We start from the raw sequence: 72,089 nt of genomic DNA on the forward strand, positions 1-72,089 counted from the left end.
CACAGGGAATTCGGTGCCATAGAAGGAAGCCCTTGACCAAAAGCCTTCGACCAAAATTTATGTTAAATCGCGTCGCACTCCCGATCCAGCCTCTCCTCTGTGTGCTGCTCTCGATCCCCTTCTCTGTGCACAGCTCAATGGCTAGCCGTGCTGGACGAAGTGGAGGCGTCGGGCGTCGGGATTTAGGTTGAGCAATCGCGCGTGAGGCTCGGCCTTGCCCGACACACTCGCCACTAAGTGTAGGTCGAGGGAGGCACGACGGAGGCAGCAGGAGCGCCGACCGGACAGCTGGATACGGTGCTCGACGCGAGGGGCTGCACGGCTCACAGGAGCAGCGCCTTCCGCGCCCGGCCCTCGGCTGCGGGACATTGGTTTCGGTGGTGCGTTCACACGTTGGTGTGATTTCTCCTTGTAATAACTCTGGCAGATCGCCTTCCATCTCCGCGATGACGGCAAGCTCCGTCCGTCCGACGCCGAGGTACCCAGGAGCAATGGATGGCCGACGAGTAGACCACAGCAAACGTCCAGGTGATTCTCCTGACCACGGCGAGGTACCCAAGTTTGATGCGATTAAGAGAGGTAGACACAACAGTAGCAGAGTTGATCAGGTACAAGCAGCTTTGCAGCCGTGTACATAAGTTATCTCCAGAATCTGCTACAAGTAGGCCGTCTTCCTACTCTTCTCCTGAGAATTATCTATTGAGTGTAGTATAAAGCTTGCTGGTGTTTTGAGCTGAAAGAAAGGAAAATATGAACAATATGCTTTTCTGCACTGCTTCATCCTAGCAGCTGAGAGACGTGTTTGTTCTCCTGTGAAGAGTGAACAAATTGTTTTCATTGGCTTGATATTTTATTTATGACAGCTAATGTTGGAGTTGTGTCAAATATAGTGTACGAGATAGGTTACAGTTGGACTTGTAGTTGTATTATGTTTAGATAGAATATGGAATCGTGTCCTAATAGGACACTTGTATCCTAGGCCTCTCATATATAGCGGGGGTAGACGATGTAACCTATGCCAAAATAATAGCACCGGAACACAGGGGAAGCCGGCGGCATGTGCCGGTGTCCACGGCGACCGGGTGCGGTATTGTAGCGGTGTCATAGGGAGGAGCGCCCATAGTCAGGCCCCAGAGATGTAGCCATATCGGTGAACCTCGTTAACAAATTTCAGTGTTGTACTTGTGTGATTGCTTGGTTTTCAGATAATCAACGGTATGCTTTGGATTTATTTTAACAAGTGGTATCATGAGCTAGGTTACATAATCCGACGGGCGGTCTCGGTGCGAAGACAACGGCCATGAGAATCTGTTTGGAGGATTTCTGTCGCGGAAGTCGTCGGTTTGCGGCCGGACGGGATCGACATGCAAGGCAATCAGAAGCTGTAGCGCGTGTAGCAGCTGGCGGGGGCAACGTTGAAACGTGGAAGCGGCGGCAGCGTAACGCGTGCGAGAGCGGCAGATCGGATCGGATCAATCTGATTGAAGCTGGAGAGACGTGCAGCCGGGCGGGTCAGAAAACCGGACTGTGGCCCGTTGCGACGCGCGGCTCAGGCACGAGAGGGTTCACGCGTGCGCGCCGAAACACGTGGTCGTGGCCAGGCAAGCGGAAACGCGGTGCAGCGTGGAGCTGCGTGAGTTTTGTTGGATAAACAAAAAGGAGGATCTGTACCTGGTATGTTCGTTGCATGGAATAGGTGATTTATGAGAGAAAAAGGGCATGGGAAGTGTTGGGTACATGTTTGGTGCACCCACGGAATCTACCCACAAGCAAAGTTTCTTTTGGATATGTTGCCAATTGGAGACGTGGTTCTACCAGGAGGTTGACAGGTCCGTGACGGCGTGCGTATAAGGCTCGGAGAAGTCTGGAGCGCGTCGTGCAATATCATGCATATACAGGGCGTCAAGCAGTGCACGGAGATGTGCGGGCGGACACGGCGCAGGGTGGAGCATGGTTGTAGCCGAACAAGTTCGGCTTGGTTGGACTGGACAGTCTGATGGATCGACGCGAGTCGGTTGGTACAGAAGATGGTGGTGGAATCAGCGACAACGACATAGGAGCGTGATGCTGATGGTGACCGACTTCTGGGGCGTGGAAACACGCGGCACATGCCCGAGGCTTGTGTGGCTTCGACAAGACTATGGCGCGGAGTTGATTCAAGAAGATGTATACACGGAGCTTGAAGTCGATGAGGCACGTTGGTGGACTGGTCATCTACCATGGAGTCATGTTGAAGGTGGAGCTGGATTGAGGGGCTACGGCGTAAGTCGACGGTGTCGAAGCATATTCAGCAGGTGGGAAAAGCGAGTGACATGCAGTTTGGACTAGGAGAAGGCAATTGCACGCGCAGGACAAGGGAAGATAGAGACCCGTGTAGCAGAGCCCCGTGTCGCTCCCTGCGAGCGGCTCGGGCGCTAACCCTAGCCGCCGGGCACCGCCGCCACCTATCCCCCTTCCTCCCCCGCCGCCGCCGGCGAGCGCCGCCCGGGCAAAGCCCGTGTGGTGTTGGCGGCGGCGGGCTCTTCCACTCCCGCTCGCGAGGTGGGCTGCGCGGGGCAGCTGCGCCAAGCGCGAGGCGCTGCGGCGTGTGGCTGTGCGCGGGCCGGCGCTGCTCGGCACGCCATGGTTGCGGCGTAGGAGCCGTGGGCGCACGAGGTCTCCAGCCCGCGCGGCTCTGGCGTCGAGGGCGCGCCCCGTGGCGGGCTTGGCTGCGCTGAGGCGCCGTGCTCGCGCGCCGGGGATCCGGATCTGGCGCCTGGATGCCGCGCCGTGGCTCTGGCGGCCCGGATCTGGTGTGCCCGCGGGGCCCCGCGGCTGGCGGCCCGCCTGCGGCTCGGATCCATGGTGGCGGCCATGGCTGGTGGCACGCGGCGCAGCTTGGCGGCGGGCGGCGCCGGCGTGGACAGGTGGACCAATTCCCTGGCCATGTGGATGGCAGGGAGGTGGTGGGCTTCGGCTGCGGCAGCGGTTCCTCGTTGGATGTTGTTGGCCATGGTGATGTTCGTCCTCGACCCTGATCTACTCCGATCTGCAGCGGTTCCGGCCCTTGGTGGCTTCGGTCACCGTTCTTGGGTGCTGGCCTTGCAGATCCGGTGGCTGGAAGGGTTACGGGGGAATCTCTTGGCCGGCATGGCGGCCACTCCGATGGCAGTGCCTTTGGGTGTTGCTTCACTCGTTGGAGGCTTCGGAGAGGACCTCCTTCCTTCCACCCCTCCCAGGAGCTCAGGTGAAAACCTCAGAACCCCCTGTTCCAAGCGACGACGACACCACGGTGCCGTGCTCCTTCCTGAAGGCGTTGCTCGGGGGCTGCTCAAGTGGCGGTAGAAGTGGCGGCGGTTCGGTGTCGACACATGCATTCTGGTCAGCTTCATCTTGGAGGCTGCGGCGACGTAGGCGACGCTCGTCTGGTGGAGCTACTGTCGATGGCCGAGGCATCGTCGGCAGTCTGCGCCATCAGGTTCGGGGTGCTCAGGGGGAAACCCCAGATCTGGGTCTTCCGGATCGGATGATGATGGTGTTCTATCGCTTACCCTTCTGGGGGCATCGTCTTGGAGCAAGTGCTGGCTGGAGGGATGGTGGAGCGGTGTTTCATCTCACACTTTGATGGCGGCGGAGATCGATGGCATGGCGCTGTGGAGACTCGGCGTCTGATGTGCGGAGATGGGCTCGCGCAGGAGGAGGTTGCTGTCTGGCGTCATGGTGACGTCGATGGCTGAGTGGCCAGACAAGGTAGAAGCCTCAATATGATCTGAAGACCTGTGAAAGATGGCGGCGACGACACACGAGTGCGTCTGACCGGATTGTGCCCCAGACCCGGTATGTGGCTCGGCTGGGGCCTCCGAATGAGTTTCGGCTTCCGGCTTTTGATGTTAGGCTTAGGTGAGTGGTTTGGGTAGTGGCCCAGCTAGCACCCCTTCATCATTTTGGATAGGAGTAGCGGCATATGTTGCCAAGATGGTGGATTCAGGCATATTGTTGTAATACTTTGTAAGGTCCTCGAGAATAATCAATAAAGTGGCCGTATGCATCTCCCAGTGCAGAGGCCGGGGTCATCCTCCTTTTCTAAAAAAACTAAAAAAATGCAGTTTGGACTGGAGCCCAGTGGTCTGATGGAAGCGTGAAACTCGTCATCGGTCGGTGATAATCGACGGTACTCTGCAGTGGGGGTTGAGTGGTGTGGGTTTGCGACCCTTCAGACTCGCCCGAGACAGTGGAGGCTCGACGCGGTAATAGCGGCGAGGCGTGCGGTATGCACGGGACATGGAGACGGGCCATGGCTCTGGTGGTCATACATGTGGTGAGACAATTGCGAATTTGACTCGGGATGACTATAAGCAACGGTGAAATTCCTTCAAGTTTCAGACAGGCGGTCAAGAAAGGAGCGGTGATGTTGAGTCCAGGTAACTCTTATGTGTGACACCCAACATGTGAGTTGTTCACTTTCACGCAGGTCAGTGATCAGTGTGTGATGACGTTGGACGGATACTCTGGAAGTTGGAAGCACAAACTAGAGTAACAAGGAACTTAATTTTGCTCGAGTGTTGACTGTGGTCAAGAAAATAAGGGACTACAAGTTGCAGGTGGAGTCATATGGAGTCTTTGGAGTAGCAGCGGTTCTCATGGGATAAGCTCAAGTCCGATGTACATGGAAGTTTGACGCATGGACAAATCCAGGATGGTGTAGAATATTCGCCAAGGTGTAATTTGTTGGAGTTGTGTCGAATATAGTGTACGAGGTAGGTTACAGTTGGACTTGTAGTTGTATTGTGTTTAGATAGGATATGGAGTCGTGTCCTAATAGGACACTTGTATCCTAGGCCTCTCATATATAGCGGGGGTAGACATACAATGTAACCTATGCCAACATAATAGCACCGGAACACAGGGGAAGCCAGCGGCATGTGCCGGTGTCCAGGGCGACCGGGTGCGGTATTGTAGCAGTGTCATGAGGAGGAGCGCCCATAGTCAAGCCCCGGGGATGTAGCCATATCGGTGAACCTCGTTAAGAAATCTCAGTGTCGTGCTCGTGTGATTGCTTGGTCTTCGGTTGATCAACGGTATGCTTCGGATTTATTGTAACAGCTAATTTGCAGGCCATAGAAGCATTAGACGCAATCTGTCAGCACAGGACCAGGACCACGTGGATTGGATTTTGGTATATTTCAATGGATCATGCTTTTCTTTTTTCCATGTTACTTGGTGTTACATTTTGTTTCTTGCCTTACCATCATTTTGTTTTGATATGTCCTAGGTTTATGAAATACTAGATCATGTTGTTGATGAAGATCAAGCAAGCTATGCTACTGAGATTAATGTCTTCGTGGTGACAACTCAGTTAGTGTCACTGACAATGGCCATGGGGTCTGCAGTTCCTAAAACCCATGAAAAACTTCCTGAAGGTTCAATGCTTGTACAAATATTGTGAATAATGTAACTGTTATGAGTTCAGTTTTGTGCTGCCGCACGGTGTCGAACACCCTGAGCATGGTGATTTCTGGGTCTATGGCATGGTAGATGTGCGGGACCGTGGCTGCGAGCTCGGCCATCGAGCACTGACGGTGACGCCTCTCCTCGGGCACAATGCTATGCATGAGCACAGTGCCGCAGCAATTTTCAGAGTCATTGACCCGTCGAGGATTAGTGTTAGTGTTGGTATTTTTGTTTTTATGATGTGTGAAATTTAGAGGATCCGAAGGACCGTGGCTGCGAATTAGTGTTCACTCACACATGGCCCATGTGTTAAACCAATCGGCTGTTCGTTGGAAAGTCATACAAAATCTGAGTGGATTGGTGGCCATTTCCAGCCTTCATGTGTATCTCCTGTTATACATCTCCACTCTGTTCCTCTTTGCTCTGTTTTTCAGGAAAAAGTGGATTGGTGGCCATTTCCAGTATGGAGATGGGATGGCATTGGCTGTTCCTTTGAAGGATGCAATGCATCTCGCGGAATTCCAAGTTGTACATTTTTTGTTCTGCCTAAATACCCAGGCATGGGAGATGAAATCTTCAAGTTGCGTAGAAATCTAGGCATGATTCTTGGTAATATTCTTTACTTGGTACTTGATGATTACTCTTTACTTGGTACAAGGTACTTGATAATTTTAATATAGTCTGACCCTGCTGTAGATAGCAGTTTACATACATGCCGGATGTGTTGCATTGCAGTGTGTTTAATAGATGGCCGTGAAGGGCGACTAAAAGTAGTCCATCTTCACATCAAGTTTCTGGAATTCCAGGGATCGAAATCGAGATGCATCTTCTTGAATTCCAGGGAACGAAATCGATACAAATAGAAAATTGGCTCAATGAAAGTTTGTAGTATCTGTATACTCTTGGTTGGCATATAAATCCTGACTCTCCTAATACTTTATTCCCATGGAGAATATCTAATTCCTGCATAATCTGGTAGTGCACACAACAGTTAAGAAAGGAAACTATAAGTTATGTATAGTAATATTTTCATGTGTATTGCTTAGATCTAACATGCAATCTATACATGACAGTTTTGACTCACAATCATCTTTCAACAGAATTACTGCTAAAGTGTTCATCTTGGCTACTTCTGAACTTCTGCACAAACTAAATGGTGGAGTATGGCCACTACTAGCCACATGATAAAATGTGGTGGTCTTAAATTGTCTTTTGGTTTAGTCTCTTCTATTTTCTTGTGCTGTGCATAAATCTATGAGCCTTATGTCTCAATAAAATAAAATGCATGAGAATAGGATTGAAAATCGAAGGTACTTATGTGGGATGTGAGTCTGGTTGAAACCGGAGTATACCAATCAAAATTTTGCTTTTTGATACGTGAAGAAAATAGGCTACGTGAGAGTGTTTGGTCTTTTTTGCATCACCAGGCCAGTCGCGACGCTCAGGCAAATGTATCATATTTTGGTCTGGCATCAAAAGTCTAAGCATACAAGTGTTAGAGTTATTTATAGCAATCTGAAATGTAATTAGCATTTTACGCACACATATTCGCTCTACTTTTATGTTATTAAATCTAAACTTCAGGCATTTACCATTGACCACAAATTAATTAAAATGAATAAAGGGCTAATATGCCTCAATTCACATTGTATTTGGTCCGGTTTGACAGTTTATTATATACTCCCTTCGTTTCTAAATATAAGTCTTTTTACAGATTTCGATGCAGACTACATAGGGATGTAAATAGATGATTTTAAAGTGTAGATTAACTCATTTAGCTTCGTATGTAATCTTTAGTGGAATATCTTGAAAGACTTGTATTTAAGAACGGAGGGAGTATTTGTTTTTGTGGTCATGCTAGGTCTAGGCGAGGTGCAGTGACATGCTTGGCCTTGGCCAAAGTAGTTTCAGAGTGGCGCCTTAGAACATCAAGCGGTAATAACGTTGTTAGGTCTTCGAATTTCCAAATGGCCTTTTAAAAATTCTTATGTCGTCCTGGAGTACGTTCACCAACGAATCTCACGCGCGACCTCATCATCAATGTGGTGCATATGTGGTTAGCAAAAGAAAAATTGAAAGTGCCTTCCTCTAGGCCATGACCGTGCATGTTGCATGCCCCTTATGTCTTTACCAAGGCCATGAGAGTCATTCAGTGCAGTACATAAGATACAATGATCTCTTTTTTTTTGCGGAATAGATAGAATGATCCTTCACATCAAGTCTTGCACATTAAAAAAAATCCAGGTAGCAGTTCTATGTTTATGTTGTGCTAGATTTCCTTTTTTTTTTTGCGTTCTGGTTCTGTTTCGTTTTGAATAAAAATGTTACTCATGACAAGATACATGTTTTACCCGAAGAATATATCAGAGTGTCTCTCAGGAAATTAAGACATGATAACGACATCACATTTTTTATTTTCCAAATGGCCTTTTAAATGTCTCATCTCATTCTAGGATATGTTGGTGCGATGGATCCGAGGCACAACCTCATCCGCGATTTTCGCATAAGCTTGGAACTAACCAATAATTGCATCGCCTTGATGCATGAGGGAATCTGAAATTGTGATAGCACATCACATTGGAAGACAAGCCAGCTAATGTTCAGGCTCAAGATGTCAACCACGTTTGCTTAGCCTGATTCTCCTGGCTTGTGCGTTGTGTTCTTCTTCCATTGCAACGCACGGACATCTTTCCTAGTAAGTCTAAAAATACAAAACTTGGCACTACGTCATTATATGACAACCAGAGACCGTAGTAAAAATTTGAGTCTCCTACCGCGTCCGGCAAGGCCAGGGCTGCCTCCCCTCGCGCGCCAGCAACCGCCTGGCCTCCACGGATGCGCCACCCGCCAACACCAAGGCGCTGCTGGATGGCATCTCAGGCGAGGTGCAGGAGGACGAGCTGTTCGCCGTCATGGGCGCCAACGGCTCCGGCAAGTCCACGCTCGTCGACGCGCTGGCGGGCCGGATCATGCGCGACAGCCTCCGTGGCCACGTCACGCTCAACGGGGAGCCGCCCCACGGCAGCCGCCTTCGCGCCATCTCCGCCTACGTCATGCAGGTCGACCTGCTCTACCCCATGCTCACCGTGCGCGAGACGCTGCTGTTCGCCGCCGAGCTCCGCGTCTCGCACGCTGTCTCCTTCTGCCAAGCGCGAGCGGGTGGACCAGCTCATCGACCAGCTCGGGCTCTCCCGCGCCGCGGACACCATCATCGGCAATGAGGGGCACCACGGGGTGTCCGGTGGGGAGCGCCGTCGGGTGTCCATCGGCACCAACATCACCCACTGTTAGACCACATGTGTGTGTACGTAGTATGCCTGTGTATGTGTACGCGTATCACCAGTAGTGGCGCACGATCTCTTCTTGGAGGTATCTGTAAACTGTATATATGCCCCAGCCGATGAGCTAATCAAAGTGCGTTGAAACTCATAGCTAAACCTCCTCTTATCATGGTATCAGATACCGGTGATCGGAACAATCCCTTTGCTCCGGCCGGCGATCCCGCTTCCGCCGCTATGGGTGACAGCCCTCCTTCCTCCCCTGCCGTTGATGGCTCCGGCGCCCCTGTCGACGTTGCTCCGGCCCCTGCCCTCCTGCCCGTTCGCTCTGTCGCTGGCGTTCCTGTCATTGCGGCCGCTCCGACGCCGCCTCTGACCACCGTCTCCCCGGCGGTTCTGCAGACTATCGACATCCGCCGCCATGTCTCCATCACCATCGATCTGCTCGCCGGCAACTACGCACAGTGGCGCCGCCACTTCGACACGGCGATCGGCATGTTTGGCCTCCGCGATCACGTGGACGCCGAGGCCGTCCCGTGCTTCGAAGACCCTGACTGGGCGATGGCGGATCACGCCATTGTTCACTGGCTGAACACCACCGTCGCCCCCAACCTCCTGGACGCCGTCATGGCGGACGACGACACCGCCCTCACCATCTGGACGGCGATCGACGGCATTTTTCGCGACAACCAACTCGCCCGCGCCGTCTACGTCGACGCTGAGTATCATGCCGTGGTGCAAGGCGATCTGACGATTATGCAGTACTGTACTAAGTTGAAGACGTACGCTGATCAGCTCCGCGATCTAGGCCAACCGGTGTCCGAGCCGTGCCAGGTCTTCCATCTTTTCCGCGGGCTCAACCGCCAGTTCCATGGCGCCATCCCCCACATCACGTCGCAGTCGCCGCTGCCCTCACTTCTTCAGACACGCTCCTTCCTGCTTCTTGAGGAGCATCGGGCCGAGCAGACCGCACGTCTTCAGGGCGCCCATGCACTCTTCGCCGGGCGCGGAGCTACTTCGCCCTCACCACCCGCTGCACCCCCTGCTGCGCCTGACGCCACCAGCGGCGGGCGTGCGCGTGGTGGCCGCGGGCGTCGCTGCGGGCGCGGCAACGGCACGGGCGGCGCCCCGTCGCCGACTGCCTCTCCTCCTCGCGCACCTGGACTCCCTGCTCCGGCGCCCGGCACCAACTCATGGACTGGCCTCGTCCAGGCCTGGCCCATGCCGTGGCGCGCACCAGGGTCTGGTGTGCTTGGCCCCCGTCCCGAAACGCCACCTCAACAAGCCATGTACGTTGCGCCGTTCCCCGCTGCACCTGGCGGCTATGGCTACGGCTACGCTCCATCGCCCGGTCACGCGCCGCCGTACGGCTACGGCCCGCCCCCTGGAGCGCCTACACAGCAACACCAGCAGCCCCTGGACATGGCCTCCCTCCAGGCGGCCCTCCACAGCGCCACCGCTGGTCCCTCGTCGTCGGGCAGTACCTCTGACTGGTACTTGGACTCCGGCGCGGCCTCGCATATGGCGAACAACCCCGGTAATCTCCACTCCGTTCACCCTCCTACCTCTCCTTCCCATATCATCGTTGGTAGCGGTGAACATCTCCTCATCACTCATGTTGGTACTGGCTCCATAATCTCTGGCACTTCTCCCATTCAGCTTCGCAATGTTCTTGTTGCTCCGCCCTTGATCAAAAACCATCTGTCTGTTCATCAGCTTTGCCGAGACAACCCTGTTTCCGTAGAGTTTGACTTCTTTGGTTTCTCTGTTAAGGACCTCCGGACTCGCACGGTGATTCTCCGATGTAATTCCACGGGCGATCTGTATCGGGTGGCGTCTGCATCGTCGTTGTCCTCCCTCCCGTTCGCTGGCGTGGTCACCACCGAGCTTCTTCACCAGCGTCTTGGGCATTCGGGGGAGGCGTCGCTCCATCTGCTGGCTTCGGAGCTGCCCTTTACCTTCACCAAGTCTGCGCCTCACCACTGTCATGGCTGCTGAGTGGGCAAACACACTCGTTTATCTTTTTCTTCTTCTGTCAGTAGCACATATTCCCCTTTCCAGCTCTTGCATTTGGATGTATGGACGTCGCCAGTTGCTAGTGTTTCTGGCTATCAATTCTACTTGGTTATACTCGATGATTATACACATTATGTCTGGACATTTCCACTGAAAAACAAGTCTGATCTTCCCCCAATTCTGCGCGATTTCTTGGCTTATGCTCGTACGCAGTTTCAGCTCCCCGTTTTCTCTCTTCAGACTGACAATGGGAGGGAATTCGACAGTGTTTCAGTTCGCTCACTCCTCTCTGCGCATGGCTGTGTCCTCCGCCTCTCTTGCCCCTACACGAGCCAGCAGAACGGCAAGGCAGAGCGCGTGCTACGTACCCTGAATGACAGTGTGCGCGCGCTCCTCTTCCACGCGTCGATGCCGCCGCGGTTCTCGGCTGAAGCCCTGAACACCGCCACCTACCTATAGAACAGGCGTCCATGTCATGCTACTGCCCCTCACTCTCCTCATGAGCTCCTCCTAGGTGTCGCGCCTGACTACAGTCTGCTGCGTGTCTTCGGTTGCTTATGTTATCCTAACACTGCTGCCACCGCGCGCCACAAGCTTGCTGCTCGCTTCGTAGCCTGTGTATTTTTTGGGTATCCTTCAGATCACCATGGCTATCGCTGCTTCGATCCTCAATCCCGCCGCGTCCTCACCTCGCGCCATGTCGTGTTCCACGAAGACGTCTTCCCCTTTGCTCATCGCACCACTCCCCCGCCTGAGCCGCCCCTGCCCTTGCCTGCTGCTGCACCTCTAATTCTGCAGGTGCCCGCATCGAGCTCTGTTGCCGCGCCTCCCTCTGTTTTACAGAAGGGATCGCAGGCTGCCGTCCCCTCTTCATCGAACGGCTCCTGTTCCGTCGCGCCCTCCTTGGGTTCGAACGGGACCGTCGAATCTCGCGCGGACGACTCCCGCGCCCGCTCGCACAGCGGTTGTTCAAGCTCCACTGCCCCTTCCTCATCGGACGGCTGTGGCTCCTCGGCGCCCACTCCTTCACCCGCTGCCCCGACCGCTCCGGCAGGGCCTGCTCCGCCGCGTCGGATGATCACGCGTGCACAGACGGGGATCGTCCGTCCCAATCCACGCTACTACAACGCCGCCTCTGCCTCCACTACTACTGTGCTCTCTCTGCTTCCCAGCTCTGTTCGCGTCGCCGTGCGCGACCCGAACTGGCTGGCCGCCATGCGTGAAGAGTACGGCGCTCTCGTCCACAACCGCAACTGGGATCTGGTGCCTCGTCCTCCCGGCGCTAACTTGATCACTGGTAAATGGGTGTTCAAGCATAAGTTGCGTGCTGACGGGACGCTAGACCGCTACAAGGCCAGGTGAGTGGTGCGCGGTTTCCGTCAGCGTGCCGGCGTCGACTACGGCGAGACCTTCTTGCCGGTCGTCAAGCCTGCAACCATCCGCACCGTCCTCACCATTGCTGCATCGGGTCGCTGGCCTGTCAACCAGCTCGACATGAAGAATGCCTTTCTGCACGGCACGCTCACGGAGGAGGTGTACTGCCATCAGCCCGCCGGCTTCGTCGACGCCGATCGTCCCAACCACGTCTGCCGCCTGGCCAAATCTCTCTATGGCTTGAAATAGGCCCCACGCGCCTGGTTCCTGTGCTTCGCCGGCTTCCTCAAGACGATCGGCTTCACCAGCACGCGCTCCGACTCGTCTCTGTTCGTCTACACGCACGGCGACAACATGGCCTTCCTCCTCCTGTACCTCGACGATATCGTGCTCACCGCCTCCACGGCGGGGCTCCTCGCGCGCGTCATCGCCCATCTCACCAGCGAGTTCGCCATGAAGGATCTCGGCCCGCTCCACTTCTTCCTCGGCATCCATGTCCAGCGCACCGCTGCCGGCTTCTTCCTCTGTCAGTGCCAGTACGGTGAGGACGTGCTCGATCGTGCTGGCATGGACACCTGCAAGCCGTCTTCGACGCCCATCGACACCAAGGGCAAGCTACCACATGCTGATGGGCCGCGGGTCGACGATCCCTCCGACTACCGCAGCATCGCCGGTGCGCTGCAGTACCTCACCATCACCCGCCCCGAGCTGGCCTACGCGGTGCAACAGATCTGCCTTCATATGCATGATCCTCGCGTCTGTCACCAGAACCTGATCAAGCGCGTGCTCCGGTATGTGCGTGGCACTCCGTCGCTCGGGCTGCACCTGCGTGCCTCGGCATGCCTGGACTTGCGCGCTTTCACTAACGCCTACTGGGCCGGCTGCCCCGACACCCGTCGCTCGACCTCCGGCTTCTGCGTCTACCTCGGGGACGCCCTCGTCTCCTGGTCGTCCAAACGCCAGGCCATCGTCTCGCGCTCCAGCGCCGAGGCGGAGTACCGCGGCGTCGCCAATGCCGTTGCCGAATGCGTCTGGCTATGCCAACTCCTCGGTGAACTCTGCGCTCCGGTGACCACGGCGACTCTGGTCTTCTGCGACAACGTTTCCTCAGTCTACCTCTCGGCGAATCCAGTGCATCACCGACGCACCAAGCATGTGGAGCTGGACATCCACTTCGTCCGCGAGCGCGTCGCGCTCGGCGAGTTCCGTGTCCTTCACATCCCCACGAAGCCGCAGCTGGCTGATGTCATGACCAAAGGACGTTTTCCTCCAGTTCAGGTCCAGTCTTTGCCGCGGGGGGGGGGGGGGGGGGGGGAGGGTGTTAGACCACATGTGTGTGTGTATACGTATTATGCCTGTGTATGTGTAGGCGTAGAGTACATGTGATCGTGTGCGTGAGTTAGTGGCGCACGATCACCAGTAGTGGCGCACGATCTCTCCCTGGAGGTCTCTGTAAACTGTATATATGCCCCAGCCGATGAGCTAATCAAAGTGCGTTGAAACTCATAGCTAAACCTTCTCTTATCACCCACGACCCGATACTGCTGTTCCTCAATGAGCCCACCTCCGGCCTCGACTCGGCCAGCGCCTTCATGGTGGTGCAGGTGTTGTGCATCATCGCCTGTAGCAGCAGCGGCGTCGTCATGACCATCCACCAGCCCAGCGCGCGAATCCTCGGCATCCTCAGCCGCCTGCTTCTCGTCTCGCACGGCCGCACCGTCTACGTCCGCACGCTCACCGGCCTGAAGCCCTTCTTCGCGGAGTTCGGCGCGCGTCCATGGTCATGGTCAAGCACACATGCTTGGGCGATTCACGTGGTGGTGATGGCAGGGGTACCTGCGTGGGGGGAAATGAGTGGATATTTTTTTACCCCCAGTCTAAATGTTTCGCCAGCAGCCCCCCAAGCGGCAAAAAATGCCTCATGGGAGGCTCAACGGCTGGAGATGCTCTAAGTTGCACTAGCAAAACGTCCGTGCGTTGCTACGGGCTATGCATATATAAATTAGTTAAATAAACGATTAACGTTGTCTGTAAGGTCAAAGCTCATTTGTTCTCAAAGGTCCGGACGTGTTCGGGCATCAAACGAACGCTTATTAGGCTCTTCAAAATTCAACCGTATCGACAGTCTGGGCTCTGCCAAATTTAGACCATATATGGGGGAGAAATGCGGTTGTTCGAACTATCCCCATGCTATCTTCAACACATGGGCCCAACACAAAAACCCCACCCCACAACGTATCGCCTACTTTTTCTCTCGGATCCTCCCTTTCTCACTCGGTTTCCTTCCGTAGTGGGACATTTCTCACTGGAGCTTCCTTCTTTAAAATCAAATGACACCCACCTCACCTTCATCATGTGTTGCAACAAAGATGAAAATTTTCATATTTACTGTATAATAAAGTGGATTAAACTAACACATACTATTGACACAAAATAATAAATAACTATAAAGATCAGTCTCAAAGGTCCATTCAACTTTGCAAATGCACACTGACATGGGAGGTAAGTTGCAACCTGAATGTATTCCTAGTCACCAATGACCTCCACCTCCAGCCCAGATAACATTCATTACTAGAAGGGATGATTGATGCTCTTCTCTTCCTCGTCCTTCCCCACATCTTCGACTCCTAAACTCTTTGCCAACCTGTTTCGTTGACACCAACATCAGCGCGTTTGTCAGTGACGCCTCATCTTCTTCTTCCTCCTTCCTCGCCTCATTCCTACTTACTTTTTATAATACTCTTTCTTTCTTGTTTTGCTTTATATTTTTGGAACACCCTTTCCATCTCCAACACCATGGACCACTTGGTCACTTTAGTTCATTTTTCCTTCTTATTCATGGAGCACTCTCCCTTTCAACTATAACATGAACCACCTCGCCAATCTAGTGTCGTGTTGTACTCATCCTCGAAGGTTTCAGAAACCGTCAACATGTGGACATCCTGCAGAGCATGGTCGTCATCCATCTTGTTGAACGCTAGGTCATCCATGTCGCGGGCGCATGCTATCCGTTGTCCATGTTGGCAAGTGGTGCCCGGCCATGTCGATGAGAGCCTGTTGATTGTCCTTGTCGACGAGCGCTTTTAAAATGATTCAACGCGATGAACTGCTTGCTTAATTAATTAATTACACAAATAATTGACAACCTACCTAATTCTTTGCACGCCTGATTAACTGCCAACCAAATTGACTAATTACCCGCCTAATTGGAAAAAATCTCTACTTCTAATTATTTGTAGGCATAATAAAGTGTCTACCTAAACCATTAATTACATTAATGACTTGGTTTCAAAATTGATTGGGTGCAAAAAATAATTTATATTTAAATGTACCTAATTAATTGCATACATAATTAATTGTCTAGTAAATTAATTAAATTAATGGATTCATTTCCAAATTGATTCAGCGCTCGATTTCCAAAATATTTTCGCATGAATGGCTGCTATGCATGATAACGACTACCAAGTATTGTAGGAGACATTTCCTTAACGAATTTTTTGACATTTGAATGGATACACTTGATTTGAGAATGTAGTTTGTGTGTCTCTATGTATTAATGACAAGAAATATAATATGATCGTGTCCATGAACACATGTACGTGGTGGTATGACGACACGCCTTCCGTCATGGCCGTCCTTGACTTCGTGATTCACACCTTGACATTCTCTAGTATCACGCAAGTGTTAAGCCCGGCCGCGACATCCTCCATGGTGTCGTGCACGGCGTCCTCCGTAGGGGCACACGGATGCGTACGCCCATAAGTAAATGATATGTTCTTTTGTTGTTTACTACCTCTCTCTCAGTATACAGGGCGTGCGCGTACCCCTAGGTCGTTAATTTGACCAACTTAATACAAGTCATATATTATAAAAAATATAACAATATAAACTTCAGATGCTCTATTGTCAAACCGTATAATTTTTGTGTTATATAGTTTATATTAAGGTGATAAAATTGGCAACGTAGATATACGCGTAGGACTTATAAACTGAAACGGAGGTAGTAGGAAACTTGTGATAGTCAATTAATAGTGGTGATAATAATAATGACATAGTGCGCAGGATTAATGATTTGTTATTGAGGAATATCTCATTTTGTTTTGAAAAGTTATCGAGGAAAATATTACGTCTATATTTTACGAAGGTAATCTCAAATATATGGTGCGAGTTTTGAATTCTTAATTACCTATTTATTTACGTGATTGAAATGTATCAAAACCTGCCAAAGTAAGCACAAAACAAGATATCTCCTTAAATAAGATTTGGGTTTTTAATGGAAAGGAGAAAAACAAGTTGGTGGGGGCGGTAGGAGGTGACGAATAAAAATCGGACGAAAATAAACCGTACCAGGCTACCAATTCCTCCATTAGGAGTAGAGATAAGTTGTATTTTCGCAAAAAAAAGTTATGTACATTTTTATGTACTCCCTCTGTCCCAAACTAAGTGTCAACTGTGTATTAATCGTTAGTACAGAGTTGTACTGAAGTTGAGACACTTATTTTGAGACGGAGGAAATAACTATTAGTGTTTTCCCTACATGATGTTCATCTTTATATCGTCATTTTCCATCCACTAACTATTTTATATGCATTATTTTGACAATTTATAGTAACATGTAGATGTTATTTATACCAAGTAAAATACATATGTACATAGGTTCGTAGAATAGAAGAAAGAGAATCACAAGGGACAAAGTCTCGGAGTAGGGGAAACTGATAATAATATAAGAACACTATTGAGTTACATACTTATTATATGCCTATTTGGTCAAGAGGGGGTGAAAAAAAGTTAGCGATATTGAAAATATGTATATGGTTACAATATCTTTTTTCTCGATGGATTTTATTAATTCAAAATAAAGTATTAAGAGAATGCAAATACATTGAGCACCACCTGACCTGTCTATAGATAGGATGCACACAGGCCGTGCGCGCGCGCGCGCGCACACACACACACACCACATCACACTGACAAGTAACAAAGTCATAAAAGGTCAAAGTTATGCCAAAGTGAGGAAAAAGTGAAAACCCCGAAGCGATCAAATTAGCGATTGACAAACTACAACAATGGCCATAATCACACGAGTCTTCTTATGACACCACATGAGCAATGGTGTTCTTCGACAACAATGCCTTCAGGAAGGGAGCGATGCTCAAGAGCCCATTGTCACCGGATCCAACCACCAAAGACTAAATCTAGGTTTTCACCCTGAAGAACACATCAGAACATATCCGAGCAATGCCTTCAACAAGGTAATGACACAATACCATTACCGTTGCCAGGTGTAACCAACTCCGATCGGACATAGGTTTTCATCCCGGAACTCGAGACCGGGTGTACGAGTAGCATCACCCCCGAAATCAATCATGTGTTGCCGCCACCACTTTTAGCGATCCCAACAATTACATGTGATTGCCCACCGCAGCTGCACCACCATACCCTTTTTTATAGTTGTGTCGAATATTATTGTACAAGATAGGTTACAATTGGACTCTGAATAGTATTGTGTTTACATGGTATGTAGTCGTGTCCTAGTAGGACACTTCTATCCTAGTCCTCTCATATATAGCGAGGGTAGACACACGTTGTAACCTATGCAAACATAATATCACGGGAACTCGGGGGAGCCGACAGCGTGTGTCGGCGCTCGGGCGGCCGGGGTGTGGTATTGTAGCGGTGTCATGGGGAGGAGCGCCCGTAGTCAGGCCCCGGGGATGTAGCCATACAGTGAACCTCGTTAACAAATATCGGTGTCCTGCTAGTGTGATTGCTTGGTCCTCGGTAGATCAACAGAGCGCCTCAGATTTATTCTAACAAGTGGTATCAGAGCAAGGTTACGAAGAGGTGGTGGGGTTGTTGATCTAGAGGAAGGAGCGGAGCGAGAAATTTTGTCGGATCGATGATCATGTGGAACGGTTCAGAAATAGATGGTACGGCGAGATGCTCCGTTCGATAGCAGTCGGAGAGAGGAACCGTCTGCATAGAAGCTGTCGGCGTGGAATTCGATCGGCTTGGTTTGGATGTTTGATCTGGCGATCTCGGCGACAGCAGGTTACAGGTGGCTCCCTACAGAATCTTGCAGCAGCATGATTGAGGGAGTCCTGGATTAGGGAGTGTCCGGATGGCCGGACTATACCTTCAGCCGGACTCCTGGACTATGAAGATACAAGATTGAAGACTTCGTCTCGTGTCCAGAAGGGACTTTCCTTGGCGTGGAAGGCAAGCTTGGCGATACGGATATGTAGAGGCTCGGCGCGGTGATAACGACCAGGCGTGCGGTAAGAGCAGGACATAGCGACAGACCAAGGCACTGGTGGTCAGACATGTGGTCATACAAAGTGTGCAGGGGTGCTGAAGCAGTGTTGACGAGTACCAGATTCAAGTTGGAAACTGGGTCTATTGATGCCGGTTGATGGACAGGAGTTGACCATGGAGAATTTGAGAAAGTGACGGAAAGTCTAAAATTGTCAAAAGCTGAGAGAGTACATGGCTTCATATTCTGTGGTGTTCAGTGCATATGGCAAAGTGCGGATGACAAGTACAGAAGGAGGCGGAGTGCTATAGATGTGGGACATGCCAGAGACTATCCGGGAAAAGGATGAGACAACTGCGACTTTGACTCAGGGTGACACAGGGCGACGGTGAAATTCTTTCAAGTTTCCGCCAGACGGTCAAGAAAGAGTGGTGATGTTGACTTCAGGTAACTCTTATATGTGGCGTCCAATATGTGAGTTGTTCATTTTTCACGCAGACAGTGGTCGGTGTGTGATGACATTGAACGGATACTCCGAAAGTTGGGAGCACAAAGTAGAGTAAAGAGGAATTTAACTTTACTCGAGTGTTGACTGTGAAGAAGACGAGAAGGGACTACAGTTACAGGTGGAGTCACGTGGAGTCTAGGAGTAGCAGCGGTGCTCATGGCGTATCTCAAGTCCAATGTACAAGGAGGTTCGACGCATGGATGAATCCAAGGTGGTGGAGAATATTCGCCAAGATGGAGTTTGTTAGGGCTGTGTAGAATATTATTGTAAAAGATCAGTTACAGTTGGACACTGAGTAGTATTGTGTTTACATGGTGTGGAGTCGTGTCCTAGTAGAACACTTCTATTCTAGCCTCTCATATATAGCAAGGGTAGACACACGTTGCAACCTATGCCAACATAATAGCATGGGCACGCGAGGGAGCCAACGGCATGTGCCGGGTCCCGGACGGCCGGGGTGCGGTATTGTAGCGGTGTCATGGGAAGGAGCGGCCGTAGTCAGGCCCCAGGGATGTAGCCATATCGGTGAACCTCGTTAACAAATCTCCATGTCCTGCTTGTGTGATTCCTTGCTCCTCGGTAGATCGACGGAGCGCCTCGGATTTATTCTAACGTTACGCATTCTCGGGTCCGCTAACACCAGCGATCCGACCCATCTGCGTCGCCAGACCCAATCGGAGAGTAACACCGACTTATGAGAGGCCTTGGGCCCTCTCCCCCGATAAGACTAGCCTGTTAGGATGGGACACCCCCATCCTTATAAGTCCTGTTATGTCTCCCCCCACAATCGATGTGGGACTAAACCTAATAATCTCCCCCTCACACATCGGTCATCCATGGGTCCGCTAACACCAGCGTTTTTAGCCCACCAACCATGGCCAACCACCTGTGAGTCCACCGAGATTTATTCCGGGCACCTGGGCTCTGATACTACTTGTTACGCAATCTCGGGTCTGCTAACACCGGCGTTTCGACCCGCCTGCGTCGCCAGACCCAACCGGAGAGCAACACCGACTTATGAGAAGCCTTGGACCCTTTTTCTCAAAAGACTAGCCTGTTAGGAGGGGACACCCCCATCCTTATAATTCGTGTTATGTCTCTCTCATAACCGATGTGGGACTAAACCCAACACCCTTTACGTCAAGTCAATCGTCCATAGAATGCATGTCACCGTAGAAAGCACACACCGGATGTGGAGTGAGGAAACCTGACGAAGACCTTTTAAGTGCTCACCGGAGTATACAACAATGCTGCGACCATATGACGAAGTGGTCATAAGTCATAACACAGACCAACAACAATGGCGAAGGACATCACGCAGATTCCCATCTCGCCGGAGAGAGCCCGGTCGAGCTCTGTCGGTCCGGGGGCCGACATGGCTGGATCTAAGGGCACGAAAGACAGATTTGTTCGGCGGCCAAGAACCAAGGCACCACAAGGCTCCGGCGAAGCACACATGGCTCTAACCTCTAAGCCCACCATCCCGTCGACACCAGCCAAGGCGTCTGCCACCGCACCGCCAGAGGATGATCTCCTATGGGCGCTCGCACAAGCAGCACGGGACAGCGCGGCGGAGGGGAGTGCGCACCTTGCTGGCCATGCAGCCAAGGCCAAAGGCCAGAACCAGCGGCCGCTGCTCTCCGGCTACCCGCCACCACCTGAGGCCACCACCGCTCTCTGGGAAGCGGAAGGGAGGGCCGGCGGCGTCAATGGTTGTTACCGCCCGAGTCCCTCCTGCGGGAACAACGCGGGGGCTAATCGTATTTGCTATCAACATTGCATTATCAAAGTAACAATGAGGCATTGTGAAAACAAGCAAGCACGTGTCGAAGAATCATATCATTGGGAGGAATATTCTTTGCGCTTTGACCTCCTTATCAAATCCCTCGAGTTCGCCAAGCTAGTGGTAACTCTTGAAGCTCCTGCATGCACTGCTTTGTTGCCGCCAAGTTGCTTTTGCTCTGATAAAACCACCAAATTAACTGTGGAGGCCTATGGATTAAAAATATTGCATATCAACAAAAATGGTAACTCACGATAATTGCATGAACAACAGACTAAGACTTTGCCAGAACGTTTCTGAAGCGCAATCCCTCTTGGCAGGCTCTTCTCTTGTCCTCAACAACGTCGCTTTGCTGGTAGTAGTATTTACTGTTGCTCATTGTCTGGTAGAAGAGAGCTTAGAGGTGGCCCTTTGTTTAATACTGTACAAACCTGCGCGTGATGGTTTAGCTTATGATTGTAAGAACCTGTGATTGTGCAGTAAAGCTCTCCCCTTTCAACAGTACAATAGAATGATAACTCACTTTCAATTCAACATCCTACTAGAGCCCAGGGGTTTCATTAACTCTGCACATTTGGTTTATTTGGTTCGGTAAATACAGTTTCTTGGTCTGTATGGTATCCATATACTTCAGTAAATACAATTTGAAATTGAAAAACGGTTTGGTTTTGGTATATACAAAAATATTTCAGTATGGTTTTGGTACATACCAAAATAAGGAATTTGAAATAAGGAAACAATTTTAGTTCTGGCCATCAATTTCAGTGACTGAATATTTCCTATCGATCATTTTCAGACCACCTGAAACGCGGTTCTGCACAAGAACACGAGCATAACTAGTATAGCTAGTAGCCTAGTATCCTTGTAAAAATGAATAATTACAGAACACATACTCTAGATTACCTCCGCAACATTACAGGCAAATGGATTCATGGATGGACAAACTTTACAAACTAATTAGGACATCTAGGAATATAGCAGGAATCACGTGGATATACCTCTGCAAACTGCAAGTAGTCATCAGAACTTTTGTTCAGAGAATGTAGCAGGAATCACGTCAGAGTTGTAAGCCTGATGAAATGAAATGAAACTGTGATAAAGCACAAGCATAAATAGTAGTCCACTTCACACGATTAGAGTTTAAAAGTACTAATTAGGACATGTATGTTACGATATGCTATATTGCTGCCACTCTCAGCCATCTGTTGACCTGAACTTCTGAAGACGAACACATAAAAATAACAAGATGCAGAGTTAGATTTAGAGCCACAAGTGATAGGTTCCTCTTTTTTTCAACAAAGGACGAATTTTATTGGCTTAAAATGAAGCATTAAGAGGATACAAAACAGATGACCATACATCCTGCCTCTGCGTAACTAGGATGCACATAACCACCAACACACACGCAAAAACACGCTGAGAACTAGCAAAGTCATATAAGACAAAATCTATGTTATGCGTAAGCGAGGAAAAAAGAAAATATCCCTAAGCGATCAGATCCACAATCGGTAAACCATATCTATACCATCCATCTTATGACATCGAATGGACAACGAGGTTCTTCAACAATAAGGACTTTAGGAAGGAAGTGGCGCTCAAGCGCCGCCATCACCGGTTCAAACGAACAAGGCCAGAATCTAAGATTTCACAATGAAGAATTAGTTTGAGCATATCCAAGCAATGTCTTCAACAAGGTAACGACGTAAAAAAACATCGACGTTGCCATTGCCATGTATAACCTACTCCGTTCAGATCAGGGTTTCACCCTGGAGCTCAAGACCTGGTGCACTTTTTTTTGAATAGTTTGGATTGCTTATCACACATGTGTCATGTGATAGATCGGGTGCACTAGTAGCACTACCATCACAGTAACATGTGTTATCGCCACCATTTTTCCACGATCCCAGTAGTTAAATGCGCTATGGGACCACCACCGATGCACAACCATCCTTTCGGGTCAAGCCGTTATCTATAGTTTGCATCTCATCACTGAAGTCATCCACCGGATCTGAAGAGATGAACCCTCTTGAAGATCTTTTAGTGACAACTATTGTCGTGGAGCCACAGGAGGTCCCTACATCATAGTCTCCAACCACCACCACCTGGCCGATCAAGCCCACCTGATTTCACAACCACGTCGGCTTGCTAACATGCCCTGTTTCGATCTAGTGGACCAGCAGGAGGGGCTTATTGCTTGAGGTGGGATGGTTGTTAATCAAGCATTAGCAATACAACACACTAGCAGCATAACAAATCTCCAACATCAATCGACCAATTTCGTGCAATTTTCTTGGCTGTGCGCGGTTGGGACGCAAGAGAGCCATAGTGGCGAGGGCCGGTGGGCTGCTGGTGTCAGTGGTGGGGGGAATTTTTTATTTTTTTTATTGAGGAAAGCCACTAGGGCTTACAACCTGATCAAACAGCTATTACAGTCCCTGGTAACCAAGGGAAGGATATCAGTAGGAACAATAGCAAGCATGCTACAATCGCCATGCACTCGGGCTAGGGCCGCCAGCTCGTGCGCCACACTGTTGCACGTTCTGCTGATCACTGAGATTGCAATCTCCTGAAAGTTCTGCATGACAAGTTTAATGTCAGCAATGGTATAGTGCAGGGCTGATTTGTTCGGTGATTCAGGTTTTAGGAGTAGTCCAAGAGAAGCACAGTCAGTTTCCACTATGACTTTGCCTCTGAATCTAGCGGCTCGCTCCTGCAGGCCATATTTAAGGGCCAAGGCCTCCGCTTCCTCTGCATTTGCACACGTCTCCAGCCTTCGACAACCCGAAAGAGCCACTACACCAAGCTGGTCTCTGACGACCCATCCGGCAGACGCTTGTCCGTCAGTGCACCTGAATGCTGCATCCGTGTTTAGTTTCCACCAGCCAACCGGAGGGGCTGCCCAAAGCTTGGGTTTGACAGTCTGTTCGGCACTCACTTTGCTGTCAGGGAACAAGGAGTCTTTTCCTTTTTCGTCGCCTTGCAGCTCCATGCACTGGATTACTTCTAGTTCGTACTTCTTCAAGAATTCCACAGAGACAGTAACTGAAGCTTTTCCTTCCTCATGCACACTGTTGTTGCGGAGATGCCACGCTCTCCAGATTATTAGAAGGATTCTTCTTCTAGTTACTTCATCACATGCACTCAACAGGCATAAAAGCCAGTCATCTCCGGTGTACTGAAATTTTTCCTCCGCCGGCAACTTCCAGGCTTTCCGGATTTCAGACCGAAGCGCTTTTGCCTTAGTACAGGCAATCACTGCATGATACTCTGTCTCATCCTCCATTCCACAGATCGTGCACGTGGCCATTTTCTCCAGGGTTCTGTGTTGCTTATTCTCTCTAGTAGCAAGTGATTCTGTAGCAATTCTCCAGCCCGTTATTTTAACCTTTTGAGGAACTTGAGCCTGCCATATTAGATTCCAAATGCTTCTATTATCTGACGGGTTAGAGGAGCTTGATGACGGAGGGTTATCTCTTTCGCTGATTTGAGTAGCAAGCCGGTACGCACTTTTAACTGAAAAAATGCCCGATTTCTCCATGTGCCAGGCAATGCAGTCCTCTGTTTTCCTCGAGGGTAGTTTTATCCTGCAGATTTCTTCTGCATCAAAGGAATGGAACATTTGTTTTACCATGTCAGCTTTCCATTCATTCCTATCAGCATGGATCAGCTGGTTCACCCAACGGAGCCTCGATCTTCTCATAAACTTTATCGGCTTCAGTCCTGATTGTCTTGGGATCCGGTTGTCCCTTTCAATGCGGATTTTCTTCCCGTCACCCACTCTCCAGATGAGACCCTCTTTAAGGAGCTCAAGTCCAAACTCAATACCCCTCCAGGACGGAGATGCATCAGAGGCAAAGACTGTATCCAAAATATCCCCATTGGGATAGTTCTTTGACTTCAGAACACGTGCACATAGGCTCTCTGGTTTTTGTACTAGCCTCCAACCTTGCCTCGCTAGGAGAGCTTGGTTAAACAAGTGCATGTCCTTGAAGCCAATCCCACCTCCTTTTTTCGGTTTGACCATATCTTTCCAGGCCATCCAGTGAACTTTCCGATGTCCTTCTTCATCACCCCACCAGAAGTCACGAATCAGCTTCTCATACTTTTCACAGAAGCCCTTAGTCATTTTGAACACACCCATAGGATAGGAGGCAAGAGCTTGAGCCACAGATTTGATATGCACTTCTTTTGCTGCTTGTGACATATATCTCTCACACCAGTCCGAGCATCTCTTAGAGAATCTCTCAATGATGGGCTGAAACCGTTCCTCTTTCATTCTCCCTTTTGGGGTAGGGAGGCCCAAATATTTGCTTTCGAAAGAAGATGCTACTACTCCAAGGGCGTTTTTTATTTCTACCTGCACACCATCCGGGCATGCTTCACTAAACAGCAGTGAGCATTTCTAGGGGCTAAGTAGTTGTCCGGATCCTTTTTGGAAGCACTCAAGCACCTCTCTAATGACTGTAGCCTCCTGGACCGTGGCCTTAAATAATAGCAGGCTATCGTCTGCGAACAATAAGTTTGAGACCCCAGGACTTCCTCTTGCTATTTTGATGGGAGTCAACTTCCCGCATATCACCTCGCTGTGGAGAGCATAGGTTAAGCAATCAGCCACCAGTAGGAACAGATAGGGGCTCAGGGGATTGCCTTGTCTTAAGCCTCGTGAAGGTTTAAAGAAATCCAAAATCTCACCATTCCATTTTACTGCATACCTCACTGATTTTACACAACTCATGATCCAGCCGACCCACCTATCTGCGAAGCCTAGCTTCCGTAGAACCCCTTCAAGGAATTTCCAGTCCACTCTATCATATACCTTTGCCAAATCTAGTTTGTAGGCACAATGATTATTGTTTTCATTCTTGGTATGTTGTATCTTGTGGAAGCACTCGAAGGCTATGATGGCATTATCCGTAATCATCCTTCGAGGAATGAACGCACTTTGTGTCTCCGATATGATATCCTCAAGGAAAGGGCGTAAGTGGTTGACCAAACATTTTGATACCACTTTGTAAACTACATTGCAAAGGCTAATGGTTGATAACCCACAAGTATAGGGGATCATTTGTAGCCTTTTTTGATAAATAAGAGTTTCGAACCCAACAAGTTCTATCGACCACCGATGCAAGTGTACGCACACTTGACGTTTGCTTTACCTAAAACAAGTATGAAACTATTCTGTAGGTGTGATGCTGGAACTACTTTGCAAGAATAAAACTAGGAGTACTTTGCGAGATAATAAAACTAGTTGTTTAGTAGAGAGATTTTTGTCACACAAGAAAGTTATTTGTCCCTAGGTGATCGATAACTAAACCGGTAATTATTATTGCAATTTTATATGAGGGAGAGGCATGAGCTAATATACTTTCCGTACTTGGGTCATATGCATTTATGATTGGAAATCTAGCAACCATCCGCAAGTACCAAGGATCATTAAAGTAAAACTCAACCATAGCATCAAGTATCAAGTCCTCTTTATCCCACACGCAACAACCCCCTTACTCGGGTGTAAGCTTCTGTCACTTTAGCCACCCACCATAAAGGAATCATGAATCTATTGCAACACCCTAAAGCGGGGATCCCTCACGTTTGCACGACACGAAGGGTATCATAGGACAGCACCAAAATAAAATATACAACTCAAACCAATCATGACATCAACCAACCAACAGGACAAAACAGGTCTACTCAAACATCATAGGATAACCACATATCATTGGCTAATAATATATAGTGTTGAGCATCATGTTTAAGTAGAGAATTGTAGCGGGAATAGAGAGGTTACACAGCTGCATAGAGGGGGAGAAAGTTGGTGTTGACGGTAGCAAGATTGTTAGTGTAGATTGTCGTCACAATCCTTGCCCCGACGGTGTTCTGGGGCCACCGAGAAACAGGGGGAGAGAGTCCCCCTCCTTCTTCTTCCTTGGCCTCCCTCATAGATGGGAGGAGAGTTTCCCCTCTAGTCCATGGCCTCCATGGCGGCGGAGGAACGAGAGCCCCTCCGAGATTGGATCTATATCTTTGTTCTTTCTGTTTCGCGTTTTTTGTTTTATGGCCTTTCACCGTTTCTTAAATTACCGGAGATCTGTAACCGATTGCGCTGAAATTTTAACACGATTGTTTTTTCGTAAATTATATTTCTTGCAGCGAAAGAAGGGCCCCAACCGTATTACCGGGTGCCCACTAGGCACCACCACGCGCCAGGGGTGTGGGCCGCGCCCTGGTGGGTAGTGGAGGCTTTGGACCTTCATTTGCGTTTATTCCACCTTCCAAAAATTACATATATTCTGAAATAATTCTCTATAAATTTCTATCGCGTTTGGACTTTATTTAATATGAATATTCTGCGAAACAAAAAACATGCAACAAACAGGAACTGGCACTGGGCACTTGATCAATATGTTAGTAAAAAATAATATATATATATATATATATTGCTAAAAGTATATAAAAATTGTATAATATTAACATGAAGCAATTAAAAATTAAAGATACGACGAAGACGTATCAATAGTTGAGCAAGTCGCAGGGTCGCTACTCGTCTCCGCGGGATTGTGCTGCGACCAACCATGCTTGTCATGCTCGTGACCTCGTGACCCGTATGCACTCCGGTGTCAGCGGCGGCTTGTACTGGTGACCTGACCTGCCCTGCCCGTGACAATGAGCACTGGGTGAGCTTGATTGGTACTTGGTCGAGAGACTCCTGCTCAGCGCCTTAAGCGCACATGCGTCCCCATTTGGGCGGCCCAAAATCATGGCAACCTGCTCACTCGCCCAGGGCACCTTGGTTCGCTCGGTCAAGGTTGACCAGTTGACTAATCGACCGTTGACTATTCAAAAAAAAAGAAAAATTAGCTAAAAATCAAAAAACTTTGCAAATTAAAAAAATCATGAATTTGAAAAAAATTACAAACCTAAAAAAAGTTGACATTTTTGGGGGAGAAAAATCACAAATTCAAAAAAAGTTCGTAGTGATTTTGAAAAAAAAGTTCGTAGATTTGCAGTAAGTTCGCAGATTTTTATAAAAAATTCAGGATTTTTTTACAGCTTTAGAAAACATCATCTATTTCAAAAAAATCATGGATTTATTTTAAATAATTCGATTTTCAAAAAGTTCATGGGTTTGAAGAGATGTCATTAGTTGCGATTTTTATAAGAAATAATTTGATTTGACTGAGCTGATGTAGTTGTTGGTTTTGGGAAATTACCGATTTGATTTGGATTATTCTAATTTACTGTATTTAGATTGGTCTTTATTTTCTATGGCATCTGTTGGGATTAAAAAAATTAACAGGAAACAAAAGGGCAAGGAGCCTGGGGAGGAAAAAACACAGGAGGAGGTGAGGGGAATCTTCAAACTCTCCTTTAATAGTTGAGATTTGGTTGGTAGGGGAATGTGATGGCCTGACTTATTAAGGATGATAGACTACTCATATCAATAAGAAATTCCTTCTTTTCCGGGAGCACATTCTGACAGAACTCCAAAGTTAAACGTGCTCAGCTTGCAGTGGTTTCAGGATGGGTGACCGACCGGGAAGTTGCTCCCGGATGCGCACGAGTGAGGATAAAGTGCGCGGAAAAGACTAGTATTGATCTGTGGGGCTAAGCCAGTCTAGATCCTGCCAGGAGGAACGACCACTGGCGGGTGTGTCCGGGGCGTTACAGGGAAGTGACAGAAAGATTTCATTTAGTTAAGATTTTGATAGGACTTTCTTTGAATTGATTGCGGAAATGCATGACATGGTTTTGGAAAAGTAATGATTTGCTTTAAATTATTTCAATTTACGTTGATTTGCATTATATACGCCATGGATCGCAATTAAAAGATAAATGGAAAAAAGGGTAGCGAACGTGGGGATGGAAATATTGGGGATGAGGTGAGGCAAATCTACCAACCCTCCTTTAATAGTAGGGATTACGTTGGTAGGGGAAGTGACATCAAGTTTTGATTTAGTTGAGATTTCGATAAGATTTTGATTTCATTTGATTGAGTTATTGCAGGAGGTCATTTTGGGATAGTACCGATTTGGTTTAGATTATTTAAATTTACTCTAAATCTTTTGGATTTTTTTTTTGTGCGGCATCTGTTGGGATTAAAAACAAGTCAACAGAAAGGAGGGAATGCGGGGAGGAAAAAACCAGAGAGGTGGTGAGGTGAATCTACCAACTCCTATTTAATACTCCCTCCATCCCATAATTATTGTCTTAGATTTGTCTAGGTACGGATGTATCTAATACTAATTATTGTCTTAGATTTGTCTAGATACGGATGTATCTAATAATCCGTATCTAATAGTATTAGATACATCCGATATGGATGTATCTAATAATCCTATCTAATAGTATTAGATACATCCGTATCTAAACAAATCTAAGACAAGAATTTTGGCACGGAGGGAGTATTAGAGATATGGTTATAAGGTAAGTAGGGAAGATATTGATTCAGTTAAGATTTTGATAAGATTTAATTTAATTTCGCTGAATTAATGGAGGATCTGGTTTTGGAGAAGTAGTGATTTGGTCACCTTCCTATATAAGAGCACCACATCAGAGAGAGGGGAAGTGGGCACCTTCCTAGCAAGATTTTCTTTGCAGAGAGAGAAATCTGTAGAGCTTAAAGCCACTCTGTAGTTCAGCCCCTGTTTTATTTTCTCTCTCTCTCTCTCTCTCAAAACAATCATCTATCTCAGTCTCACACACACGCCAACACAATCGAGAAGGAAATCAAATTCCAAGAGACCGCGGCCTCTCAATCGATAGCTCATGGCGGCTATGATGGCCTCCATAACCAGCGAGCTCCTTTTCTTCCTGCCCTTCATCCTCCTGGCCGTGCTCAGCTTCTACACCATTACGGTTGCTAAATGTAATGCCGGCCGGACGAAGAAGAAGCGACCGAATCTGCCGCCCGGCGCCGTCGGTTGGCCCTTCATCGGCGAGACCTTCGGATACCTCCGCGCGCACCCGGCCACCTCCATCGGCCAGTTCATGAACCAGCACATCGCACGGTCCGTACACACACATACATTCATACAAATACTACAAAGCATGCCAACACGCGTGAACGAACATTCAGGCTGAGGTCGCATGATATTGATGGTATATGTATATGGATGCAGGTACGGGAAGATATACCGGTCGAGCCTGTTCGGGCACCCGACGGTGGTGTCGGCGGACGCAGGGCTGAACCGGTACATCCTGCAGAACGAGGGGCGGCTGTTCGAGGTCAGCTACCCGCCGAGCATCGGCGGCATCCTGGGCAAATGGTCGATGTTGGTGCTCGTCGGGCACCACCACCGCGAGATGCGCTCCATCGCCCTCGACTTCCTCAGCTCCGCCCACCTCCGCGCCGTGCTCCTCCCGGAGGTTGAGCGCCACACCCTCCTCATACTCCGCGACTGGCTGCTTTCCTCCTCCTCCGCCGTCTTCTCCGCCCAGCACGAAGCCAAGAAGGTAACTAGTAACTGACGACCTCCTTGACCACGCGCCATGCCATGCAAGGTCGATGAATGGAACTGACAACATCGTACGCCCACAGTGGAGTTGTAGCAAATTAACAATGGATGGATTCGTTCGTGCAGTTCACATATAACCTGATGGCGAAGAATCTCATGAGCATGGAGCCTGGGGAGGAGGAGACGGAGCGGCTGAGGCTGGAGTACGTCACGTTCATGAAGGGGGTGGTGTCTGCGCCCCTAAAGTTCCCCGGGACGGCCTACTCGAAGGCCCTCAAGGTACAACGACAACAACCTCAACAGTCAACACACTACTAGTACTATATAGTATAGTCCCTGTCTCTGTGCACACGCTTTTGTTTTTTAACATTAGTACATATATCATCTTGAAATTTATGAAGTCATCATAGGCACCTCATCATCGACGGGAATGTCTCCTCCCACTAAATGCGCATCGTCGAAAATCCTGAAATAAATTCAGTAATAAATGCGAGCACCAGGATTTGAACCCTGATGGGCTGGGGATACCACAGTCCCTCTAACCATCCAACCATAGGTTGGTTGGCGTCTCTGTGCGCACGCTTGGGTGTCATGTCTAGTATCAAAAAATAAGTTGGAGAAATCACTTGTTTTCTTTTTCCCAGCATCCTATTTTGCCCTTAGAGGTACTGATCATCACTTATGAACGCATAAAACGTTGCCTGCCTTTTACTGCTTGTGCAGTTACACTCAGATGATCTTGATTGATTGCTCCCAGATGCAGCGTGCTGCATGCATGCTCTCACACTCTTTCTCTTCCCTACACACGGCCCGTGCTGAACAGCATACAATTGCAACTTGAAGTTTTTACCTCTTAGAAAAAGTTGAATGACCAACCTTCCTAATTTGGCATGATTATATGTTGGGGGAATCCGTCATTTATCTTGATTTAACCACGTTTATGTCACCAGGCACGCTATTTGCAACCCTCTTAATTTTGTTTTCATTAATGACATTTTGCAACCTTTATTAGCTGATATCGATATCCTACGTATACCTAGATTTTGTCTTAATTAATGATGTTAGCACCCCATGTTAGAAGGAAATTTTGTCAAGAAAATAGTCATTGTCATCAATGTTGGCATATATATGCTTGATTCATGAAATGTTTAAAGTAATTTTGCATTGTATACTCGAGCTTAGGAAGTACTTCTTGTTGCCTATTCACCAACCTACAAACGTTTCGCAACATGAAGTGAAAAAATATGGATTGAACAGAAAAGAAAAAACCAAAACCAAAGAGCAATACATTTTTTGTTTAATGAATCACTTCTTAGTGTCAGAGCACGAAAAATGGAGAAGGGGAATAATTTGTATGCTGGGGAATTATCCTACTTTATTTGATGGCACCTATGTTGCAAAGATATACATTCTCCACAATAGAAACGTATGACAAGGCACGATCTTCAACCAGTAGGCAGTTAGGCAACATCTTAATGATTGTGACATGTCAAATGTTCTCCCAAGAAGCCCAAACAAAATTACCACATATGACTTTGCTGTAATTTTATTTTTTCTATCATAGAATAACACCAGTAATTATTTACTATATTTTGCGTGCAGTCGCGAGCCACCATACTTGGAGTAATCGAGAGGAAAATGGAGGAGAGGCTTGAGCAAATGAACAAGGAGGACTCGAGCACAGAAGCAGATGATCTTCTCGGGTGGGCATTGAAGCACTCTAGTCTATCAAAAGAGCAAATATTGGACCTCTTGTTGAGCATGCTCTTTGCTGGGCATGAGACATCGTCAGTGGCACTTGCCCTCGCCATCTTCTTCCTCGAAGGTTGCCCTAAAGCTGTCAAAGAACTGCGGGTAAAAATTCAGTTTACTATACCAATTCAAATTCATTTGTGCTAAATTGGACGTAGCAATCTTTCAGAAGAAAAAGAAACCACATTCAGTATATACATGGATGGTGAAATGAACCAGAAATATCATGCATATATTCACAGTGATCCATGGCCGTGCAGGAGGAGCATCTTGAGATTGCTAGGAGACAAAAGCTGAGAGGAGACTGCAAATTGAGCTGGGAAGACTACAAAGAGATGGTTTTCACGCAATGCGTAAGGCCCTTTTGATTTGTCTGTTTTCTCCCTCATAATATCAGTGCAAGATATATGTGTGTGTCTGCTTACTTCCCATGGTGAAATCACTGTCCATGTACAGTTTGATGCCAAGGCAAATTATCTGATCCCCGGAAAAGTTGGGGAGCACCTTTCCTTGGTAGAGTCGTACTATTATAATAGCATCGTAGGTGTTGAGTGCGTTCTTTTGATGCTCGAGCACCCGGGAGGCCACTATTTTCAATATGTCAAAACGCCCATTTCAAAGTTTCAAAGCAATTAAAAAAATCCCATTGAAATTTATATGTGTTCCGCAGGAACGTGTGAAAAGTCAGTACAAAACATTACGATTTCTAGGCTGAACAAAAACAACAAAATTCTGGACCAACAACCGAAAATGTTAGCCCATTTTGGAACTACATACTTTTTTGTATGCCACGTGCGGAAGTATAATGTTATGAAATTTTGCACATACGTGTATATGTGTCTGTGTGTTCACAAAAAAAATATTATTTTGATTCTGTTTAAATTTGTATTTTGAAAATGACCTCCCTGTAGCTCGGTCACTGTTAGCATTTTCCACGGTGTTGTGCTACTGAATGGAACTATACAATGTGTCATTGTAGACCAGAATAGCATCTTCCGGTCCTACACATTCCAACTGCCGAACTCTCTTGTTTGCGAGTTAGTTCAAATGCGGTAGAGGAAAGGTGACAAATGTTTGAGTCCTTAATTGCTTCTTTTCTTGCAGGTTATAAACGAGACCTTGCGGCTAGGCAACGTGGTTAGGTTCCTGCACCGGAAGGTCATTCGAGATGTGCACTACAATGGTTGGTGCCTTAATTCTTACCGTACATATATTCTTCTGACAGTACCAGTGAACTCTTCTTCGTACAGATGGAGTTGTTGAATATTTGACGTGGACTGACAGGGTACGACATTCCGAGCGGATGGAAAATTCTGCCGGTGTTAGCGGCAGTGCATCTCGACTCATCACTGTACAAAGATCCCAACAGCTTCAACCCTTGGAGGTGGAAGGTCAGTGCCTAAACGATGCCTACAATTTTATCAGCACAAAATCAACTGGAACTAGGAACGATATTGCTATCAGCTTAAGGATCTCGTGAAAATCAATCCAAGAAAGAAAAGGAAAATATATGTCTGGCAGTCGTTGTCCAGTCAATCACAGGCGTTCATGCCGTTTGCACAGTGAAACTTCGGCGGGAAAAACAAAACGACGCCATGTGGTCGTGGCAATAGCACCGCATCCACCACTTCAACAGGACAAAGACAAACTTGATATATGCATTCAGCTTCAGAGGAGTTAACGTTGTGTTTGCTGTTGTAGCAGGGCAACACATCCGCCGTGGCGCACAACAGCAACTTCATGCCCTACGGCGGCGGCACGAGGCTCTGCGCCGGGTCCGATCTCGCCAAGCTCGAGGTGGCCATCTTCTTGCACCACCTGGTGCTCAACTTCCGTTGGGAGCTCGCCGAGCCAGACCAGGCGTTCGTGTATCCGTTCGTGGACTTCCCCAAGGGCCTGCCCATTAGGGTCCATAGGATTGCAAAGGAAGAAGGGGAAGACTAAAGCGTTTTGGCCGAGGACATATACGATAGGTGATTCAGTCTCGCGTCAAACAGGAATGTGCACATGTTCGTCGTTGTTTTCTTTCCCTTTGGGCTTTGTGTTATTTTTTCTTAGAACAGCGCTGCTTTATTTAAATAACTAGCAAGGCGGCCCTCGCAAATGCGAGGGAATGATCTTGAAGTCTGTCAAAAATATTCTGTATTTATTTTTATCTTATTGTTAAAAAGATATTTTGAATCATTTAAATCTTGAATGAATAATTATTGTGACATTTATAAAACACCATATTCTAGAATGTTCTCTATGTTGTTACATAGGTAGTCCTATCTTGATCTAATTTTACTCTTCAAACCCACATTCCCACTCAAATTTTGTTCTTGTGTCATAGAAGATGATAACACCAACTTTGATCTATCATAGTCAGAGTCTCAACATATTTATTACTCACGGAAGACAAGGGTGGCATCAGAAGGGATGCAGTCACCGTCCTAGGTGCCGTACCATCTGGCAATCAATGGTCCTTTGTAGAGCTGTCTTACTACGTCAATAGTTGAGGTCAATTATTTGATTCACATGAATAAAAAAAAGTAAGAAAAATATGCTTGCAATGACACGTTCAATTAAATCTTAAGAACTGCAAAACCATATCACACAAAAGTGTATTTTGACAACACAGTAAATACATAAGTACTAATGACAATCCAACATATTTCAGTTGATACATGAACAGTAAGATCATGGCTCTCTCTCTCTCTCTCTCATGTTGGAAATGCATACGTATTTCTAGGAGTTGGTTCAAGATCTTTAGGTGTCTGATAAAGGCAAACATTAAACATTGTTGGCTTGTTATGTAACTTAATCCTTAGATTGTGTCAAGTGGCCTTGTCAACCGTACTGTTTTCTTTGGAAGGTTATGGGGCACTACCATCACAGTAATATATTGGCACTACCATCACAGTAATATATGATCACCTAGTACTCGATCCGTACTGTTTTCTTTGGAAGGTACTATTGGTACTTGCTTCTTTTGTCGGCCTATATGCTAGTTAATATCTGACATACAATTGGAGAACTTTATAAGTGATTGCACCATTCACACAATTGAGGAGAATATATTTTCATCTAATTAAAAATGGGTATAACTATTAATATTTCATGTTCTCTAATAAGTAATATGTTTGTCTTTTTGTTATTTATGGGTACTTATACATGTATAAAAATAAGCCATCTGACACTTTTTAGTGCATACCACATATATTTTTGTGCCCATATAGTAATGTAGTTACCTTAGCAGACACATCTAAACATGCACATTTCAAATGAACAGGAAAGCCTACCGATTAACTATTGGTTCTGTTTTTGCCATCCGTATTGGACACTCCATCAGTATGGTCTATGACAAACTGGATCACATGGTTCTCAAACTGTCTTGAAATCTAGCAATTAATTTCAGATAGAACTAGCTAAATAATTGGGGTAGTTTAAAATTATCATATATTGTGCTTTTAGAACATGACTAATATATTTAGTGTTATCCACTCGACACTCTTTTGAACCAATAAACAACTAAGTCGTTCACCCAAACCCTCAATGCAACAATCCTAGCTATTAACTATGAAAATGATACTGCAAAACGGTTAGCAGTGAATGGTGCTATATATACATTGAGCACAACGGACAATAGAGTATATCAATACTACAGATAATGTAGCTACCGTCAAGCCATGACAACCAAAGTTGCCTGATCAACACTACATGTAAGGTTTTCGCAAAAAAGAACAGTACATATAAGGTGGCTGCCATCAATGTTACTCTGCCCGTCCACCTGAAGGCAACGTCTTGATGTGTACTTGTACTGGCAGCGAGTACAGCCAGAAGCCCCTTGCAGAGCAACGACAACCACATATCTGAACTTGGCTTGTTCTTGTGTGATATATGCCTGTAGTACTTGCACACACTGTGCTCTCGAATGTGTTCTATGAGCTTGTACATTGCAAGCATGAGTTCTTACTTGCATGTGTAGCTTCAGAGTTGTGAATGGAAATTTCAGAAATAAACATCTAATTGCTATTACTTGTTCGTATTGGCAATTGAGGTGTTCCTTACATACTACATGATGTAATATAACTCAAATGCTGCAAGTCTGATGCATCTTCAAGGTTTCTACATCTGACACAAGTTAACATGCTAGCAGCCAAAAAGAATCATGGATAAAATAGCTTGCTGCTACTCCATGGAAACCCGGTGCCTCTGTTTGCATTCAATTTTTTTTGAACACATACATAAACAAGAACAAGATTTCAAACCATCAAACACAACTGGAACTCGGTAGCATCTTGTAACCATTAATAAAGCATGTTGCATGCATCCAATGTGATAATAAGTGAAAAGTTGGAAAATAAACACAACTTATCAGGTAGACTGGAAAATTCAGTAAAACTAATTAAATGGTATTAATAAGCCTTGTGTCTTTTACCAAGTTGCAGCTATCATGATTGACAGTTTGGAAGCATGTGCTGCACATTCATGGTTTCTTTGCTAGGACAATTACGACTGTCATGAAACCCTATTTGGTTGCATGTCTTGCACAAGTATGTGACCTTGACCTTGGCTTCTTTGTTCATCTCCATTTGCTTTTCCCCATTGATTTCCTTTCCTCTGTTTGTACTTTTACATCTCCCTACCGAATGAACATCATTTGGCGGGTGTAGGTCAATTTGAGCAAGAATGTTGCAACCAGTAAACACCTCATGTTCCTCTTCCCTAGTGTGCTTGACTGCATTAGGAACCATTTGGTTTAGAGGCTCCTCAATGCTCAGCAGACTTGCCTTTGTCTGATTGCTTGGCTTTTCGAATTAGATCTTCCAACTTCTTTTGAACTGTTGATATCTTTTTCCTTGCAGCTGCATCCAAGGAGTCGATCGGCTTTTGTTCCAGAATGTTTCCTTGTTCATCATAAACACTCTCACTCGAAAAAAATTTGATGTCAACCATATGATTCCAAAAAAAACTAACATTAATGGTTGATATAATTTGTGTACCTTTTACACCTTTTTTGCCATCTTTCCATAATATAGAAGGTGGGAAGCTCCTTTTGGTTTTCAAACACTGGGCATCTGCATGCTTGATTTTTAATCTGAGTCCACGGTAGTAGTTTTGCAAGTCCCTCTTCGTGCATCCAGCATTCGCAAACCCACCCTTGCTAACCTGGAGGAGCATGTATGCCTGGCAAGTACCTATGCTTTGCTTTGCACATGTGTACAATGTGTTCTTTTCCCTCTCACTCAAATGATGATTTGATCTGATAAAGTGACGCTTATCAGGTGACACAAGACCATGATTGTGGTGCTTGACCCTTGATTCTATCTTATAGGCATCATTGCCGCACAACTTCACAAAGATATGTGCATCACAGCCACACCCTGTGTCTATGTTCTTATGCCTTTTCTTGGATGGATTATCAATCTTTTTACCCTTTTCAACTTGAATCCTTCTCTTTTACACATGTATCGCTTAGTGAAAATTACCTCATTTTCAAACTTCTTCTGCTATCCAATACGAGCCCCAAAACCAGAGTGATGTGCATAAGACTTGTAGAACTCCTCCACACCCTTCATTCCTTGAAATGTCATCCCCATAGCTGGCTTCAAATTATCTTCACATTCAGGTATAAAAGATGAGCACTACAACATAAATAATTAATCAGCAAGAACCATCATGTACAAATAACTTAACAGAATACGAGAATGGTCGGTTAAAGCAATTGACTTACAATGACAGGAACACTTGCTTTCTTTATGGGTGTACTAAATCCTTCCGTGTTCATATGCATTTGGCAACTATTTGCAGATCTCATTGCTGCAGCAATAAGTACATGATAAGCCTATGAAAGTAACAAAAAGAGGACACACTATTTGACATGAGAAGTACATCCCGATTTTGATTCAACCAACAATGCCAATGGAAAGAACGGGTGGCATTTCAAATGACACTTGGCATACAGAATTATAGTCTACCAACAATATATGTATGTGCATGTAAGAGCAGGAACAACAATTCCCGACTTCACAACAAAATGGTAGCACCCACAGAGATGTCCGCATGAAGATAGGTGCATTAAGAATAAATTTTTACAAACTAGCAAAACTTCGAACAATGCATATGAGCCAGATCGCATCATGTGTACACATAACTCCCTATTTACATCAAGTTAAGAAGAATCCCTGTCTAGATACAAATTGGATCATTATTTTACTCATTAACTCCTGGGCTCAAGAACATCTATCTGCTTTGAAACACTATGCACGATAAGGTAAGGATTGAGGCATGCATTTGGGACACTATATTGAAGGAAATATGCCCTAGAGGCAATAATAAAGTTATTATTTATTTCCTTATATCATGATAAATGTTTATTATTCATGCTAGAATTGTATTAACCGGAAACATAATACATGTGTGAATACATAGACAAACAGAGTGTCACTAGTATGCCTCTACTTAACTAGCTCGTTAATCAAAGATGGTTATGTTTCCTAACCATGAACAAAGAGTTGTTATTTGATTAACGAGGTCACATCATTAGTTGAATGATCTGATTGACATTACCCATTCCATTAGCTTAGCACCCGATCGTTTAGTATGTTGCTATTGCTTTCTTCATGACTTATACATGTTCCTATGACTATGAGATTATGCAACTCCCGTTTGCCAGAGGAACACTTTGGGTGCTACCAAACGTCACAACGTAACTGGGTGATTATAAAGGAGTACTACAGGTGTCTCCAAACGTAGATGTTGGGTTGGCGTATTTCGAGATTAGGATTTGTCACTCCAATTGTCGGAGAGGTATCTCTGGGCCGTCTCGGTAATGCACATCACATAAGCCTTGCAAGCACTGCAACTAATATGTTAGTTGTGAGATGATGTATTACGGAACGAGTAAAGAGACTTGCCGGTAACGAGATTGAACCAGGTATTGGATACCGACGATCGAATCTCGGGCAAGTAACATACCGATGACAAAGGGAACAACGTATGTTGTTATGCGGTCTGACCGATAAAGATCTTCGTAGAATATGTAGGAGCCAATATGGGCATCCAGGTCCCGCTATTGGTTATTGACCAGAGATGTGTCTCAGTCATGTCTGCATTGTTCTCGAACCGTAGGGTCCGCACGCTTAACGTTACGATGACAGTTATTATGAGTTTATGCATTTTGATGTACCGAAGGTTGTTCGGAGTCCCGGATGTGATCACGGACATGACGAGGAGTCTTGAAATGGTCGAGACATAAAGATTGATATATTGGAAGCCTATGTTTGGATATCGGAAGTGTTCCGGGTGAAATCGGGATTTTACCGGAGTACCGGGAGGTTACCGGAACCCCCCGGGAACTATATGGGCCTTAGTGGGCTTTAGTGGAAAGGAGAAAGGGGCAGCCCAAGGTGGCCGCGCGCCTTCCCCCTCCCCTAGTCCTATTAGGACTAGGAGAGGTGGCCGGCCCCCCTCTCTCTCTTCCCCCCCTCGAGGAATCCTATTCCAACTAGGATTGGCGGGGGGGGGGGGGGGAATCCTACTCCCAGAGGGAGTAGGACTCTCCTAGCGCGCCCTCCTTGGCCGGCCAGCCCCTCCCCCTTGGATCCTTTATATACGGGGGCAGGGGGGCACCCTAGAACACACAAGTTGATCCTTGAGATCATTCCTTAGCCGTGTGCGGTGCCCCCTGCCACCATATTCCACCTCGATCATATTGTAGCAGTGCTTAGGCGAAGCCCTGCGACGGTAGAACATCAAGATCGTCACCACGCCGTCGTGCTTATGGAACTCCTCCCCGATGCTTTGCTGGATCGGAGCCCGGGGATCGTCATCGAGCTGTACGTGTGCTAAGAACTCGGAGGTGCTGGAGTAACGGTGCTTGGATCGGTCGGATGGGGAAGACGTACGACTACTTCCTCTACGTTGTGTGAACGCTTCCGCAGTCGGTCTGCGTGGGTACGTAGACAACACTCTCCCCTCTCGTTGCTGTGCATCACCATGATCTTGCGTGTGCGTAGGAAATTTTTTGAAATTACTACGTTCCCCAACAGTGGCATCCGAGCCTAGGTTTTATGGTTTGATGTTATATGCACGAGTAGAACACAAGTGAGTTGTGGGCGATATAAGTCATACTGCCTACTAGCATGTCATACTTTGGTTCGGCAGTATTGTTGGACGAGACGACCCGGACCAACATTACGCGTACGCTTACGCGAGACCGGTTCCCCCGACGTGCTTTGCACACAGGTGGCTTGCAGGCGACTGTCTCTCCAACTTTAGTTGAACCAAGTGTGGCTACGCCCGGTCCTTGCGAAGGTTAAAACGAAGTCTATTTGACAAACTATCGTTGTGGTTTTGATGCGTAGGTGAGATTGGTTCTTGCTTAAGCCCGTAGCAGCCACGTAAAACTTGCAACAACAAAGTAGAGGACGTCTAACTTATTTTTGCAGGGCATGTTGTGATGTGATATGGTCAAGGCATGATGCTGAATTTTATTGTATGAAATGATCATGTTTTGTAACCAAGTTATCGGCAACTGGCAGGAGCCATATGGTTGTCGCTTTATTGTATACAATGCAATCGCGATGTAATGCTTTACTTTATCACTAAGCGGTAGCGATAGTCGTGGAAGCATAAGATTGGCGAGACAACAACGATGCTACGATGGAGATCAAGGTGTTGCGCCGGTGACGATGGTGATCATGACGGTGCTTCGGAGATGGAGATCACAAGCACAAGATGATGATGGCCATATCATATCACTTATATTGATTGCATGTGATGTTTATCTTTTTATGCATCTTATCTTGATTTGATTGACGGTAGCATTATAAGATGATCTCTCACTAAATTATCAAGAAGTGTTCTCCCTGAATATGCACCGTTGCCAAAGTTCGTCGTGCCCAGACACCACGTGATGATCGGGTGTGATAAGCTCTACGTCCATCTACAACGGGTGCAAGCCAGTTTTGCACACGCAGAATACTCAGGTTAAACTTGACGAGCCTAGCATATGCAGATATGGCCTCGGAACACGGAGACCGAAAGGTCGAGCGTGAATCATATAGTAGATATGATCAACATAACGATGTTCACCATTGAAAACTACTCCATCTCACGTGATGATCGGTTATGGTTTAGTTGATTTGGATCACGTGATCACTTAGAGGATTAGAGGGATGTCTATCTAAGTGGGAGTTCTTAAGTAATTTGATTAATTGAACTTAAACTTATCATGAACTTAGTACCTGATAGTATCTTGCTTGTTTATGTTGATTGTAGATAGATGGCTCGTGCTGTTGTTCCGTTGAATTTTAATGCGTTCCTTGAGAAAGCAAAGTTGAAAGATGATGGTAGCAATTACACGGACTGGGTCCGTAACTTGAGGATTATCCTCATTGCTACTCAGAAGAATTACGTCCTGGAAGCACCGCTGGGTGCCAGGCCTGCTGCTGGAGCAACACCAGATGTTATGAACGTCTGGCAGAGCAAAGCTGATGACTACTCGATAGTTCAGTGTGCCATGCTTTACGGCTTAGAATCGGGACTTCAACGACGTTTTGAACGTCATGGAGCATATGAGATGTTCCAGGAGTTGAAGTTAATATTTCAAGCAAATGCCCGGATTGAGAGATATGAAGTCTCCAATAAGTTCTATAGCTGCAAAATGGAGGAGAACAGTTCTGCCAGTGAGCATATACTCAAAATGTCTGGGTATAATAATCACTTGATTCAGATGGGAGTTAATCTTCCAGATGATTGCGTCATTGACAGAATTCTCCAATCATTGCCACCAAGCTACAAGAGCTTCGTGATAAACTATAATATGCAAGGGATGAACAAGACTATTCCCGAGCTCTTCGCAATGCTGAAAGCTGCGGAGGTAGAAATCAAGAAGGAGCATCAAGTGTTGATGGTTAACAAGACCACTAGTTTCAAGAAAAAGGGCAAAGGGAAGAAGAAGGGGAACTTCAAGAAGAACGGCAAGCAAGTTGCTGCTCAGGAGAAGAAACCCAAGTCTGGACCCAAGCCTGAAACTGAGTGCTTCTACTACAAGCAGACTGGTCACTGGAAGTGGAACTGCCCCAAGTATTTGGCGGATAAGAAGGATGACAAGGTGAATAAAGGTATATGTGATATACATTTTATTGATGTGTACCTTACTAGAGCTCGCAGTAGCACCTGGGTATTTGATACTGGTTCTGTTGCTAATATTTGCAACTCGAAACAGGGACTACGGATTAAGCGAACACTGGCGAAGGACGAGGTGACGATGCGCGTGGGAAACGGTTCCAAAGTCGATGTGATCGCGGTCGGCACGCTACCTCTACATCTACCTTCGGGATTAATATTAGACCTAAATAATTGTTATTTGGTGCTAGCGTTGAGCATGAACATTATATCTGGATCTTGTTTGATGCGAGACGGTTATTCATTTAAATCAGAGAACAATGGTTGTTCTATTTATATGAGTAATATCTTTTATGATCATGCACCTTTGAAGAGTGGTCTATTTTTGATGAATCTCGATAGTAGTAACACACATATTCATAATGTTGAAACCAAAAGATGCAGAGTTGATAATGATAGTGCAACTTATTTGTGGCACTGCCGTTTAGGTCATATCGGTATAAAGCGCATGAAGAAACTCCATACTGATGGACTTTTGGAACCACTTGATTATGAATCACTTGGTACTTGCGAACCGTGCCTCATGGGCAAGATGACTAAAACGCCGTTCTCCGGTACTATGGAGAGAGCAACGGATTTGTTGGAAATCATACATACCGATGTATGTGGTCCAATGAATATTGAGGCTCGTGGCGGATATCGTTATTTTCTCACCTTCACAGATGACTTAAGCAGATATGGGTATATCTACTTAATGAAACATAAGTCTGAAACATTTGAAAAGTTCAAAGAATTTCAGAGTGAAGTTGAAAATCATCGTAACAAGAAAATAAAGTTTTTACGATCTGATCGTGGAGGAGAATATTTGAGTTACGAGTTTGGTGTACATTTGAAAAATTGTGGAATAGTTTCGCAACTCACGCCACCCGGAACACCACAGCGTAATGGTGTGTCCGAACGTCGTAATCGTACTTTACTAGATATGGTGCGATCTATGATGTCTCTTACTGATTTACCGCTATCGTTTTGGGGTTATGCTTTAGAGACGGCCGCATTCACGTTAAATAGGGCACCATCAAAATCCGTTGAGACGACACCTTATGAACTGTGGTTTGGCAAGAAACCAAAGTTGTCGTTTCTTAAAGTTTGGGGCTGCGATGCTTATGTGAAAAAGCTTCAACCTGATAAGCTCGAACCCAAATCGGAGAAATGTGTCTTCATAGGATACCCAAAGGAGACTGTTGGGTACACCTTCTATCACAGATCCGAAGGCAAGATATTTGTTGCTAATAATGGATCCTTTCTAGAGAAGGAGTTTCTCTCGAAAGAAGTGAGTGGGAGGAAAGTAGAACTTGACGAGGTAACTGTACCTGCTCCCTTATTGGAAAGTAGTACATCACAGAAAACTGTTTCTGCGACACCTATACCAATTAGTGAGGAAGCTAATGATGATGATCATTAAACTTCAGGACAAGATACTACTGAACCTCGTAGATCAACCAGAGCGAGATCCGCACCAGAGTGGTACGGTAATCCTGTTCTGGAAATCATGCTACTAGATCATGATGAACCTACGAACTATGAAGAAGCGATGGTGAGCCCAGATTCCGCAAAATGGCTTGAAGCCATGAAATCTGAGATGGGATCCATGTATGAGAACAAAGTATGGACTTTGGTTGACTTGCCCGATGATCGGCAAGCAATCGAAAATAAATGGATCTTCAAGAAGAAGACTGACGCTGATGGTAATGTTACTGTCTACAAAGCTCGACTTGTCGCAAAAGGTTTTCGACAAGTTCAAGGGGTTGACTACGATGAGACCTTCTCACCCGTAGCGATGCTTAAGTCTATCCGAATCATGTTAGCAATTGCCGCATTTTATGATTATGAAATTTGGCAGATGGATGTCAAAACTGCATTCCTGAATGGATTTCTGGAAGAAGAGTTGTATATGATGCAACCGGAAGGTTTTGTCGATCCAAAGGGAGCTAACAAAGTGTGCAAGCTCCAGCGATCCATTTATGGACTGGCGCAAACCTCTCGGAGTTGGAATAAATGCTTTGATAGTGTGATCAAAGCATTTGGTTTTATACAGACTTTCGGAGAAGCCTGTATTTACAAGAAAGTGAGTGGGAGCTCTGTAGCATTTCTGATATTATATGTGGATGACATATTACTGATTGGAAATGATATAGAATTTCTAGATAGCATAAACGGATACTTGAATAAGAGTTTTTCAATGAAAGACCTCGGTGAAGCTGCTTACATATTAGGCATAAAGATCTATAGAGATAGATCAAGACGCTTGATTGGACTTTCACAAAGCACATACCTTGACAAGATTTTGAAGAAGTTCAAAATGGATCAAGCAAAGAAAGGGTTCTTGCCTGTATTACAAGGTGTGAAGTTGAGTCAGACTCAATGCCCGACCACTGCAGAAGATAGAGAGAAAATGAAAGATGTTCCCTATGCTTCAGCCATAGGCTCTATCATGTATGCAATGCTGTGTACCAGACCTGATGTGTGCCTTGCTATAAGTTTAGCAGGGAGGTACCAAAGTAATCCAGGAGTGGATCACTGGACAGCGGTCAAGAACATCCTGAAATACCTGAAAAGGACTAAGGATATGTTTCTCGTATATGGAGGTGACAAAGAGCTCACTGTAAGAGGTTACGTTGATGCAAGCTTTGACACTGATCCAGATGATTCTAAATCGCAAACCGGATACGTGTTTACATTAAACGGTGGAGCTGTCAGTTGGTGCAGTTCTAAACAAAGCGTCGTAGCGGGATCTACATGTGAAGCGGAGTACATAGCTGCTTCGGAAGCAACGAACAAAGGAGTCTGGATGAAGGAGTTCATATCCGATCTAGGTGTCATACCTAGTGCATCGGGTCCAATGAAAATCTTTTGTGACAATACTAGTGCAATTGCCTTGGCAAAGGAATCCAGATTTCATAAGAGGACCAAACACATCAAGAGACGCTTCAATTCCATCCGGGATCTAGTCCAGGTGGGAGACATAGAGACTTGCAAGATACATACGGATCTGAATATTGCAGACCCGTTGACTAAGCCTCTTCCACGAGCAAAACATGATCAGCACCAAGGCTCCATGGGTGTTAGAATCATTACTGTGTAATCTAGATTATTGACTCTAGTGCAAGTGGGAGACTGAAGGAAATATGCCCTAGAGGCAATAATAAAGTTATTATTTATTTCCTTATATCATGATAAATGTTTATTATTCATGCTAGAATTGTATTAACCGGAAACATAATACATGTGTGAATACATAGACAAACAGAGTGTCACTAGTATGCCTCTACTTGACTAGCTCGTTAATCAAAGATGGTTATGTTTCCTAACCATGAACAAAGAGTTGTTATTTGATTAATGAGGTCACATCATTAGTTGAATGATCTGATTGACATGACCCATTCCATTAGCTTAGCAACCGATCGTTTAGTATGTTGCTATTGCTTTCTTCATGACTTATACATGTTCCTATGACTATGAGATTATGCAACCCCCGTTTGCCAGAGGAACACTTTGGGTGCTACCAAACGTCACAACGTAACTGGGTGATTATAAAGGAGTACTACAGGTGTCTCCAAAGGTAGATGTTGGGTTGGCGTATTTCGAGATTAGGATTTGTCACTCCAATTGTCAGAGAGGTATCTCTGGGCCCTCTCGGTAATGCACATCACATAAGCCTTGCAAGCACTGCAACTAATATGTTAGTTGTGAGATGATATATTACGGAACGAGTAAAGAGACTTGCCGGTAACGAGATTGAACCAGGTATTGGATACCGACGATCGAATCTCGGGCAAGTAACATACCGATGACAAAGGGAACAACGTATGTTGTTATGCGGTCTGACCGATAAAGATCTTCGTAGAATATGTAGGAGCCAATATGGGCATCCAGGTCCCGCTATTGGTTATTGACCAGAGATGTGTCTCAATCATGTCTGCATTGTTCTCGAACCGTAGGGTCCGCACGCTTAACGTTACGATGACAGTTATTATGAGTTTATGCATTTTGATGTACCGAAGGTTGTTAGGAGTCCCGGATGTGATCACGGACATGACGAGGAGTCTCGAAATGGTCGAGACATAAAGATTGATATATTGGAAGCCTATGTTTGGATATCGGAAGTGTTCCGGGTGAAATCGGGATTTTACCGGAGTACCGGGAGGTTACCGGAACCCCCCGGGAACTATATGGGCCTTAGTGGGCTTTAGTGGAAAGGAGAAAGGGGCAGCCCAAGGTGGCCGCGCGCCTTCCCCCTCCCCTAGTCCTATTAGGACTAGGAGAGGTGGCCGGCCCCCCTCTCTCTCTTCCCCCCCTCGAGGAATCCTATTCCAACTAGGATTGGGGGGGGGGGGGGGAATCCTACTCCCAGAGGGAGTAGGACTCTCCTGGCGCGCCCTCCTTGGCCGGCCAGCCCCTCCCCCTTGGATCCTTTATATACGGGGGCAGGGGGGCACCCTAGAACACACAAGTTGATCCTTGAGATCGTTCCTTAGCCGTGTGCGGTGCCCCCTGCCACCATATTCCACCTCGATCATATTGTAGCAGTGCTTAGGCGAAGCCCAGCGACGGTAGAACATCAAGATCGTCACCACGCCGTCGTGTTGACGGAACTCCTCCCCGATGCTTTGCTGGATCGGAGCCCGGGGATCGTCATCGAGCTGTACGTGTGCTAAGAACTCGGAGGTGCCGGAGTAACGGTGCTTGGATCGGTCGGATCGGGAAGACGTACGACTACTTCCTCTACGTTGTGTGAACGCTTCCGCAGTCAGTCTGCGTGGGTACGTAGACAACACTCTCCCCTCTCGTTGCTGTGCATCACCATGATCTTGCGTGTGCGTAGGAAATTTTTTGAAATTACTACGTTCCCCAACATATATTAACCTTAGAGTATACACGTCTGGCCACCAAGATCTCTTCTTTGTGGAAGGTTAGGGCGTATGTTGAGTACTTCTATATCTAGCTTCAAGTCGCCAAAAATTTGTTTCAATATATCTCCATTACAACACAAGTGATGTTGCAGAAAATTCCTGCAACATGGGTCATGTTGCAGAATTTTTTGCAACATAGGTGAAATTGCAGGTTTGTTTTTCAATGGAAGTCTTGATATAGTTTTTTTTGTTTGTAACAGAGGTCCTGTTGCAATGCTTTTACTAGAGATCTCATTACATTTTTTTGTAAAAGAGGTCTTGTTGCGGCTCTTTTTGCAACAAAGACATTGCAGCAGAAACACACTGTACCGGACAGCGAGAAGCAAGCAGTGCTACCTCTTGAGCACTTCGTTGGTTTTCCCTTGAAGAGGAAAGGGTGATGCACAAAATAGCGTAAGTATTTTCCCTCGGTTTTTGAGAACCAATGTATCAATCCAGTAGGAGGCAACACGCTAGTCCCTCGTACCTACACAAACAAATAAGAATCTCGCAACCAACGCGATAAAGCAGTTGTCAACCCCATCACGGTCACTTGCGCGAGTGAGATCTAATAGAGATAATAATAATAAGATAAATATTTTTGGTATTTTTATGATATAGATTGAAAGTAAAGATTGCAAAGTAAAATAGATTGGAAACTTATATGATGGAAAATAGACCCGGGGGCCATATGTTTCACTAGTGGCTTCTCTCAAGATAGCATAAGTATTACGGTGGGTGAACGAATTACTGTCGAGCAATTGATAGAAAACCGAATAATTATGAGAATATCTAGGCATGATCATGCATATAGGCATCACGTCCGTGACAATTAGACCGACTTCTGCCTGCATCTACTACTATTACTCCAAACATCGATCGCTATCCAGCATGCATCTAGAGTATTAAGTTCATAAAAATAGAGTAATGCCTTAGGTAAGATGACATGATGTAGAGGGATAAAGTCAAGAAATATGATATAAACCCCATCTTTTTATCCTCGATGGCAACAATAAAATACGTGTCGTTTCCCTTTCTGTCACTGGGATCGAGCACCGCAAGATCGAACCCAAAGCTAAGCACTTCTCCCATTGCAAGGAAGATCAATCTAGTAGGCCAAACCAAACTGATAATTCGTAGATACTTGCAAAGATAACCAATCATGCATAAAAGATTTCAGAGAAGAATCAAATATTGTTCATAGATAGACTTGATCATAAACTCACAATTCATCGGATCTCGACAGACACACCGCAAAAAGAGTTACATCGAATAGATCTCCAAGAAGATCAAGGAGAACTTTGTATTGAGATCCAAAGAGAGAGAAGAAGCCATCTAGCTAATAACTATGGACCCGAAGGTCTGAAGTAAACTACTCACACATCATCGGCGGGGCCATGGAGTTGATGTAGAGGGCCTCCGTGATCAATGCTCCCTCCGGCGGAGCTCCGGAAAAGGCCCCAAGATGGGATCACTTGGGTACAGAAGGTTGCGGCGGTGGAAATAGGTTTTCGTGGTGCTCTTGGATGCTTTCGGGGTATGTGAACATATGTAGGAGGAAAAAGTAGGTCGGTTAAGCCACGAGGGGGAAGGGCGCGCCCAGGGGGTAGGCACGCCCCCTGCCTCGTGGACTCCTCGTCCGTTTCTTGACGTCCACTCCAAGTCCTCTGGATCACGTTTGTTCCAAAAATCACGCTCCCTAAGGTTTCATTCCGTTTGGACTCCGTTTGATATTCCTTTTCTATGAAACACTGAAATAGGCAAAAAAACAGCAATTTGCACGGGGCCTTGGGTTAATAGGTTAGTCCCAAAAATAATATAAAAGTGTAAAATAAAGCCCATTTAAATCCAAAACAGATAATATAATAGCATGGAACAATCAAAAATTATAGATACCTTGGGCACGTATCAGCATTCCCAAGCTTAATTCCTGCTCGTCCTCGGGTAGGTAAATGATAAAAACAGAATTTTTGATGTGGAATGCTTTCTAGCATGTTCTTAAATATATTTTTCTCTACTTTGGCATGAATGTTCATATCCAAAAGATTCAAGATAAAAGATTATTGTTGACATAAAAATAGTAATACTCTAAGTATGCTAATCAAGCAATTATGTCTTATGAAAATAGCATAGCCAAAGAAAACTTATCCCTAGAAAGTCATATAGTTTGGCCATGCTTCATTTTCGTCACACAAAATGCTCCCATCATGCACAACCCCGATGACAAGCCAAGCAATTGTTTCATACTTAGCCTTTTCAAACTCTTTCAACTTTTACGCAATATATGAGCGCGAGCCCTGGACATAGCACTATGGGTGGAATAGAATATGATGATTGAGGTTGTGTGAGAAGATAAAAAGGGAGAAAGTCTCACATTGACGTGGCTAATCAATGGGCTATGGAGATGCCCACCGATTGATGTCAATGCAAGGAGTAGGGATTGCCATGCAACGGATGCACTATAGCTATAAATATATGAAAGCTCATCAAAGAAACTAAGTGGGTGTGCATCCAACTTGCTTGCTCACGAAGACCTAGGGCATTTGAGGAAGCCCATCATTGGAATAAACAAGCCAAGTTCTATAATGAAAAATTCCCACTAGTATATGAAAGTGACAAAATAAGAGACTCTCTATCATGAAGATCATGATGCTACTTGGAAGCACAAGTGTGGAAAAAGGATAGTAACATTGTCCCTTCTCTCTTTTTCTCTCATTTTTATTTGTTCCTTCTTTTCTCTTTTCTATGGCCTCTTTTTTTAATTATTTTTCGTCCGGAGCCTCATCCCGACTTGTGGGGGCAATCATAGTCTCCATCATCCTTTCCTCACATGGGACAATGCTCTAATGCTGATCATCACACTTTTATTTACTTACAACTCAAGAATTACAACTCGATACTTAGACCAAAATATGACTCTATGTGAATGCCTCCGGCGGTGTACCGGAATTGCGATGAATCAAGAGTGACATGTATGAAAAATTAAGCATGGTGGCATTGCCACAAATACGATACCAACTACATGATCATGCAAAGCAATATGACAATGATGATGCGTGTCATAATAAATGGAACGGTGGAAAGTTGCATGGAAATATATCTCGAAATGGCTATGGAAATGCCATAATAGGTAGGTATGGTGGTTGTTTTGAGGAAGATACAAGGAGGCTGATGTGTGATAGAGTGTATCATATCACGGGGTTTGGATGCACCGGCGAAGTTTGCACCAACTCTCAAGGTGAGAAAGGGTAATGCATGGTACCGAAGAGGCTAGCAATGATGGAAGGGTGCGTATAATCCATGGACTCAACATTAGTCATAAAGAACTCACATACTTATTGCAAAAATCTACAAGTCATCAAAACCAAGAACTACGCGCATGCTCCTAGGGGGATAGATTGGTAGGAAAAGACCATCGCTCGTCCCCGACCGCCACTCATAATGAAAGCAATCAAAGAACACCCCATGCTTCAAATTTGTCACACAACGTTTACCATATGTGCATGCTACTCTACTTTCCAACTTCAACACAAGTATTCATCAATTTCACAATTACTCAACTACCACACCTATAATATTACCACCTTTATATCTCAAAACAACTATCAAGCATCCAACTTCTCTTAGCATTTAAAATTTATAACCAAAGTGAATTACCATGATGCTCTAAAAGACTCTCAAAATGATATAAGTGAAGCATGAGAGATCAATTATTTCTATAAAATAAAACCACCGCCGTGCTCTAAAAGATATAAGCGAAGTACTAGAGCAAAAATTATCCAACTCAAAAGATATAAGTGAAGCACATAGAGTATTCTAATAAATTCCAATTCATGTGTGTCGCTCCCAAAAGGTGTGTACAGGAAGGATGATTGTGGTAATCTAAAAAGCAAAGACTCAAATCATACAAGACGCTCCAAGCAAAACACATATCATGTGGCGAATAAAAATATAGCTCCAAGTAAAGTTACCGATGGACGAAGACGAAAGAGGGGATGCCTTCCGGGGCATCCCCAAACTTAGGCTTTTGGTTGTCCTTGAATTTTACCTTGGGGTGCCTTGGGAATCCCCAAGCTTAGGATCTTTCCACTCCTTGTTCCATAATCCATCAAATCTATACCCAAAACTTGAAAACTTCACAACACAAAACTTAAAAGAAAATCTCATGAGCTCCGTTAGTAAAAGAAAACAAATCACCACTTCAAGGTACTGTAATTAACTCATTCTTTATTTATATTGGTGTTAAACCTACTGTATTCCTACTTTTCTATGGTTCATAAACTCTATTATTAGCCATAGATTCATCAAAATAAGCAAACAACACACGAAAAACAGAATGAGTCAAAAACAGAACAGTCTTTAGTAATCTGTAGGTTTCGAATACTTCTGGAACCCCCAAAATACTAAAATAAATTGCTGAACGTGATTAATTTATCTATTAATCATGTGTAAAAATAATTAACTAAATATCACTCTCCAGTAAAAAATGGAAGAAAATCTCGTGAGCGCTAAAGTTTCTGTTTTTTACAGCAAGATCGCAAAGACTTTCCCCAAGTCTTCCCAAAGGTTCTACTTGGCACAAACACTAATTAAAAGAATAAAACCACATCTAAACAGAGGCTAGATGAATTAATTATTACTAACAGAATCAAAAAGCAAGAAACAAAAATAAAATTGGGTTGCCTCCCAACAAGCGCTATCGTTTAACGCCCCTAGCTAGGCATAAAAGCAAGGATAGATCTAGGTATTATCATCTTTGCTATGCAATCCATAAGTGCCTCTCATAATAGATTCATAAGGTAATTTAATTTTCTTTCTAGGAAAGTGTTCCATGCCCTTCCTTAATGGAAATTGGAATATAATATTTCCTTCCTTCATCTCAATAACTGCATCAATCGTTCTAAGGAAAGGTCTACCAAGAATAATAGGACATGTAGGATTGCAATCTATATCAAGAACAATGAAATCTACAGACACATAATTCCTATTTGCAAAAATAAGAACATTATTAATTCTTCCCATAGATTTTTTAATGGTGGAATCCGCAAGATGCAAGTTTAAAGAACAATCATCAAATTCACGGAAACCTAGCAAATCACACAAAGTTTTAGGAATCATGGAAACACTAGCACCCAAATCACATAAATCAAATCATTCATGATCTTTAATCTTAATTTTAATAATAGGTTCTCACTCATCATGAAGTTTTCTAGGGATAGAAACTTCCAATTCAAGTTATTCATAAGATTGCATTAAAGCATCAACGGTATGTTTAGTAAAAGCTTTATTTTGGCTATAAGCATGCGGAGAATTTAGCACGAATTGCAACAAGGAAATACAATCTATTAAAGAACAATGATCATAATTAAATTACTTGAAATCCAAGATAGTCACTACTAGGAAAATGGCTATAGATGATATGGACATTAATGGCGCACCGTGTATGTGGTGCGCCACTGCTATATAGCAGTGGCGCACCAGATACAGGTGCGCCATTAGTAATATATTACTAATGTCGCACCTGGTGTGTGGTGCACCATTAGTAGTTTTGAAAAAAAAATTGTTAGTAATGGCGCACCATGGGATAGTGCGCCATTACTAGTTGACATAGTAATGGCGTACCACACCCACCGTGCGCCATTAGTAGTTTTGAGAAAAAAAATTGTTATTAATGGCGCACCAGTGAACGATGTGCCATTACTAGTTCACGACTGGACGGTGTGCCATTGCTAACAATTTTTTTATTTTGTTTTTCAAAACTACTAATGGCGCACCACACACCAGGTGCGCCATATATTACTAATGGCGCACCCCCCTACCGCCTTTTCACTTTTTTAAAAAATAAAAGAAAATGATGGAAATGTCAAAAAAATAATAAAAAAAATATGTTTCCCATGTGATATGTGGTCTAGTTGTTGGGAAAAATTTACAAATATGAATTTCGACTTTATTTGCAAAATATCTCTGGAATTTAGTAAAATGGGCATAACTTTTGCATACGAACTCGGATTAAAAAGTTTTTTATATGAAAAATCATCTACTCGAAAAGTTACATCCGAATTGAAGTGGGGGAACCCCATTCAACATCTTCAAAATCCCCAAAAACCTAACAGAACGAAATATACGGGGCTTTTAATATCTAGAGGGGGGAAAATGAAAAAAATTCAAACCTACTAGTGGCGCACGTGCGCCACTAGTAATAGGAAAAAAATTGGTTTAAAAAAATTTGTAATTTTTTTTTCAAAATATGATACGTAATATAACCGGGAAGTTTGAAATATTTTTTCAAAATTTCATCATACTCATGAACATGAACAAAGTCCTAGACATCAACAAGGTTTAATAGGATTGATATGATAGATATATCAACAAGTGCCTGTGAAGTAAGCTGGTACTGGGGTTGGACAGAACTGTGAAGTTAAGCGTGCTTGGGCTGGAGTAGCGTGAGGATGGGTGACCTTCTGGGAAGTTTGATCATAGAGTGTGATTTGACTTGAGTTTAAGTATGCGCCATTAGTAAAAAATTCTAATGGCGTGGTGCTAGTGGGGCACCTGTAGTGCGCCATTAGTAGCCAAAACATGTGTGCCACTAGCAGGCCTTTTCCTAGTAGTGAGTGGGTTTGTTGCTATTTAAAGTTTTGACCTCTCCAATCCCACTTTTATCAATTTTTACATCAAGATCTAAAAACTCCGAATCATTAGGACGCCTTCTAACTAAAGCTGACTCATCTCCAGTCCCATCATTATCAAGATTCATATTGCAAAACAAAGATTTAATAGGGGACACATCAATAACTTTTAGATCTTCATCTTTATTATCATGGAAACTGGAAGAACACGCTTACACAAAGCAATCTTTTTTTAGCACACATCCTAGCGGTTCTTTCTTTGCACTCATCAATGGAAATTCTCATAGCTTTGAGAGACTCATTGATATCATGCTTAGGTGGAATAGATCTAAGTTTCAAAGAATCAACATCAAGAGAAATTCTATCCACATTCCTAGCCAACTCATCAATCTTAGACAATTTTTCTTCAATCATAGCATTGAAACTCTTTTGCGAACTAATAAATGAGAGGACATCTTATTATAATTTCCATAAGAATTGTTATAAGAATTACCATAATTATTAGAGGAATTACTAGGAAACGGCCTAGTATTAAAATTACCTCTATACGCGTTTATTACAAAAATTGTTCCTACCAACAAAATTCACATCCATAGATTCATTATTATTCAAAATCAAAGTATACAAAGGCATATCATTAGGATAATAAGAAACACTTTTATTAGCCAACAATTTCATAAGTTCATCCATCTTTCCACTCAAAAATTGATTTCTTCTATAGCATGCCCCTTTTTATTAGATCTTTAAGTATGCCATTGAGAATAATTAACCATAATATTATCTAGGAGTTTAGTAGCTTCTCCTAAAGTGATTTCCATAAAAGTGCCTCCCGCGGCCGAATCTAAAAGATTTCTAGAAGCAAAGTTTAATCTGGCATAATTTTTTTGTATAATCACCCAAAGATTCAAACCATGTGTAGGGCAATTATGTATCATTAATTTCATCCTATCCCAAGCTTGTGCAACATGTTCATGATCAAGTTTCTTAAAATTCATAATATCGTTTCTAAGAGTGATGATCTTAGCGGGAGGAAAATACTTAGAGATAAAAGCATCTTTGCAGTTATTCCATGAATCAATACTATTTTTAGGCAAAGACGAAAATCAAGTTTTAGCACGATGTCTAAGAGAAAGCGGGAATAGCTTCAGTTTAACAATATCATTATCCACATCTTTCTTCTTTTGCATGTCACACAAATCAACAAAGTTGTTTAGATGGGTAGCGGCATCTTCACTAGGAAGGCCGAAAAACAGATCTTTCATGACAAGATTCAGCAAGGCAACATTAATTTCGCAAGATTCGACATAGGTAAGAGGAGCAATCGGAGTGCTAATAAAATCATTATTATTGGTATTGGAAAGCCACACAATTTAATATTATTTTGAGCCATCGTGACGAGCAAGCAATCCAACACACAAGCAAACAAGAGACAAGCAAAAAGAGGCAAACTGGAAAAGAGAAGGGGAACGGCAAAAGAGGGCGAATAAAATGGCAAGTGTGAAGTGGGGGAGAGGAAAATGAGAGACAAATGGAAAATAATGTAATGCGAGTGATAAGAGTTTCTGATGGGTACTTGATATGTCTTGACTTGTGCATAGACTCCCCGGCAACGGCGCCAGAAATCCTTCTTGCTACCTCTTGAGCACTGCGTTGGTTTTCCCTTAAAGAGGAAAGGGTGATGCAGCAAAGTAGCGTAAGTATTTCCCTCAGTTTTTGAGAACCAAGGTATCAATCCAGTAGGAGGCCACACGCAAGTCCCTCGTACCTACACAAACAAATAAGAACCTCACAACCAACGTGATAAAGGGGTTGTGAATCCCTTCATGATCACTTACGAGAGCGAGATCTGATAAAGATAACAATGATAAGATAAATATTTTTGATATTTTTATGATATAGATTGAAAGTAAAGATTGCAATGTAAAATAGATTGGAAACTTACATGATGGAAAATAGACCCGGGGGCCATAGGTTTCACTAATGGCTTCTCTCAAGATAGCATAAGTATTACGGTGGGTGAACGAATTACTGTCGAGCAATTGATAGAAAAGCGAATAATTATGAGAATATCTAGGCATGATCATGTATATAGGCATCACGTCCGTGACAAGTAGACCGACTCTTGCCTGCATCTACTACTATTACTCCACACATCGACCGGTATCCAACATGCATCTAAAGTATTGAGTTCATAAGAACAGAGTAACGCCTTAGGTAAGATGACATGATGTAGAGGGATAAACTCAAGCAATATGATATAAACCTCATCTTTTTATCCTCGATGGCAACAATACAATACATGTCGTTTCCCTTTCTGTCACTGGGATCGAGCACCGTAGGATTGAACCCAAAGCTAAGCACTTCTCTCATTGCAAGAAAGATTAATCTAATAGGCCAAACCAAACTGATAATTCGAAGAGACTTGTAAAGATAACCAATCATGCATAAAAGATTTCAGAGAAGAATCAAATATTGTTCATAGATAGACTTGATCATAAACCCACAATTAATCGGATCTCAATAAACAAACCGCAAAAAGAGTTACATCGAATAGATCTCCAAGAAGATCGAGAAGAACTTTGTATTGAGATCCAAAGAGAGAGAAGAAGCCATCTAGCTAATAACTATGGATCCGAATGTCTGAAGTAAACTATTCACACATCATCGAAGGGGCCATAGAGGTGATGTAGAGGCCGTCCGTGATCAATGCCCCTCCGGCGCCGGAGCTCCGGAAAAGGCCCCAAGATGGGATCTCTTGGGTACAGAAGGTTGCGGCGGTGGAAATACGGTTTTGTGGTGCTCCTGGATGTTTTCGGAGTATGTGAACATATATAAGAGAAGAACTAGGTCGGTTAAGCCACGAGGGGGGAGGGCGCGCCCAAGGGGTAGGCGCGCCCCTTGTCTCGTGGACTCCTCGTTCGTTTCTTTACGTCCACTCCAAGTCCTCTAGATCACGTTTGTTCCAAAAATCACACTCCCAACGGTTTCATTTCATTTGGACTCCGTTTGATATTCCTTTTCTGTGAAACATTGAAATAGGCAAAAAAAACAGCAATTTGCACTGGACCTTGGGTTAATAGGTTAGTCCCAAAAATAATATAAAATTGTAAAATAAAGCACATTAATATCTAAAACAGATAATATAATAGTATGGAACAATCAAAAATTATAAATACGTTGGAGACGTATCAAACAGCGACACGCATCACACAGACGAGACGGCGGATGCTCGAGTTCAGTCTGCTGGTTGAAGCCAAGTGTTTTTTCCTTTTAAAGAAGTTATGCATACTTCAAAACAGAATGGAGGGAGTATGTATTTGTATTTTTTGTTTTGTTATTTGAGGCAATTTGAATTTTTTGTGGTGAGGGCTATCGACCGCACCACAAAAAACAAAAAGGCCCGGCCCATCCATCCTAAGATAGCCGGACCTCTCGCCCCCGACCTCTCTCCTCCGTACGGATGCGGCGGCGGCGGCGAAGCGATGGGCGAATCGGCCGAGGACCCCCACCCCTCGCTGACCAGCGAAGCAAAGGACACATGGACCTCGCCGTGTCCTCGAGGTCTGCTGCCCACTCAAATTCATTTCATTTCACTTATGGTAAGACGATTCCGATCTGATCCACTTTGCCTAGATGCTGGTGGGAGAGGGACTGGGCGGCTCTTGGCGATGGGCCAGCGGGGCTGATCGCGGAGCGCGTCCTCGCCTACGACGTCGCCGACTTCCTCCGCTTCCGCGCCGTGTGCAGCCCGTGGCGGCGGTGCTCCGTGAACCCGAGCGCGCACGATGGCCTGGACCGCTGCTTCCATCCCCGGCGGTGGACCATGCTCCGGGAGGAACTCGCCTCACCAGATCGCCGTTGCTTCCTCTACACACCCACCGGCGAGTCACCCGACAACTGACAGAGCTGCCGCCGCTCACCACAGTGCTTCCCTCCAAGTTCAAGGACCATGACATACTTGAGGAGAGTGATGGACTTTTCGACACCGAATTCATTGTGTGGGGCTCTGGTGTTGCCGGCGATGGTTCCACATTTGTTCTCTGCTTCAACATGCTCGACCTGCTTGCCACGGCCAAGCCCGGCGACTGACCAGTGGACGACGGTAAAGGACAATGGTGCTGGCATAACAGTGGCACTGGCAACCTTAATGTTTGAGGGCCGCTTCTACTGCGTTGACAACAATGGTGTGATGGTACTGGAAAGTGGAAACTGGAGCATATCACCCACCACGCCTGGAGGTGGCTGCCAAGATGGATAGCATTTATGCCAAGATGGAAAATATAGATGACTCGCAATTTGAGGATAATTTCCACCTCGTCAACAATTGTGGGGAGCTGATGCTGGCGCACCGTTGGGGTGGAGTGACAGCCGAGAATAAATCGGGTTATTTGTATGACGCATATCGAGTGAATTTGGACACCGGCACACTATTTCCGGTCAAGAGCTTGGGTGGTAGTGCAGGGCGCGCGGTGTTCATTGGTATGCATAGCTCTCTCTCGGTGTCTCTGGATGTTTTCCCCTCTGGATCCATAATCGCCGACACAATCTACTTGAGCTTTGATGATGTTGGTGAGATAGAATGGTTAGAGGTTGGAGGATATCATCTCAGGGATGGAAGCGTACAACGCCCTCACACATATAGCAGTGGTTTGGTGCCACGGCCTCATATCCTTGTTGACTGTCTATCTTTGTCCAATACTGTCCGAGGAATTACGCCATTTCATTGACATTTAGCAGGCATGGATATGCAATGTGTACCCTTTTAACCCATTTGGTTTAGGTAGTGTTTGAGTGCATGTATGTAGCTAGAGTTATGTATGGTTGTAGTGACAATGTGGGATTTTGGGAAGATACTTAGTTGAAAGACAAAACCTCCTTTTGCACTTTACCATAATCATACAACATCTGTAAGGGAATCAATTTTCATGTAAGCAACTCTTTTCGACACCTTATTATTGGACCATGAGAAGATGCCTAACCTGGCAGTCATCAACTCATCCTACATGCACCATGAAATTTATGTTTTCAGTGCAGAGTGTTATTTGGCATAGAGTTATGTATGGATGATTGGTTGTTATTTCGCTCACTTTTGTTGCCAAGTTATCTTTAGATGTGCGCACATACACATTTGTATGCATACATGCAATTTATCTAGAAAAGAATATGTGCAATGCAGTCTCTTGTAGTATACTTCCATATTTGACGGAAATCTTTGTTAAAAGCAACTTATTCCATGTGATGGAAATCTCTGTGAAAATGGCAGAAAGGTTGTTTTGAGAAGATATTTAGTTGAAAGTCAGACCTCTTTTTGCGCTCTACATAGTTTGTACTACATTTGTCAGGAAATGAATTTTCTGGTAGAGCACGGTTTTTTGTAGATCGAGCTACCTGGTACCCTATATCAGGGCCATCCAGAATTGACTGTGATGCATTGAGATATGTGCAAAAGTTTGAATAGCTGCAACTTTGTTAGGACATAATACACTGGCAGGATACACTGGTCATGAGGTGACAGGACATCTGCCCCCTGGCCGCATGCTGTCTCTCTCACATGCAGCCTCATGCCGTCTCTTTTCCCACACATGCAGCCTCTGACACAGTAATAGCCCCGCATGCCTATCCACTGTTGATGATAGAGACAAGGCACAACTGCGTAAAACAAAACCTGAATCTCAAATGAACAGGTCCCTCTCTCTCAGCGTTTGTTCTCTTGAAAGCTGCTCACCCCCTCTCTATCTACTTCCCCTTCCTTTTTCTCTCTCTGACTCTCTCAAACCTCTCACGGCCACTCTCACTCTTCCTTTCTCGACCAACATGTAGAACTTTTTCAGAAGTTGCATCCAAAAGTCAAGAGAGAGAACTGCATGTGAAGCTTTTCCAAAGATATTTTGTGAGAGATTTTTCACAAGCTGCATGCACATTAACGGAGAGAAAGAGAGCATGCAAAGTTCAAGAGGGAGATAGAAATGTTGAGGTATTCTACAGAATTTTAGAGTTGACCGGTGAGTGTACTACAGGAACTTGACCTGACGCATCTATCAACAAAAGTAGCCTTCATGTTTGCTAATTTTCTGTAAAACTGATTTAATGTGCAGTTCTTGAGGATGTAACCCAGGCAGTATCGGTAGGAGTACTAATTAGCATGCACTATATGCTCTTCACGTGTGTACAGTGCGCGGATGTTGACTACACTATGCAGGCTGCAGGTGCCTGTGCGGCCTAAGCTGACCACTGTGCGCATGCAGAGTGGACGCTGTATGGCTCTGCTAATTGCCTACATTAATGATCCTGACGCCGTCAGAAGGTGGACTCATGATGCATTCAGCCACACGGATCACGAAGTGAACAAACGGCCAGGATAGAGGGTACCGGGAAGCTGGTCCTACGCCTTCCGTTTTCTGGCATGTGACTCCTACCAGCCTGCTTCTAATTTGACCTTGGGAAGATGGCTAACCTGGTTCACATCACACACGCACCCTAAGGCTTAGGTTAGTACAGATTTGTTATGAATGCAGTTCGTAAATTTGTCGTCTCTGTGATTTTTATGGTCAGGTTCGGGTTGATTGTCACTTCACTTTGTTAGGTTATAATGCTTTATGTTTTTCTGCAAGCATGGTTGCCAAATTACTGACGTAATTGAACATCAGATCATGTGGTTTCAGATTTTTAGACTGCGCTCAGTTTCTTTAACATCTTTGCTTAATATGTTAGGACCACTTTTCAGTACAAGGTTTACCAATGTGCAGTTCCTCAATTTACGAATGTGCAGTGTGGATTCTACCTTTTAGTTTACTTGCCTTGGCTGTACTACATATGCTTGCAATTGCGTGTACTACATATGTTTGGTACTTCACTTCCTTTTTTAGGCAACACTGGTTATTATAGGAGTTCAGGTGCACCACTTCTTCCAAAGCTGAAGGGATTTACATCGACAGAACATCCTGTGAATGGCTATATGGTGTCAGGATTATGTATCCGGTCCGCAAGCCTGTCTCCATTTCTTAAGGTAGTTTTATTTACTGCACATAATTCCATTTTCTTCTCAGAGATAAATATTGTGCTTGGCATGGTATATTACTAGCTGTAGTGGTCCCGACCCAAAGTGTCTGCATGTATTGGCAATTTGGCATGAGTTTCTGCAGTCCGCACCTGACATTGCATCTGGTGTGGTGACTACTGATTTAGTTGCTCCCCTTTGCTAATAAAGCCCAAGATTCTTTACTAAAGGATCAACATGAGACATTCTAGGATATTTTTAGCATCACCTCCTCACAACATGGATCAGTAAAATGAATATTAGGACTGTCATTTACACTAACTAGGTAGATCTATTTTTAGAGCCAAAGCCCCTGTCTATCCCATTTTTTTCTTTTGAGGGACTGCTGTCTATCCCATTAGTAGAATGAAGGACAATTTTTGGTGTCTACATTAACATCGACAGCCACAGGTAGAGGGAACTATTGATGTAGTGAGTATGAAACAAACGATTGTAGACCATCATCAACCATCATTGCAGTAACAAGAAATGATAAACATCCAGATCAGCAAAGCGCTGGCTGACCAGGTAGGTGTTCTTTAATGGCTTGACCTCATGAGATTTACTAGTTTCTAAGCATGACTGTTGTAGTTCCTTTTTAGCTGGATTTTAATTTGGTCGTTCCTCATTTAATTATTCCTTTTAGCACAGTGAATTTTGATGACAAAAAAAGGTTCAAATTCCACATATAGTTTTGGGCATCCATCAGTTGACTAGTTGGAACATGAGCTGCTCATGCAGTCTGATTCGACCGCCAAGAATTAGTCCATGTACAAACACTACAGGAATCGACCTATACGCCGAGTGCCACGGACACTCGGCAAAGGGCCAATAACCACCGGCAAAGCCTTTGCCGAGAGTTGCACCCGACATACACCTCTCAAGCAATCAGGAATTTGCTGAGAGCCAGGACACGGACACTCGGCAAAGAGTTTGCCCAGAGCCAAACAGTGTCTCTCGGCAAAATAAAGTGACTTCAGGGCCGCTAGTTTCGTCAGCTCTTTAGCGAGAGCCATGCTCGGCAAAACTGCCAAAGCCAACTGCCAGCGCATGCCACTTTGCCAAGAGTCGCACTCGGTCAAGATCCATTCCGAGTCCTGTTTCTTCTGCTTTTCTCTCGGATCCCTGCAGCAAAAATAGATATACAATACACAAACATGCATTTGAAGTCTCATAGTCTAACAACAAACTCACATAAGCATTATATAAAATAGTTCACACAAATTTCATTTGAAATCACAAAGTAGCTCTTTGGTACAAGTGCCTACTTACTAAACAATTAAGTGGTCGATGCATCTCTACATGCGACCACGTGATAGAAAACAACACTACAATTATCACGAACTGAAGGAGTATTATCAAGTTCTTCCATCCACTAAACCCGATAAGCCGTTTCTGGCTGGCACATCCACTGAACCCACTAATTCAGATTTTCTTTTCTGGTTAAACACATATTGATTGTAATGATACACTCTGTCTTCTCTTTGCTATTGAACGAGTCGTGGGAGCTGCCTTCATAGCGAAGCACTTGTTCATTGCATTCAGACCACGAATCGTAGACTCCTAGACACCTACCTCTATACACCGCATACCACTTCATCTACAAAGAAATAGAAAAGAGGCAGAGGAGGAATGCAAGGTTAAAATATCACATCACACATAATCCACGTAAGCATTCATCACTCATACAATCAAAAGCATCGCAAGTGGCAATCTAAGTCCATATCAGCAGCTACATGACTATATCACTAAATCAACACCAAACTATCTAGGTGGACTACTCCGAGGTGTAGTCGGTGAAAGCAGTGATCGTGGAGTCAGAGCCTGTGGGGGTATCCCCCACGGTGGTGGACCAAGCGTCGTCGGGAATGTAGGTCAGTGGACTCAATGACACCGAGCCATCACACTCATTACATGGTGGGGCCTTCTCCTCCTTAACTGGTGGATTCTTCTTGGCCAGATCCTCAAAATACTTTATTAGGATCAGCTGTGGGTTCTTCTCAATGAGCACCGCCAAGCGGTCCTTAGCGCGCTTCTCCTTGACAGAGGAGTTGACCCTAATGGAAGCTGCATTGTCGGAGGAAGCCATAGCCGCGAAATCGATTGGTGCTAACACCTTTCATCACACAATGAAAGATAGCATTAGAATCTAACATCAAAGATTACTTCTAAGCAAATTAGTCATGATGGACACACTCTCATGGATATTTTGACTTTCGGTGATGATCGAGCTGGGCGAATCCATCGTCCGTGAAAAATGTATATGACAGGACGAACTGGCACAGATCGATCGCCATCGGCAAAAGTTGATTTTCTTTCTCCAAGAACAACTCTCGTCTCTCTCGCGTATATATGGTGGAACTCTCTGGTGGTGGTATATATGGTGGACACTCTCTCGCAAGTATTTTTAACTTTCGGTGATGGTTGAGCTGGCGAGTCCATCGTGCATGAAAAATGTATATCATAGGACGAACTCGCACAGATCGACAACCATCAGCAAAAGTCGATTTTCTTCCTCCAAGAAAAAATCTCATTGACACTCAGTCACGTATATATGGTGGACACTCTCTCACGGATATTTTGACTATGGGTGATGGTCGAGCTGGGTGAGCCCATCGTGCGTTATCAAGATAACATGAAGAGCTCACCCAAATCGACCGTCCTCATCAAAAGTCGATTTTCTTCCTCCAAGAACATCTCTCATCGACTGCCAGTGATGGTCACTCTTCCTCTGTTCCTCCTGCTTTGAAAAGATCACAGAGGAGGAACAGAGGAAGCGCGACCCCCTACGACAACAATCGGTACATTCCTCCGAAAACATCTCGTATCTGTCAAATATGATCGTCACTCGCTCAAGATAAAACTTAGTACATAAACAACAACTACATAAAACAACTACGAAAACTACTAGTACCACTACTAGAAGTACCTACAACATAGAAAGTAATGCAAAAAATTACTACATAGCATCCATACAAACAACAAAGACAAATAGACACAAAAAAAAAATCCATACATACATCCATGCATACAACATTTTCTACAATTATCTACATTTTATTTTGATAAAGAAAAAAATTATCCACATAGCATCCATCCATCTATCAATCCATCCATCTATCTATCCATCTATTTATGCATCTATGCATGCATCCAAAAATTTATCCATCTATACATACTTTTTGTAGATGGACGGGGGGGGGGGGGGGTCACCAGAGGGAGGAGCTCGGTGTGGTGGGCAGGGGCGCCGGTGGTCGGGGTGCGGGCTTGGGGGCCGCGGGGTGGGGAGGGGTGCGCAGGGTGTGCCAGGGGTGCGCCAGCCGGTAGGGAGATGACCGCAGGGGGGAGAGGGTCAGTGAGGGGGGAGCACAGGAGGGGAGAGTGGCACGGGGAAAAGAAACAACCAGGGGAATAAGCTTAAGTGTGGCCGACACTACCTTTACTGAGCGCTTGTCGGCGTGGTACGGAAATCAACCCTAGATCTAGGTTTTATTTTACCGAGAGGGGCTCTCGGAGAAGTAATCAAACCTAGATCTAGGGGTTCTTTTAGCCAGAGGCGCATCCGGAAAAAGGTGGAAACTAGATATAGGTTTTCCACTTTTACCGAGAGCGACTCTCGGAAATAGCATAAGGTAATATCATTTGTGCACGGCCTAGGCATGCCGCAAGGACATCACAAAGGATTTCCCATGCCGCTACCGGGCATGATTTCATGTTCCGCCTTGCTAATCCGCAATTTTCGTGATGAAACCGTAGTAGCGCAATAAATTTCTCGAATATTGCACGCGTTCCCAAAAATGTGGGGGCGTGGCACGTGTCATGCGATTGCCTCCTCTGAGAGCACGAGAAGTTTCGAGGCCAATGGAGTAACAGGACCCGCACTTGCTGCACAAACCGGACACGTTCCCTCTTGGTACCCATAGACTAGCTCGGAGATGGTGCGGTTTACAAGCGGCCTTAAGGGGAGGCTTATTCGAAACGCGCCCACACTTTTACCACACCATACAAGGGCCATGTGATGACACCGTGACAGCTCTGGAGGAATTTCGGCATCGTACGATTTTCCGAGAATTTCAACGGTTGCATCAGGCATGCCACTGAGGTACTTCTGGTAACTCGATGGCAGGGCATGCCCCTCTAGTCTCTGCAGGGCCTAGGCATGCCGCAAGGACATCACAAAGGATTTCCCATGCCGCTCCTGGTCATGATTTCATGTGCCGCCTTGTTAATATGCAATTTTCGGCGATGAAATCCTAGCAGAGCAATAAATTTCTCGAATATTGCATGCGTGCCCGAAAAATGCGGGGGCGTGGCACGTGTCATGCGGTTGCCTCCTTTGAGAGCACGAGAAATTTCGAAGCCAACAGAGCAACAGGCCCCGCACTTCCTGCACAAACCGGACACATTCCCTCTCGATACCCAGAGACTAGCTCGGGACGGTGCGGTTCACAAGCGACCTCAGGGAAGGCTTATTTGAAACGTGCCCAAACTTTTACCACACTCTACAGGGGCCATGTGATGACACCATGCCAGCTCTCAAGGAATTTTGGCATCATACGATTCTCTGAGGATTTCAAGGGTTGCATCAGGCAATGCCACTGAGGTACTTTCGCTAACCCGGTGGCAGGGCATGCCCCTCCCTCGTCTTTGCAGGGCCTACACATGCCACAAGGACATCACAAAGTATTTCCCATGCCTCTATCGGGAAAGTTTGATGGGAGCCTTATCGTTACCGAGAGCTACTCTCGGCAACTGTTTCCTTACCGAGAGCGGCACTCGGTACATGTACGGTTGGATAATAAAAGTAATACATATTCTTAATTATGAATGCCGAACTTTAATTCAATTGTTGGACTTTCGGACAATGTATAGAAGTAGACGAAGTGGAACCAAGTAGGCAAATGTTAGTTTCCCGAGCGCTGCTCTCGGTAAGGAAGTCAAACCGTGGCTGTGCCGTGATCCACCGCCAAATGTATCACGTGGCAGAACGTTGCCGTCCGACATTGCTTGGCTCTTGGCAAATAGTGCCTTTGCCGAGTGTTGCTGTTCTGCCGAGGTCTACTCTCGGCAATATCATGTGTTTGTAGAGGTGCTCCTTTTGCCGAGAGTCACGCTCGGCGTCTCTTACTTTGCCGAGTGCCCGCATTTTGGCTCTCGGCGAGAGCCTTGCACCCGGCGTATACGAAAATTCCAGTAGTGAAATACCATGTGTAAAACTAAGGGTTTCCCGATATTTGGGTAGACTGCTCAACCCTCCAGGGGTGGCGTTGCATATATTTATAGTATGACCACATGTACTAGAAGCTACAAATACAAAGTCTACCAGGAACACAGGCCAAAGGTGCCATATGGCCAAACCAAATTTTGCATTGCCAAATTTTGGCAAGTACTGAAAAGTACAGATTACTGGAATAGCATAATGGGTGATCGCAAAGTGGACTTCCAAGCATGCGTGGCTAGTTAATACCTAATAAAAAAACAGAATAGTTCCACCTTTTTTCAAATAAAAAGAGGTTCAAATTATGTAAACTGTAGTTGCGAAATCATAACTTCTCATCGTAAAAAGGGAAATCAGAACTATAACTACAAGAACGTGTTGTTGAGTAACCCATGCAGAACTGAATTAATCGTTGATGCAGTCGAATCCGAACTAGCTTGATATCGGAGGTAAAAGCCACATGGGAGGAGATCCGAACTAGTTTGATATTGGAGGTAAAAGCCACATGGGAGGACGAACGTTACCCATCACGTAGTAACCTGTTGACATGATGCCTTCCACACCATCGGTGACACTTTCGACTTGCTCATAATATATACAGTCATCATTGTTGGATCTCGTCAAGAACACGTTGGCGTTGTGAGGGATCTTATCGTCTCTCCGTAAGCAACGATGGTGGGAGAAGTAAATATGGTTCCTCTTCACGTCGCCATTCCCGCTTGCCGGCACGCACACTGTTTTGGAGCATGTTAGCCCCAAGAATAGTGCGTACTCTCCTAAGCTATTCATCTCCACCCACTTGTAGTCGTGAGAGCCCATCCGTAAGCCGCTGCGGACTACCTCAAGGACCGTGAAGCAAGGACCACAGGTGTTACGCAAGTGGCGCGACCACCACCGATAGTTCCTCAACACTATCACAAGCTTGCCACGTAGGTCAACAATGTAACTCATGTGCTCATTCGGATTCTCCCAATAGTTGTTTAGCGCGCACAACCAGTGGATGCGTACGATCACAGACGCACCATGTTTGTTCAAGCCAAGGTCAAACTTGACGAGCTGCTTGGTGTATCGTGTGATGCCGTAAAGCTCGGTTTTGCAAAAGACAATATCCATGAGACCATCACCCCCAAGAAATCATTGCGTCGTCCAGCCCGCCTCCGAGCAACCAACCCTGCAGAAAGCGAGCTCGTGCTTATCGGTGATGGCAGCGACAATGCAACAACTTGAGGTGGGCTGCTCAGAGAAGACAATTTTCTTCAAGATCAATGGATCAACGCTGACCGTGGAGAGCTCCACCACGGCTCCAGAAAAGAGGTTAATTATGTTGCACGGAGCCTCGGCCGAGGCAACCCAGCCACCTTCATGACTACCGACGAAGCACCTGCCAACAGCCTTGGTCGGGAGGGGGAGGTGCGGCAGGACCACACCCTCCTTGGGGCAGTACACGCCCTTGGTCTCGTCGCCTGTGCCACGTGGGTCAAGGATGAGCCACGGGAGAACATGCCGTGGCGCGGCACGCCATGCGGTGCACACGGCGTCGAAGCGTGCACGATCGAGCGTGGCGACGAGCCTGGAGTAGACCATGCCGAGGAGATCGCTAGGCAGGCCTGACCATTGCCATGACGCCGGCGAGGTTCCTGAGATGCTGCCGTCACCGGCGGATGCCATCCTAATTTGTTTGTTGACGCGGACGCCGGCCGAGGGATCCGAGTCTATCTCTATCTACAAGCGTGGATCGAGAGTTTGATTGATGAGATAATATATATGTGGACGTATATATGATGAGCTTCACATACCTATCCGATCGCATCTTGTCTTTCTCCATCTCTGATTTGGCTTCCGTATGCGCATGTTACCTTGTTTCCAGGGAATCCCGTGCAGCTTGCTTAATCTGGTTTCAACTTTCAAGTAGCCTGGATTCCCACGAGGAATATTTCTTGGAAAACGATTGGGAACGGCACGCCGGCTGAACATTCCGCCGGTCGCGTGCGGCTCGTTGGATCGAGCACGATCCTGTGGTTCAGCAGCTCTCTCCCACATCTTATCCCTTCACATCTTCCTCGCCCCCTTCGCAAATCCCGCTCATGGCGACCAGGCAACCACCCGAGAACCAAACGACTGAGCCGTGCCTCCTCTCTGACCTCGAGCACTCCACCGGCAGCCGGCGGAACGAGGTTTGGTTCGCCGCGTGCTGTCGCCAGGCACCTGCTCCCTTTTCCAAATGCTACAACCGGCATCCTAAAAGGCTACATCTAGTATCTTAAAAAGCTTCAACAGCAGACAAGGAAGCTAAGGGCGGCCATGGCGCAACTGCAAAAAAGCTGCAACCGAAAGATGAAAATTCTACATCTAGCACGTGAAAAAGCTTCAAACGGCACCTAAAAAAGCAGGATTTGGGACAGAAGAGGGGCTTCAACAGACATGCGTCGGAGCTGCAAACACTACTGAAAAATGCTATGACCAACAACAAAGAAAGCTACAACCAGCTTTGAAAAAGATTCAACTGGATACGGGGTAGCTGGAGGTCGGCCACTGCGCAGCTGCAAATAGCTGCAAACGGCATCGAGAAAAGCTACAAACCTCTTCTAAAAAAGCTTCAAACGAAGAACATCTAGATAACAATGGTGAACGACGACCACGATGGAGCTGCGTGGGGGTGTTGCGACGGGCGTGCGGCTAGCTATGACAGCTGCTGGTGGCGATGCTGGAACCCTCACCTGGCGGTGGTGCAACCAAGGGGGTGGGAGAGACATCGAGACGCAAAGGCATGAGGTGTGCTAGGGACGACTTTCTTTCGACCGCCCCGGCGGAGCTGCATCCGACGAGCTGCGGTGGCGAGGGTGCGGAACGGCGATGGGGAAAACCACTGGAGGGTACTGGAGGTGCGGCGACGAGGCCCCCGAGCGGAAGTTGCAGATCTAACCCAAGGAAGAAGAAGGCAGAGGACGAATCGCTTTTTTTGCTCAGATCCAATGGCCAGGCGGCTCATATCCGACGGTTGGGGCTGAAGGAAATATGCCCTAAAGGCAATAATAAAGTTGTTATTTATCATTCCTTCTATCATGATAAATGTTTATTATTCATGCTACAATTGTATTAACCCGAGTGTCCCTACTATGCCTCTACTTGACTAGCTCGTTAATCAAAGATGATTAAGTTTAGTAACCATAGACATGTGTTGATATTTGATGAACAGGATCACATCATTAGAGAATGATGTGATGGACAAGACCCATCCTTAGCTTAGCATAATGATCATTTAGTTTTATCGCTATTGCTTTCTTCATGAATTATACATATTCCTCTAACAATGAGATTATGCACCTCCCGAATACCGGAGGAACACTTTGTGTGCTATCAAACGTCACCACGTAACTGGGTGATTATAAAGATGCTCTACAGGTGTCTCCGATGGTGTTTGTTGAGTTGGCATAGATCGAGATTAGGATATGTCACTCCATGTATCGGAGAGGTATCTCTGGGCCCTCTCGGTAATGCACATCACTATAAGCCTTGCAAGCAATGTGACTAATGATTTAGTTGCGTATGATGCATTACGGAACGAGTAAAGAGACTTTCGGTAACAAGATTGAACTAGGTATGAGGATACCGACGATCGAATCTTGGGCAACTAACATACCGATGACAAACGTAATAACGTATGTTGTTATGCGGTTTGACCGATAAAGATCTTCGTAGAATATGTAGGAGCCAACATGAGCTTCCAGGTTCCGCTATTGGTTATTGAGCAGAGATGTTTCTCGGCCATGTCTACATAGTTCTCGAACCCATAGGGCTCGCACGCTTAACATTAGATGACGATTTGTATTATGAGTTATGTGATTTGATGACCGAATTTTGTTCGGAGTCCCGGATGAGATCACGAACATGCCGAGGAGTCTTGAAATGGTTGAGAGGTAAAGATTGATATATTGGACGAAGGTATTCGGACATCGGAATGGTTTTGGGACGTTTCAGATATTTAACGGGGAACCGAGGGGTTACCGGAACCCCCCGGGGAAGTTATGGGCCTTAATGGGCCATAAGGGAGAAGGAGAGTGAAGGCCAGAAGGTGCTCCCCCCCAAGGACAGTCCGAATTGGACTAGGGGGAGGGGCTCCTTCTCCTTCCCTCCTTCCCCTTGTTGAAATAGGAAAGGGGGGGGGGATCCTACTTGGACCGAGAGTCCAAGTAGGACTCCCCCCTTGGCGCGCCCCCTTGGGACGGCCTCCTCCTCCCCCTCCTTTATATACGTGTGAGGGGGCACACCAAGTCTTCTCTTAGCCGTGTGCGGTGCCCCCTCCATAGTTACACACCCCAGTCATATCGTCGTAGTGCTTAGGCGAAGCCCTGCGCCGGTAACTTCATCATCATCGTCGCCATGCCGTCGTGCTGATTGAACTCTCCCTCGTCCTCAACTGGATCATGAGCTCGAGGGACATCATCGTGATGAACGTGTGCTGAACACGGAGGTTCCGTACGTTCGGTACTTGGATCGGTTGGATCGTGAAGACGTTTGACTACATCAACCGTGTTACTAAACGCTTCTGTTTTCGGTCTACGAGGGTACGTGGGCACACTCTCCCGTCTCGTTGCTATGCATCTCCTAGATAGATCTTGCGTGATCGTAGATTTTTTTTGGAAATACTGCGTTCCCCAACAGTGGTATCAGAGTCAGGTTTATGCGTAGCTGTAATATGCATGAGTAGAACACAAAAAGTTGTGGGCGATAATAGTCATACTGCTTACCGCCAACGTCTTACTTTGATTTAGCGGTATTGTTGGATGAAGCGGCCCGGACCGACATTACATGACCGCGTTCATCAGACTGGTTCTACCGACGTGCTTTGCACACAGGTGGCTGGCGGGTGTGTGTTTCTCCAACTTTAGTTGAATCGAGTTTGACTACGGCCGGTCCTTGTTGAAGTTTAAATAGCACACTTGACGAAAAATCGTTGAGGTTTTGATGCGTAGGTAAGGATGGTTCTTGCTAGAATCCCGTAGCAGCCACGCAAAACTTGCAACAACAAAGTAGAGGACGTCTAACTTGTTTTTGCAGGGCATGTTGTGATGTGATATAAATTGTTGTATGAGATGATCATGTTTTGTAGAAGTTATCAGCAACTGGCAGGAGCCTTATGGTTGTCGCTTTATTGTATGAAATGCAATCGCCATGTAATTGCTTTAGTTTATCACTAAGCGGCAACGATAGTCGTAGAAGCAATAGTTGGCGAGACGACAATGATGCTACGACGGAGATCAACGTGTCAAGCCGGTGATGATGGAGATCATGACGGTGCTTTGGAGATGAAGATCAAAGGCACAAGATGATGATGATGACCATATCATGGCACATATTTTGATTGCATGTGATGTTTATCCTTTATGCATCTTATTTTGTTTAGTACAACGGTAGCATTATAAGATGATCCCTCACTAAATTTCAAGGTATAAGTGTTTTCCCTGAGTATGCAGCAGTGCTACAGTTCGTCATGCCGAGACACCACGCACTGGTAGAAAAAGGGCCTGTTGTCCCGGTTCGTAAGGGCCTTTTGTCCCGGTTCCTGAACCGGGACTAAAGGGTCGGTACTAATGCTCTGTCCCTTTAGTCCCGGTTCAATCCAGAACCGGGACTGATGGGCCTCCACGTGGCCTGTGCGCGGAGCCCAGGCAGGAGACCCTTTGGTCCCGGTTGGTGGCACCAGCCGGGACCAATAGGCATCCACGCGTCAGCATTTCTGTGGCTGGGGTTTTTTTTGAAGGGGGGGGGGGTGGGGGTTTTGGGGGGTTAATTTAGGTGTTTCATATATTGTGTTAGCTAGCTATAATTAATAGATAGAAGTGTCCTCTCTTATGTCCGTGCTTGGTCGACGCTACGTACTATACATACGTATAGAGAGGACTAGACACGCTAGCTAGCTAGTAAGCAAATGAAGGAAACAGAATATCGTCATGTACATATATGCATACAGAGAGAAGTGATATTCTCGTATATCTATCCGACACTACCGGCTACATATATACAATAATTATCTCTTACAAATATAATCATACGGACTCATGGTCCACATAGTATTCTCCGTCTTCAGCGATCACGTGGTCAAGAAAGAATGCCGCCAATTCCTCTTGAATTGCTCGCATGCGAGCTGGTGCTAGGAGTTCATCCCGCTTCCGAAACATCTAATTTGAAGAAGGGGGTCAATACATATATATATGAATGAATGAAACTCAACACAAATGATGGTAATAAAATAAAATTGTGAATGTTGTTATTTACGTACTTCATATTGTTCGTCAGT

General features: G+C 45.7%; 2 protein-coding genes and 2 pseudogenes across 3 annotated transcripts; 3 read left to right on the forward strand and 1 right to left on the reverse strand.

Moving 5' to 3' along the window:
• The first annotated feature begins 8,879 nt into the window (after positions 1 to 8,879).
• On the forward strand, positions 8,880 to 11,183 carry LOC147982345 (uncharacterized). Its single transcript, XM_087516280.1, has 2 exons — positions 8,880 to 10,675; positions 10,748 to 11,183. Exons 1-2 carry the CDS (start codon positions 8,880 to 8,882, stop codon positions 11,181 to 11,183), a joined length of 2,232 nt encoding a protein of 743 aa, XP_087372406.1.
• Positions 11,184 to 29,218: 18,035 nt separating this feature from the next.
• On the forward strand, positions 29,219 to 34,085 carry LOC125549501 (steroid (22S)-hydroxylase-like). Of its 2 annotated transcripts, none has more exons than XM_048712908.2 (8): positions 29,219 to 29,647; positions 29,759 to 30,092; positions 30,221 to 30,373; positions 31,697 to 31,948; positions 32,107 to 32,199; positions 32,951 to 33,029; positions 33,131 to 33,237; positions 33,548 to 34,085. In XM_048712908.2, exons 1-8 carry the CDS (start codon positions 29,406 to 29,408, stop codon positions 33,788 to 33,790), a joined length of 1,503 nt encoding a protein of 500 aa, XP_048568865.2. In that variant the 5' UTR covers positions 29,219 to 29,405; the 3' UTR covers positions 33,791 to 34,085. The 2 variants fall into 2 exon arrangements, with proteins under 2 accessions (XP_048568865.2, XP_048568866.2); XM_048712909.2 differs by having other exon boundaries at positions 33,551 to 34,085.
• Positions 34,086 to 36,279: 2,194 nt separating this feature from the next.
• LOC147982346 (uncharacterized) lies at positions 36,280 to 36,784 on the reverse strand (annotated as a pseudogene).
• A 20,372-nt stretch (positions 36,785 to 57,156) lies between these two features.
• Positions 57,157 to 58,699, forward strand: LOC147982347 (uncharacterized; annotated as a pseudogene).
• Positions 58,700 to 72,089: the final 13,390 nt, after the last annotated feature.

Source organism: Triticum urartu, chromosome 3A (assembly GCF_056163025.1).
Source record: "Triticum urartu cultivar PI428250 chromosome 3A, HENAU_Tu73, whole genome shotgun sequence".
NCBI classification, from domain to species: Eukaryota; Viridiplantae; Streptophyta; class Magnoliopsida; order Poales; family Poaceae; genus Triticum; species Triticum urartu.

Coding starts and splice junctions, on each gene's coding strand:
- LOC125549501 (XM_048712908.2), top strand. CDS start 29,406: ATGGCGGCTATGATGGCCTCCATAACCAGCGAGCTCCTTTTCTTCCTG. Junction 32,200..32,950: donor AGATGGTTTTCACGCAATGC/GTAAGGCCCTTT, acceptor CTTTTCTTGCAG/GTTATAAACGAGACCTTGCG. Junction 33,030..33,130: donor TCGAGATGTGCACTACAATG/GTTGGTGCCTTA, acceptor GTGGACTGACAG/GGTACGACATTCCGAGCGGA.
- LOC147982345 (XM_087516280.1), top strand. CDS start 8,880: ATGGTATCAGATACCGGTGATCGGAACAATCCCTTTGCTCCGGCCGGC. Junction 10,676..10,747: donor CTGCCCTTTACCTTCACCAA/GTCTGCGCCTCA, acceptor TTCTTCTGTCAG/TAGCACATATTCCCCTTTCC.